Here is a 59005-nt window from a genome sequence, read left to right as displayed (position 1 = left end):
ATAGATGCGTCTCTGAGGTTCCACCTCACACCCATCATATTAGCAAAGATGATCAACCCCCCCCCCCAAAAACAAGAAAACATTTAAAAAATCAAATGTTGGAGGGGTCTTGGAAAAAAGAAAAAAAAAGACCAAAGAGTGCATTGTTCATAGAATAGCAATTGGTACAGCCATTCTGGAAAGCAATTTGGAACTATGTCCCAAAAGTCAGCAAACTGCATAAACTTGGACCAAGCTATACCACTATACTAGGTCCATATCCCAAAGAGATAAAAGAGGAAAAGGATCTATATGTACAAAAACATTTACAGTATCTCTTTTTGTAGTAGCCCCAAACTGGAAACTAAGGAGGTATCCTCCTATTAGGAAATGGATAGATAAATTATGGTATAGGAATACAAAATATTATTTTGCCATAATAAATGTTAAAATGGAGAGTATCGGGGCAGCTAGGTGGCGCAGTGGATAGAGCACCGGTCCTGGAGTCAGGAGGACCTGAGTTCAAATCCAGCCTCAGACACTTAACACTTACTAGCTGTGTGACCCTGGGCAAGTCACTTAACCCCAATTGCCTCACTTACACACACAAAAAATGGAGAGTATCAAGGAACAATGGGAAGACCTTTATGAACTGAAGCAAAGTGAAGTGAGCAGATCCAAGAGAATTTATACAAGGACATTAGAGAGAGAAAAAAAGAAAAAAAATACTTTGAAAGACTTTAGAACCATGACCAATTAGATGACAAACCATTAATCCTGAGTACTGAAGATGCAACATGGCATTCCCACCTCTTGCCAGAAAAATCATGGACTTAAAATGAAAAAATGAGACAAACTTTTGTACGTGATCAATGTGGAATTATTTTGTTGGACTATACACGTTTGTTATGAATGTTTTATTTTTCATGCTTTTTTATTGTTCAAATGGGGAAGCAGGGACAGCAGTATAAGGGAGGGATAACAAATGATTAGAAAATAAGTAAATAAATAATTTTTAAAAGATAGTCATTATGCACCACACAAGTTACTATAATCTCACCCATCAGATTTATGAACCATGTCTGCAAGTTAACAATAACAATACATTTCAATGGAATTAAGTTCTTTGAGGTCAGGAACAGTATTTTGTTTTTTCTTTGTACCTTTATTACTTCACACAGGATCTTGCACAGAGCAGACAATTAATAAATACTTGTTGGACTGGAATCTCTAACCAGGCCAATGTCTTCTCTGTTCATTCCATGCCATGTTTCACAATGTACTCAGCAGCATTAGAAAAACATAGATTTACTGTATCATTAAGCTAAGTCTCAGTATGAAATGCGTGGGTACAAAAGATCAAAAATGATAAGATGTGTATTTGTTGATAATTATCATTTCCATTATCAGAATACAAAGTACAGATATAGCAGTTTAAATAACTTAAGGCTAATCAAGAATATCCTCTAACTTTTTCCCATGAGAATTTCACAGTAAGAGCATTAATAATAAATTATTAATATTTAAATAAATATTAATAACCATACTGTCAACAAACATATTCAAAAACTCTGAAGACAGATCATCTGTCTTGGGCATAATATGAAAACCTTTCTTCAGTTACAAATGAATAATGAAATCATGGCCAATTTATTAAAAATTTAAAAAATCTAACTACCTAATTATGGTATCTTGACTATCACTGACTACATTAACTTACAGTCATAAAACAGAAGACTCTTTAAAATGTATTGGACTGAGATGGGAAACTAGATGAGTCTAGTTTTATAAATCATTTGAAAAAGTCTCATTATTTTATCGTCACACCTCAAAGTACTGATAACCCATTTGCCCCTTTATAAGAAAGAGATCTCTTATGAAAAAATATGCAAAAAAATTCCTCTCAATTTTAATACTGAGAGAAAACTTAGAGTAGTTTTATTGGAAATGAAGAATTAAAGTCTTTTAAAAATTAACAAAAACTAAATAACCCCACCACAACCCTTCTATATACCATGATAGACGTCAATAAAACAAATATTTACAACTTCAAGTTGTCAAATATTAAAAATAATAAAAACCAATACAATTTTTAAATGTACGTAATACCACTGGAGAAAGATACGAAATATTTGGTACTGCAAATTATATAAAACCTCCCGTGCTGCTTAAACGTTTCTTCCATAAAAATCTTTCAAAACACATTTATATGCATATGAATAGAGTTTTTGATTGGTTAAAACCAAGTTGAGTCCTATATACAAAATGTGTTGGGATTATTTTTCTTACTTTATCTGAATTTTTAAGACACTAATTGACACACAATTTTAAGACACACAAGTGAACATGGTTAAGTCAAACTTAACTCCATTTCATGCCAAAGGGCTTTGGTTTTTTAGGGCACTTTCATGCCGAAGTGGATCCAACACCTTTGTCCATAAAGTGGCTTGGAGGTTTTTTTCCCCCTTCCCAGTTGACAGGTGTTAACTGGGAAAAGCTTCTTTAAAATACACTAACACATCCAGGTTTCCAAGAACGGCTGTGTAAACATGCTCTTGTAGTACCAAGGAGCAACTGGTATTGGCATGTTAAGTATGTGAACTGCTAATTCAAAGACTCCTTGGAAGTAAAATCAAGGTAGATCTTCAAGGGTTGAGTCAGACTCCTGAACTTTTCGTTTTTTAGCCATTGGCTCTTCAGTCTTTTGTAACTCTAATGCACAGGACTCTGATTTTTGTTTATCATTGACAACAGTGATGCCTGAGAGAAGATAACCCCCACCTCCACTCATCATCAGTTTGGGATGACTTCGATCTGGCAGAACCTAACCAAAAGAGAAATGTTAGGTTTTCTAAGCTGACACAATACACAATGCAAATTTAAGATTCAATTGTAACATTGAAAACATTGAATTAAATCAATTGTCATAATGTCCTGAGATGGGGTCCAAAAGGGGTCCATGACACACACAAAAAAGGTTAAGAACCTCTGGCTTAAATCCTGAAGGTTCCCTCTGGTTCTAAAATTTGATGATTCTAAAGAGAAATAGGTGCTTTAAAAGTTTCCAAATGTGCTTTGTTGTTCAGTTGTGTCTGGGACTCTTTGTGACCCCACTTAGGGTTTTCCTGGCAAAAATACTGGCATGGTTTGCCATTTTCTTCTCCAGCTCATTTTACAGATGAGGAAACTGAGGGAAACAGGGTTAAATGAATTGCCCAGCGTCACAAAGGTAATAAGTGCCTGAAGCTGGATTTGAACTCATGAAAATGAGTCTTTCTGACTCTAGGCCTGGTTCTCTATCCACTGTGCCACCCCAGCACAGCAGTCCTCCAAATATGCTTTACTATAGAAAGCAAACTCAAAACTAAAGGTGCTATGTAAACTTCAAAGTACTATGTAAATAAATTATTACTAACATTGAGTCCAACTCAGCAAGCTTGTCACACTCTCATTGAGTACCTTCTATGAAATGTGCAAGGTTCTGGGGATATGAAGACAAAAAAAAAGTGCTTGCCCCATCAGCTTATATTTTACTGGGGATAAGACCATCTGCCCAAATAAGTACAAGAAAATCTGTGAAAGCAGACAGCACTACAGGGGCATGTGAATCTATGGAATGTGAGATAATTTTAATATGGTTACATTTTGTGACAGCAATGGCCAAGTTTTCATGCTTCTATTGATATTAGGCTAAAAACATTTGACCCTAATCAGGTAAAACCAGACTGAGCTGCTTTTCTCACCTTTAGTTGGTTCTCTATTAGATGAGTTGATACCACATGCTCATTTCTGTTGTGTTTTTAAATAAATTATTATTATTATTATTATTATTATTATTATTTAGTGAGGCAATTGGGGTTAAGTGACTTGCCCAGGGTCACACAGCTAATAAGTGTTAAGTGTCTGAGGCCGGATTTGAACTCAGGTACTCCTGACTCCAGAGCTGGTGCTCTATCCACTGTGCCACCTAGCTGCCCCTTAAATAAATTATTTTTAAGAATGTAGAATACTACAAGGAAACGTAAAATGACTGTAAGAGGGGTCACAGTGACTTGACATGGTGAGTGGAAAAAGTTTCAAAGATCATTCAAAACTACAATGAAGTAAAATCAGTCACACCAGAGAGCAAAGGAAAAGATGGTCAAAAATGAAAAACACCAAGAACTGAAAAATTTTTGCTACACAACAGCCTGATTAATACTCAGAAAACAAGTAAAGACTTTCGGGAGGACCTGACCTCTTTACAGTGTTGCAAAAGATTGGAAAAACAGTGATAAGACACATTCTCTCTGCTTTCCTCCCTCTCAAATGCCTAACCTTGGCTATGAAGAAAAAAAAAATGATTGTTATGGACAAATCAATAAAAAGACAGAGTATTACAGATTGAAAAAAAATCCCTTTTACTGATGTTACTTTTTTATTCAAAGCTATACTAAAGCACTCTCAAAAACAATTAGATAAATGTGTACAATCTAACTCTTATCATTAGACATCCATCCCAAAGAGCGTTTTGGGGATGTTTTTATTCTCAGTGAGCCTAGAAATTCATCTTTTTTAAGGGAATGATGAATCCTAACAATATACTAATATAATGAGAGGTAATATTGTTTCAGAAATAAGGAAATTTCTAACTGTAGATAGAATACTGTTCCATCTCTTTATATCATTCCATATGCCACAAAATGTTAAGAAATTTATCAAAGAGGGAGAGCTAAACATACTTCCATGGCATAGGAACCTGTCTGATTTAAATCCCACTGAGAACCTATGGATTACAATCAAGGCTGGACATTGAAAAACGGGCTGTTTGTCAAAGGTTTACAATATGCAAAATGATTGAAAAAGTGGTTTCATAATGAAAGTTTAAAGAATATGAGTAAAAAAATCTCATGAACTCAATGCCAAATCATGTAAAACAAGTGACTACAATAAAAGGACATACTGCATGTTAAAAAGTTTTAATTTTTTTTTTAAAGATGTAAGATTTATTGTATAAGTCAATAAACAATTATTTTATTTTACCCCCATTGATTTGCACAGCCCTATACAGAGCAGGACGAGAAGACAAGACTTTTCATAGGATGTGGTCCCTGAGTTGATTTAAGGAAGCCTTTCAACCCAAGGAGTCTAAGGAGGCAAGTCAAGGGCAGGAGTGCAGCCTGTGAAGAGGGGCAAAGACAGAAGTGGAAGGCCGAGTTCAAAGAACAGCCCATACAGCAGTTTGACTGGACTAGGGTGAAAGTAGGGAGCAATGTGAAATAAATCTGGACAGGGAGTCTAGAACCAGACTGAGAAGTGTTTTGAATGCCATGCTGACGAGTTATATATTTTTTTTGGCTGGGAAATGAGGGTTAAATGACTTGCCCAGGGTCACACAGCTAGTACAAGTCACTTGACTTGTGTGAAGCTGGATTTGAACTCAGGTCCTCCTGAATCCAGGGCCAGCACTTTATCCACTGTACCACCTAGCTGCCCCCTGATGAGTTACATTTTTACCTTAATGACGATAAAGAGTTCTAAGAGGTGTTGGGGGGGAGTAGAGGGGGGAGTGCCACTGGTAAACCTGTCTTTTCAGAAGATTATTTTGGTAGCTTTGTGGAAAATTGATTGTAAGGGCAAGGGGAGGGATACGTGACCAGAAGTAGAGAAATCAGTGAGGGGGCTATTGCAATAGCATGTGCGATACTGTGAGGTGATGAAGGTCTGAAGTTGGATGGTGGCCACAAAACACAGGTGAAAAGGACTGAGGCGAGAAAGAATTAAGGGTCTACTATGTACAAGGTTTCCTATAATAAAAACAAGAGACAGCTGTCTCAAATTCTGGGTAATCTCTGAGTATAGCTTGTATCTACTATTACAAACAAAAACAGTCAAATGTAATTTTTTTAAAAGTTCAAGCAAATTTGGGTCTACGGACACAAAGTCCACAGAAAGCTTCACAAAAACAAATTTTTCATATTTTTAAATGCCTCTTAATTAGTAACTGTCCATTTCCTAAACTGCAGAACTTAATTCAGAAATCTGAATTATTGTGCATTCGACAATGCTTGATCAATCAACTTAGCCAATCAATGTACAAGCACTTATTAAACACTGGATGTGTGTCTGGGGATACAACAACAAAAAAAGAAACAGTTCTTGCTCTCAAGTAGTATGCATTTTATGCAGAGAAACATGTGTATAAGCAAATTTTATACAAAAATTATGTACATATAAATAGAGGTTAAATTTGGGTCAGGAAGGCATGAACAGCTAGTATGATGAGGACAGTCTTCATGTAGAAAGTGATGCTTGAACAGGATTATGAAGGAAGCAAGGGATTCTAAGAGGTGAAGGTGAGGAAGGAGTGTGCCCCAAGAATAGGGGACAGCCAGGACAAAAATGGGGAGGTGGGAAATGAAGTGTAATGTGTGAGGGAAAGCAAGAAGGCAGTTTGGCTGGACTGTAGAATGACGGAAGGGAAGCCTGGTATCATAAGGCTGGAAGGCTTATTGTGAAGGGCTTTAAAAGCCAAATAAAATAGCTTATATTTGATCCAAAAGGTAAGAGGGAGCTACTGAAATTTATTAGGTATGGAAGTGACATAGTTTGACCTTCACTTTTAAAAAATCCCTTTGGTAGCAAGGTGTAGAATGGATTGGAGTGGGGAGTCTTGAGGCAGGGAGAATGATCAAGAGGCTACTGTAATAGTCCAAGTTGAGAGTTGATAACAGCCTGAACTAGGGTGGTAGTCATATGAGTAAAGAAGTCAGATTAAGAAAGGCTTGTAGAGACAGAAGTGACAAGATTTATGTATTTATGACAACACACACACACACACACACACACACACACACACACGTATGTATATATATGTATATATATTTTTTCTTATTTCACAATACAATTTCTTTAAATACATACCTGATAATTTCTGAGCCAGGTTTCTGAGAGCCTGAGATTAATAACTCCTCCTCTTTCTCTTAATTTTGTATAGCACTCTACCAGTGGCTGAAGGATAAATAAGATTCAGTTTAAGTAATATTTTCTGGATAGAAATTCAAGAACAGAATTTAGCAGGCTTTTTCATCATCCCAAACCGTCAGCATTCTATTATTTACTCAGCCACATAGAAAAATCTATGCCAAGGCATTACCTCTTTATAATGACAGTAGATAACAAAAGGTCTTGAAGGAGCAACAAATTCCAGCAAAGAAAGAGCCAGAGGTGTTGGGTGGAATCGACTGGCTATAATTAAACTGAAAAAGGGAAAAAAAATTAGACAAATTATTTTTGTCTTCAAGTAGAATATGCTATTTTGATAAGACTTTAAAATTTTTATATACATTCAATTATATAAACATGAAAAAGAAATCATTCAAGTAGCTTTTTGAAAACTTGAACCAATGGAGTACTCTCCAGGTCTGCCTTTTGTTGCTGTTCAGTCATTTCATTCAGGTCCAACTCTGACCCCAGTTGGGGCAAAGATACTGGAGTGGTTTGCCATCTCCTTCTCCAACTCATTTTACAAATGAGGAACTGAGGCAAAGAGGGTGAAGTGACTTGCCCAGAGTCACAAAGCTATTAAGTGTCTGAGGCTGGATTTGAATTAAGGGAAATTAATCTTCCTGATTCCAAATCCAATGTTCTGTTCACTGCTCCACCTAGCTGTCCTCAAGGGCTGCTACTTTTTCAATATGAAGACTTAGCATCCATTATTGGTATTTGGCAACTGACCATCTTTAAAGGTTTTCTTAGAATCATCTGGAAACCAATTCATCACCATTTAAAATGGCCTTGTAGATGACAAACCTACTTTCCCCCCCAAATATATAGGAGTCTGAAATGTTTACAAGCTTTTTTCTCCATTACCCAAGGTTAGAACACTGATGTACCCAATGAGAATAAGCTTGATTTATCTGCTGTGTTAATATAGTTAGAGATAGTATGCTGTAGTACATTGTGCAGGATCACCTAAGTTCAAATGCTGACTCTGCTCCAGAACAGCTGTGGGTCACTGGACAAGTGATTTACTTTCAAATCCTATAAACTGAAGAAAGTTCCCATCTCTTTTGGCAGAGACGGTTCCACACTGATCCCTACACAATTGAAATCACAAGTCCAGAACCCAAGCTCTGTCTACAGTAATTTGGTGAGAGCCTTATAATTCCTTTTATAATTTGTACTTTAACCTAGGCTGATTTCTTTTAAGTTCAGTCTAACTTCCTTCAGTTTCACAAGGTTACTAATCCTTGCTCCCAATGGGATCACAGGATCATAGACATAGAGCTGAAAGGGGCCTCAGAGGGCATATAAACCACTCTTCATTTTAGTGATGAGGATTACTAACACCTAAAGACTTTAAGTGACTTGCCCAAGGTGTCACATCCAGTAAGTGGCAGAGCTAGGGTTTGAACCAAGGTGCTCTTTGCACAGCACCACTCTTTCTACTCATCCACTAGGACCAAAGTGGAACAGTCAAGAGAAAGAAAAAGTAGACAAAGTAGAACCAGACTGCTAAGTAATCAATTGAGAGCAGTTTAAATTTTCTTCTGGCCAAAGTAACTAGTTCAAAGCAAATAAATTAGCAATAACAATGATGAGCACATGGCAGGATGATTAGAATAACATTTTTTAAAAAACAAAACTATATAAGGAGCCATTTTTTTTTTCTGGAACTTGAATAGTTTAGTGCTTAAAGTAAACAAGAGATGTGTACACAACAAGTGATATTACCCACACTCACCCATCTGCATTTCTTTCATTCAAGAGAGCAGCAGCTTCTATCTGTCTTTTCTTCTGTTGTTCTTGTTTTCTTTGAAGTTCTTGAATCTAAAAAAAGAAATTAACTCAATCAACTGTGCTGATTGAGACACTTTAATGGACCTTCAATCTGCTTCAGCATCATTTTAACTTTCTCTGCCAATTCAAGGCAGGCAGACCACAATAGTAGGAAGATGTAATTTAGGAAGCAGTTACAAAAATATTAAGGTATAGCATAGTAGATACCCTAATAACTGATAGTTATGTCAACAAACATTTTTTTAAAGCACCTACTATGTGCCAGGCACTATGCTAAACTACTTAGAGGTCATAGAGCATACATCTAGAGCTAGAAAACATCAATTCAGACCCCTTCATTTTAAAGAATCTTTTTTGTGGGGAGGGGATAAGGCAATTGGGGTTAAGTAACTTGCACAGGGTCACACAGCTAGTAATTGTCAAGTGTCTGAGGCAGAATTTGAACTCAGGTCCTCCTGAATCCAGGGCTGGTGCTCTATCCACTGAGCCACCTAGCTGCCCCAGGACCCCTTCATTTTAATTAGAAACACTGACATTTGTATAGCTCTTTATAGTTTGAAAAGTGTTTTACATACATTATTTCAACTGATCCTTACAACAACTCTGTGATATAGGTTATTATCTTCATTTTACTGATAAGGAAACTGAAACTAAAGAGGTGACTTGTTCATTACCACATGGTTACTAAGTGTCAGATGTGAACCCAGATCTCTCTTGACTTCAAGCCCATTACTCTTTTTACTAGACCAAACTAACTCTCTGGATGAGGAAACTGAGGGCCAGTGAAATGAAGCGAGCTGCCCAAGGTCCCATAGGTAGAAAGCAGAAGGGAAGATTCAAATCTAGGTCCATTGATTCCACATCTAATGGATGTGGGGTTTTCTCCATTATATCATAGAATTCTCTTATTTTAAAAAAAAATGTTTTCTCCAATAATTGACACTTATGATTTCAAGGAAGGAATAGGAAAATCGAAGGGAAACATCATGAGAAGGTGGGAGGAACCCTTACATAGTCTTTTTTACTTCCTCTTTCTTTGTGCTCCTTGTATTCTGGCTCTTGAGAAATAACTTCCATTGTTTCTTGTTGAGGGTGGTTGTTTTCTATAACTTCAACGATGTTTTCTTCCATCTCCTTTGGAGAAGTCTGTAGTTCATCAAGAAGAGTGCCATTGTTTTCTTCTACTGAAATACTGTCTTTGGATTCCAAAGGCAAAGCTTTGGAAGAAAATGTTCCATTTAGAAGACTGTTCACTTTGCCAAGGGGAAATTCAAAAAGACTACTAAAGAAAGATTTTGGAAATCCAAAACAAGTTGTTGCTGCTCGAACAGGACCACCTCCAGGGTACATCTGAATGATTGATCCAAAACCTGAAAGAAAACATCTTTAATATTGTAAAAAAATACAAAGGTGCGGTAATCCACTGAGAGTTCCTATATGTGTGTGTATGTATATATGTATATGTATATATTCCAATATATTATCTATTTCTATATATTATATTCATATATATGTATGTGTATGTGTGTGTATATATACATATATATATATATATATAAATACAATAAAACAGGAAAAAGAATGCCAAGTTTCCCCCACCGCTCATTTTTTAAACAAAGAAATTTTATTGAATGATCTCAACTTGAAAACATAAGCTTATTTGGCCTTGGCAATAAAAAAGTGCTCACTCCATAGTTCCTCCCAAAGAGTTTTTAGGAGTTTACTTTCATAGAGAGCTTCAAACAGGGTAGAACTAAATTTGGTATCATGTTAAATCATTCTGCCTCAGGGAAGAAAAGGACACAGTGGCTAAATTTCTGATTCCAAGTATGAATCCACAAACATTTCCAACAATATTTTGAAATTAAGGAGCATATGGTGCTCAGACCTGCTGCCAAAACAATTCAACATGGTTAGTCTTAAACCCAAGTGTAAACTGCTAGAAATCTGGAACTTTCTTACCCCCCATCCGCTCCATTACAGCACCCAGCACCAAGCCTGCACAAGTTTCCATTACAATCATTTTATTTCCAGCATGGATATTTCCCAAAGTCAACATCTGGGCCAGTGTATCATATCGCATGTAGCTAAGGAGAAAAGAATGATTCCATTACTGTTACTCACATTTCAAAAAAATATATATATTTTTTGCTCTATCATATAACATATAGCTAATGGGCCACTAATTATTTTTGAAGTAACAAAAGAACTCAGAACTCATGAAGTGATAGTGTACTTTGTGCAACATGAACAAGTTCCCAAGTTTACTCAAAATCGTGACTTTATTACAATAAACTACTTCTTCCCATTCCCTACATTTTCCACTTTTAAGGGAAATATGGCTTACTTAATTTTTCCAGGTTCTCTTGCATAATACATAATTGAAAGAATACGGGTAGATGGCTTCACAACAGTAATGATTGCTTCATATCTAAAGATAAAACACACAAAAAACTCCTATTGTAGAGAATACATTTTGAGCCTAACTTATTTCTACTTGCAACTTTCTAATACAATTCTTACTTTTTCTTCTTCTTCTTTATATATTTATCCTGGGCAAATTCTGTCTTATCTCGGAATGTTGTACTATTTTCAATTAACTGCTGAACAATTTCCTATAAGAAAAGTTAAGAGTTATTCCATATCGTACACCAAACAGTTGAAATTATTAGACAAAGGAAGAAGTGTTTTAGTACACTTACAAAGGTCTAATTCTGGATCATCTCACTTCATAAAAACCAAAATATTAATTCAATTTGATTCAACAAACATGTATTAAGCACCAACAACGTACAAAACACTGTGCTAGATGTCAGAAATACAAAGACATAAACTACATCGTACAAAAGCCTCACAAAGCTGGGGAAACTACAATATGTACACAGAGATAAGCAATTAGAAGATGATTTAAAGAGAGAGAGAACATTAATAAATCACAAGGGAGATAAGGATACCAGGGAAAGCTTCATGAAGGAGGCAACATCTGAACTGATCCTTTAAGAAGCAAAGATGAAAAGGGAGCACAATCCAAGCAAGGTGGATGATGGTCTATACAAATACACAGATGTGAAAGTTGGAAAACTGAGTTTAGGGAACAGTTTGGCTGAAACATAAGTGTGCACGAGGGGGAATAATGGGAAATGTGGTTGGAAATAAACTGAGGATGGTATTCAACAGGCAGAGAAGTTCATATTTTATTCTAAAGAAGACAGGAAACTACTGACAGCTTTTGAGCAAAGGAACAACATGGTCAGACCCGTACCTTAGAAAGAACAAAGTAGAAGTAAGGGGAACCATTTAAAAGCTACTAAAATAGTCCAGGTAAATGGATAAAAAGAAATGGATGCAAAGGATACTGCAGAGGTAGAAAAGACAAGACTTGGCAGCTGAGTATAGGAGTAAAGGAGAAGAAAAAGTCAAAGATGATCATGAGGTTATGAATCTGGGTGACTGGAAAGACAGTGATGTCCTGAACAAAAAAGGGGAAATGTCTGGAAGAGGAGTGGGTTTGGAAAGATAGAGAATGAGTTCTCTTTCAGCCATGTTGAATCTGAGATGCCAATGGGATAGACAGGTGGAGATGTCCAGCAGGCAGTTGACAATGTGACTGGCATTCAGGGAAGACGTATGTAGATTTGGGTTTCATCTATGTAAAAGTAATCATTTAATTCATGGAAGAAGTTTAAATTACTAAGGAAAAAAACGCCAGAAAAAGGAGAGAAAGAGGGCCAAGGATAGATTCATGCCAGGGAGTATGGGGGTCAATAATAATAATGAAACAAACATTTAAGTTTTCCACAGGAGAAAAGAGCTCTCTCTGGTATTTTTAACTGAAGGCATTTCTTTACATTGTTTATTATAGAAGAGGTAATAACAACAGTGTTTACACTTCGCCTGAAGTTGTGTGCCTTAATTCACTAAAAGCCAAGCAAATCCCTAAGTATATCTGGGCAAACTCTCAATATTACCTCTCCTTTAATGCCCTTGTCCTTCAAAGCTTTTATGTCATCTTGAGTAAGTTTCTGAGACTTTCCATCATCAACTATATTTCGATTATCAATACCAGCTTCTTTAGTTTCTAAAGGAAAGAGATTGATTCATTATATTCTTGTCCTAAAGTAACATTATAAACTTTTAATTCATAGGACAAATTTTTCACATTTAAGGTTGCTTTTAAAAAACTTGACCTATGATTTCAATCAGGACAGGTGAAGAATTTCCTCACCTATGCAGATAAGCACCTTCTCTGCAACTTGTAATCTCAAGAGTTGCCTGAACCATTGAGAGCTTAAGTGACTTGCCTAGGGTCACATAACCAGTATGTGTTGAAGATGAGACTTGATGTCAGAACTTCCTGACTATGAGGCTATCTCTTTGCTCTATACCACAATGTCTCTAAAATATAATGCTTATGAGATTAAATTATAATACATAAAAAACTACTTTTTAAAACATATTGATAAAAGTTACTTATTTCTTCACACAAATTAGAACAGTAACAATAAAAGATGGATTGGGCTTTAAAGATAGTTTAGGTCTTCTTGGCTCAAGGTCCAGTCTTCTATCCATTTCATGAGTTCAACAGATCAAACTGCCTCTTATAGATGCATCTTATAGATGCAGCTGGGGGAGGGTTTGTGTTATGTGTGAAGTTATTTACCCAAGGTTATACAGCTAGTTAGTGGAAAGGCTGGGACTAGAATCTAAATCTGCCACACAATTCAGCATTATTGATACTACACTAAGCTGAAGTTCTTAAATTACAATCCCAAACTAATCTGGAATTTCTTAAAATAGAATTTTAGAAGTAAAGGTAAATGGAAATGGAAGATTCTTCAAAAAACCTCTGATTTATAGGGTCTTCTTGACCTTTGTAAGTTGAAGTAACTATTTTCCATACCTGAAAAATAAGACATACCTGAAGAGATCTCTTCCATCATCTTCTTGGGTTGAAGGTTCCCACCACTAGATACTTCAAATGTAGTTCCATAACTATGTCCAATGACATTATCCAGAAAAAACCACTGTTTCTCAAAAGTAACTTTTCTGAAAGAGATTAAAAAGTAGGCAGTTGATCAAATAACCTAATCCTAGTATTATAAAGCTAGGGCTAGAAGAGACCTAGGAGGCCAACCCCTTCACTTTACAGATGAGGAAATTGAGGCTCAAGGAGATTAAGAGATTTGTCTAAGGAAACCTAAGTAGTAAATAACAGATGTGGGATATTAGCCTAGGTCCTCAGACTTCAGAGCAAGTGTTCTTTCCATTATATCACTATGAAATGTGAAAAGGACAATTCTAGACAATTTTACAATTCTTTTCTTTCAAATGGTTCCTATGAACAAAATCCAGCAAAATCATCCCTGTATGCAAAGGGCAATCAAAATTGGGAGATACCCCCACAAAACCTGAGGGAGGGGTTGGATAGGGAAAAGAAGATATTGAAAAATGAAGTACATGATGAAGGGTTTGAATAAGCAAACAATATTATTATATTACATAAAAATATCAGATCTTTGTAAAAATAAAATGAAGCAAGAACAGAAAGTCTGAGTTGAGGTTGACTGGAGACGAAAAAGTACAATCTGTTTGTTTAAAATAACATTTATTCTTCTGGAATCACAGAAGTAGAAATAACTTTATGAAATTATATAGTCTAACCTCTTCCCTTCAGGCAGTAACTATCTAAACCATCCACTATAGGCATATTTATAAAGATCACTGCTCCTTTACAAATTTGAGAAATGAGTCTGACAATGATTTTGCTTGCCACTTAATGTAAAAATTTAGAAATCTTCATATATAGCTCTACGATATAAGTTTATACAAATGGAAGTTCTTCAGATGAAGCAGCTAAGGATAGAATAGAAGCTCCTGGAATGTTTCACTTTTTCATCTTTGTATCCTCAGTCCCTGGCCCAGTTCCTGACACATAGCAAACACTTGATAAATGCTTGTTGATTGACTGATTTTTTAGTTTCAAGGAAAGACTTAACATTCAAGCTCTTTAAGGGCAGGGAGTTTTTCTGTTTTTGCCTTCCTCCTTAACACTGAATATAGGGACCTCACTGACTGAGTGAGGAGATGTAGGATTATAGGCATACCTCATCTTATTGTACTTTTGAGATACTGTGATAGTTTTTTTGCCTTTTTAAAAAAACACACACACAAATGGAAGGTTTGTGTCAATCCCACATCAAACAAGTTCACTGGTGCCATTTTTCTGATAGATATGCTTTGTAGTGTGTCTCTATGTTACGCTGTAGTACTTCTCACCATATTCAAATTTTTTTGTTGTGTGAACAAATATTTGTAAGTCACTTTGCCAATCTCTTTTAGGTGCTAATTATTATAATTTTAATGGTTAAACAAACATTTCTTGGGAATGTGATGAAAGACATTTTCAGGCATGGGTGGTATTAGCTGGCTTCTAAGAAGGTCCTTTCCAACTTAAAAAGATTCAAAGTCCAAACAAATGTGTTCTCACGTCTCAATATTTGTCCTAGTTCTAACCTGAAAGAATCTGGCCAAGAATGGAATGATTCTTCAGCTTCAACTCTTGGAGTTTTAGGGAATAGTTTTGCTCATAAGCTACAGTCACTATGGAAGGATCTCCAGCTCTGTCAAGAAAAGAAGACAAAAGACCAGGGGACAGAAGAAGAGAGAGAAGGAAATCACTCCAGTCATCAATCCCATAATTATTATCCATCTGTGGTTCTACATGGGCCTTCCCACCAATGTCAAATCCCTGAGTCAGCCTGGTTCCCATTTCCCTCCTTCTGCTATGACTCTTTCTTACTCTGGGGTTTCTCACCACTCAGATTATCTGTTAGGGGAACACATTTCCATTTCTCCCATTTCCCTCTGACATACAAAACACAGCCCATCTTTAGGTTTTAGAAGGATCTAACAAAAAACTGGGATTCAAAACAAGAAAAGGGGAAGTTACCAAATGACAATGTTGTAAAAGTCAATGATATTAAGTATCTCTGATCTTATTACTCTCTCCTTGGGTCTTATCTCCAAGAGTTGTCTTCACTTAAAAGTTTCAATACTTCTTTTATTCTAAATCAGGTACTTCTATTTACTTTCTTCCACTGACCAGGTACCAAGAGAGCTTCCTTTTCAGAACTCAGATCCTAGGCTGGACCAATATATATTAAATAACAGCCTAGGGGGCAGCTAGGTGGCGCAGTGGATAAAGCACGGGCCCTGGAGTCAGGAGTACCTGAGTTCAAATCTGGCCTCCAGTCACTTAACACTTACTAGCTGTGTGATGACCCTGGGCAAGTCACTTAACCACAACTGCCTCACTAAAAAAATAATAAAATAAAATAATAATAATAACAATAACCTATTGGCCACACCCTGACAACTATAGATTCATTTACATTTCAAGGAAAATCATAGTAACTTGGCTGGTATCTCAATATTAAAAGTCCTTCAGCTTCTGGAATGAAAGTCAAAGGTTGATTCTTTAAGTTCCTATAAGTACAAGGCACCTTACCAGGCCCTGTAGAAGATAAAATCTGGCCCTTAAAAGGCTAGGAAGACAAATCATGTATAAAATGTCAGGGGAGTTAATTTGTTGTGTTTTGTTTTGTTGCACAGGATATGTGATTTCTTTGGTTTAGAAACTCCTACCAATGTACGAATTTTAATGTTCCACAAACCACTATCAAGTATATTACACCCAATTCAAGTATTTATTAAAAATCCACTGTGTATAGAACATGAAGTTAATTTTAGGGGAGAAAAAGATAAAACCGGATTCCTGCCCTCATATAGCTTACAATCTAATAAGATATGGAAACTAGTGAATGAGAAAGGTGCAAAACAATGTGCTATATGAAGTCAAAGAGCAGAGGGAATCTGTGGGGAGAGAAGGCAAGGAAGGGACACATCCCAAATATAAAGAAAAATAATCTGAGCAAACGGAATTACAATAAGTTTTCTTAAAGGCTGATTCATTTCCTACTTGTTTGAACAATCCTCATTCTCCTAGGCAGGATTACTATCCATGTTCCACACCCTACATGGGGGTGTACCCCATAGCTTTTTCTTGGATGCTCTTTTTTTTTTCTGTGATCTCATTAGTTTCCACTATGAAGATGACTCCTAGATCTATTTATACTTAACCATATTTTCTTTCATGAACTCCAAAACTATCACCAACTGCCTACTGGAATTCCCAACTAGATCTCCCATGAGCATCTCAAAAACAGAATACTCTAGCTTCTCCTATAAACTGAGTCTTTCCTCTCAAATACTCAAATGGCTCTGGGATCTCATCACTTTGGAAGTTCCCATCAATAATATAGAGCAAAACCCACCTATAATTATTCTATGCAACTCTTGTCCAAGTATTCCTATATATTCCACATGTATAAAAGTCTTCCTCACTTCCTTCTGACAACACAAGCTTAACAGCAGAGCAATCTAGCTGTATACCTGTCATCATTATTCTTGTAACATGAGCAAGCTATCTTGTCTTCCCACCATACACTTCCTTGAACATGTCTTTTATTCCAGTCCGAGTTCTTTGTCACTTATATGTCGCAGTCTGCTCAAAACCACCATGAATCTCTCCATTGTCCTTTGTGTTGTTATTTCTAATTCTACTGAGGCAGTTGTTTTCAGTGTCATGCTGCCATATAGCAACACTGGTAGAACGGTAACATCATAAGATAGCCTGTGCTTTAATGAGAAACCTGGGGAGCCTCACAACTTTCTGAAGGTGATCTAGCCCTCTCTCCTTCTCTTACCACATAAGCTTGACCTCTATTCAAAAAAATTAATGACTCCCACTTCTGCTACTTATTATCTGTGTGGCTTTGGGTATGTTGCTTGATCTTTCTGGGTCTCAAGTTTCTTCACTTACATAACAAAGAAATTGCACTTTTTGTATCATGGACTCCTTTTCGGTCTAATCCTGGACTACATAAATGGTCTCTGTCCACTCCAATCCACCCTCCATTCAGCAACTAAAGTGACTTTCCTAAAGCTTGAGTCTGACCACATCACTGCACTACTCAATAAACTCCAGAGCCTCCCTGTCACCTCCAGGAACAAAAATAAAAGCCCCTATTTAGTGTTCAAAGTCCTTCATAACCCAGCACCTCCCTCCACCTTTCCAGACTTATGACACTGGTCCTACATACTTTCTGATCCAGTGACCCTGGCCTTTTGGCTGCTCCTCAAACTAAACACTATCTCTTGGCTCCAAGCATTTTCGTTGTTTGTTTTGTTTTTTGCAGGGCAATGGGGGTTAAGTGACTTGCCCAGGGTCACACAGCTAGTAAGTGTCAAGTGTCTGAGGCCGGATTTGAACTCAGGTACTCCTGAATCCAGGGCCGGTGCTCTATCCACTGCGCCACCTAGCTGCCCCTGCTCCAAGCATTTTCAATGATTGTCCCCCAGGTCTGAAATGTTCCTCCTCCTCATTTCCAATTACTGGTTTCCTTCAAGTTCCAGCTAAAATCCCATCTTCTATAGGAAACCTTTCCCAATCCCTCTTAATTCTACTGTTTTCTCCCATTGGTTATTTCCTATTTTATACAACTTGCGTGTATACAGGTGTTTACTTATAGAATATAAGGTCCTGAAGGGCAGGGACTGTCTCCTAGACTCCTTCAAGGCTCACCTCAAATGGAACTGTCCATAAGAGGCCTTTCTGTATATCCTCAGTTGTTAGTGCCCTTCCACTAAGTTTTTATTTATTTATTATTCATATATTTAGCATTTTCATGGCTGTGCACATGTTGTTTCCACATCCTCCCCACTCCCCAAGTTGAATACAGGCTCCTTAGAGTAGGGGAGATTTCATTTTTATCTCTGAATCCCAATTGCCTAGTAAAGTGCCTGGGATATGATAGTTGCTTAATAAATGTTTGCTGAATTAAACTGATCTCAGGCGCCATCCCCTCCATGAAGTTATGTCTGAAGTTCAGAAGAAAGACAAGAGTGTTTCCCTCACTGGAGTACTTAAGTCAGAGACTAAACAGTAATCTGACAGCAATGTTGTAGAAATGATTCTTGGTCAGGCTGAACATGTTGGCTTCTCAGATCCCTTTCACATCTCAAATTGAATATGACTGATTTATGAGTCTTCTACAAAGAAGTTATATTTGAAGCTGAAGAAATTAATGCAATTGCCTAAGAAGAAAGTGTAGAGAGAGAAGTTGACCAGGGGAACATCCACCTTACGGGACAAGGAAGAGGATGAAGAGGCAGCAAGATAAACACCTGAAACGAAAAGGAAGATTCAAAGACTCTCAGAAATGAAAAGGACATGAAAAGCTATCTAAGTTAACCCATAAATGAACAAGAATCTCCTCTAAAACATACATACACACATACATACAGTCAGTCGTCAAGTCTTTGAAGTCGTTCAACCAGTGACACCCCACAGCCCATGCTACTTTTGTATAGCTTAATTGTTAAGATGTTTCTTTTCATATTTATTCTGAATTTAAATTTGCCTCTCTATAGCTTTCTACTCCCCACTTCTCCTTAAAAGTCATATGGTCCAATCCTCTCATTTGATAAATGAGAACACTTTGAAGTCAAGAGCAGAAAAATTATCTGCCCAAGTTCCCACATGGAGATGGGGTTTGAACCCAGGTTCTCTGACTCCAAACCAACATCTCTTTTCACTATGAACTTGAAGGCCCATTCGATAAGTGATGACAAATTTATGGTGGACCCAATCAAACAAGTGTGACTTCCTGCAGTGCTGTTCTGTAGCACCAGAGGAGACAGGTGGTGGGGGTAATGCAGGGCTGAAGTCTATCCGGGTATGAGTGACAGCAGGTCAAGAGGGCAAATGACTGGAGAGTAGAAAACAGTGAATAGTTGACCTGGTTAACTAGAGTGAAAAGTGGAAAGGGAAGGAACTGAATGAATGAATGAATGAAAAAGAATTGATTAAGCTCAAAGTATCAAACAAGCCCTGTGAAAGAGCAGATTTGACTGCCTGAGAGAGCAAAGAACGGGAGGGGCTGAAGTCCAAGTGAGGATGAAGAACAGGAAGAGTGAAGCCAGGAGCAGAAAGCAGGGCGGGAGGTTGTGCTCAGAGGAATTTCAGAGTTCTCAATCATCCAAGTGGAACACTCAGAGATGACAGGGAGAAGAAAGGTGGGAATCCCCGCGTGCAGCTGGGATAGAGTGAAGGTATAAGTCGCTGGAGTTGTGGAAGTGGATGAAGCAGGAGGGCAAAGTGTTTGGGGTGGATATCAGCGTAAACTGAAGTCCCCAAGCACAGGATCAGCGTAGAGGCGGGAGGAAGACAGAGCTCGGTACCGAGCTCTTGCAGTAAGGAAGGTGTCCAGGTGGCCGGCAGATAACGCATCACCTCCTCCCTTCCCCCTCCCCAGCCCACCGTTTGGAGGGAGTCTCACGGCTGGACAGCGTGAGCCTCCAAGGAGGCAGGGCTGCTGAGTGATGGCGGCGATGGGCAAAGGCCACATGCCTACCACTTCTGTGTGTGATGCAAGAGCAAGGGTGCATCTAGTCTTAGATCGGGCGGCCAGAGAGGAGGAGGAGGCCGGGCCTTCTGGGGGAAGACCCCGAAAAGAAGGTGCCGGAGTTCTCTTTTCCCCTCTTCCTCCTCCCTAGCTCAGGGGGGACCTTTACTCACTTTCTTCGCTGCACCTGCACGGCTTTGAACACGTCCTCTCTCTTCAGCACCACAAAGTCCCCATCACGAATGAGGTGGTCTTGCTGGCGAGGCGGCTCCGTGCTGTTCTCCATGACTCCTCCTCCAGCCGGCCCCTCTCCTTTCACTCCTTCCATCAGACCTCAGGATCCCCGATGCCCAGACCCAACCGCGCCGCCAGTTCTCCAAGACAAGCCTAGAGCACGCCGCTTCCGCTTTCCGTCCAGGTTGGTTCAGCCCCCTTCCAACTTCCTCCTGATTGAGTCTCCGATTGGCTCCAATTTGTTCTATTCCCTCCCCTTCCTTAGCCGGTTCGGTTGGGCGGAAGTGCGTCATTCCGGCGCGAAAAAAGAACCCCGGGCCGAAGGAGGCGGCTTGGAAACTAGTAGGGTTCACGGTTGTCTTTTGTCATCCTCCTGGCTCGAGCTCCAGGTCTTGGACTGCGCCTCTCCCTCCCTGGCGGTCACTTCCTGCAGCGCCGGAGAGGCCCGGTTCGAGTTTTCTGTGGTCTTTCCGCGGTCCCTGAACAGCCCCTTTGACTTTCTGCGGGGAGGGTGAGGAGAAGGGCCCGGGTGGACGCTGCAGAGACCGCGCGGGTCCTCGCCCCACGGACTGACCTGGTCAGGAGGGAGGAGGGACCCTGCTCACGGCTTGGGGCCCTGTAGGGGAAGCCGGACTTGGCGTTTATTTCAACTTTCGCCTGTTGCCTCCCATTCCCACCCCCACTCCTTGGGGATTCCGTCATCTTCTGTGACCTCTGGGCCATGGCCTCTAGATTTTTCAAACCAAAGTGTCCCCCCCCCCCCCCGATTTGCTTCCACCCTCCTTTTACGTCAGAGGTTCTATGCCTTCGTAGTCTGGGGAAGCCTGTGGGCCCCTTCTCAAAATAATGTTTTAAAATGCATAAAAGAAATAGGATTAAAATGGAAACGAATTATATTAAGATAGTGATCTAGACACTTAAAAAAAAGTTCAAGGGTCCCAAATTAAGAACCCTTGTTTTTAAAGTTTTTAACTAAATTGTGTTTGCAGGTGTAGCACTCAGATTGACCATCTATTATTTCTCAGCTTGCTACATCACTGGGCCCACCTCCTTTTTTCAACTATAGGTTCCTGGGTGATATCTTTTCTGCCATTTCTTTTACCCAGGTTACCTTCGTTGGTACACTACAGCTTCCACTTAAATGCCCTTCATACATCTGTCTCCTACCATGTCACCTATTTTGATTGGAGAGTACCGTGATTTATAGCTATATAAAATTATTAAGAGAATGTTAGTTTTTTTTTTTTAAGATATATTATCCAACAGCTGGGGATTATTGAATCCTGCACATTTTTCTGAATTTAATTTACCCCCTTTTGTATTTAACATCTGGGCCAGCTCATCCTCCATCTATGGTGACTTTCTAAGATACACTAAAGGGACCAACCCATTAATTTCCCATCCATTTGGATTTCATAATCTGGTTAACATTCTTAATCTACTTGGGTTGGGTTTTTTTTTTTTTCTATGTAGATTGATAAACTGATTTGTTTTGAATGACTATGGGTCCTGCTGAGGAGGCCCTCCAATATTCTGGTACTTCATATGTTTAACACGATGTCATCTGAACAGGAATATCCAGAGGATATCATTATCTATTGGGGACTCCTTATATTTGGAACCTACACAAAGCATCCTCTGTGACACTGGTGGACACCTTCGGTGAGCATATATCTTTTTTTTTTTTTTTTGGCGGGGCAATGAGGGTTAAGTGACTTGCCCAGGGTCACACAGCTAGTAAGTGTTAAGTGTCTGAGGTCAGATTTGAACTCAGGTAGTCCTGAATCCAGGCCCGAGCTTTATCCACTGCGCCACCTAGCTGCCCCCGGTGAGCATATATCTTAATGCTTCATACCTTGCTTAACACTGATAATCAGAAGATCATAGAACTATTATCTCTGATTATATCTGTATGTCAGTCCACAAACATGTAAGTGACCACTGCATGCCAGGCACCGTACTTGATGCTGGCAACAAAAATACAAAGAATGAGACAGTATCTTATGTTCATAGCTAAGTAAATATAGAATGTATGCCAAATAATTGCATAAGTTGTTGGTGGGGACCAACAACTATATATGAACCAGTACAAGCATTCTAAAGGAGGTAGCACTTGGACTGAGCCTTGAAGGAAGTTTCAAAAGGCTGATGGGCAGAGACAGAGCATTCTGTGTATGGGGGAGCCCCCTTTGCAAAAGCAGATACTGCAGTTATATCAGAAGCAGCAATGTGGCTGGAATGTAGGAGTAAAGGGAAGTGGTGTCCACTCACCCTACAAAGAAAGGTTAGATCTAGACCAGTAAGTACTTTAAATACCAAACAGGAATTTCTATTTTATTCTAAAGGCAAGTAAAAGTTTCTTGAAACTACAATCTGTTGCATACAAAACATATCTAAAAGAGCAAAGATATGCATGCATAGTCATCTTCATGTCTTCCCATTAGAATGTGAGCTTCTTAAGTGCTGGGACTGTTTTGACTTTATAGCCCCAGGTCTTAGCACAATACCTTACATATAAGTGCTCAATGAATACTTGATGACTGACATATATAGGATAAAAATGATAAAAATATATCAGGTGAATTCAAAAAAAGCAGGAGTTGTAATCATGCTATCAGACAAAGGAATTCAGTTTGGCAGCTGTGGGGAATGTAGGTTGGAGAGGAAAGAGCTTGGATTCAGGGCTGAGAGGTGATAAAAGCCAGGTGGTTGTAGTATGAATAAGAGAAAATTAATGTGAAAGATGTTGTAGTGTCATTAACAAAATTTAGCAACTGATTGGATATAGAGGAATGAGCAGGTGAATAATTGAGGATAAAGTTTACATTGTGAATGTATATTTCTGTAAGAATGGTTGTACCTTCCACAGGAATGGTGAGAAGTCGAAGATAATGAGGTTATTTGGGGGCATGTTGAGTTTGATGTTGATGAGATATCCAGATAGAGATGTCAGGCAGGCAGTTGGAGATGCAGGTCTAAAGCTCAGGAGGGAAATGAAGGCCAGATATATTAATTTTGTTAAATCTATGGGAACATTAAGACAAAATGTAGAGAGAGAAAAGGACAGAGCCCAGGACAAAGCCCTGGATTACATTCAGCCATAGGAGCTCGTACATGAATAATGATCCTACAAAGGAGACAGTAGGATTGGTCCAACAGATAAGAAGTAAGCTACTACAGAACCGTGTCACAAAAACCCAAAGAGGAGAAATTTTTGAGAATAAGGAGGTTGTCAACCTTCTCCTACAGTGTCAGATGCTACAGAGATGCCAAGAAGGATGAAGACTGAGAAAAGGCTGTTGGATTTAGCAAGAAAGAAATCATTGGTGACATTGGGGAGAGCAGTTTAATGTTAGGGACAGATGCTAGATTGTAAGGGGCTGAGAATGACTAGATGGTTGAAAGTGGAGTCCATGAGTATAAACAGTTTTTTCTAGGAGTTTGGGCTGTAAAAGGGAGGACAGGCATAGACTTATAGTTTGAGAGAATGGCAAAGTCAAGTGAAAAAATATTCTATAATTTTAAGAAATGCATGGGCAACATCTTGTTTTGTTCTACCAAAGAAAATTCTTTTTTACAATAAAAAAATGGGATATTAGCCAGTTGTGTGATACTGAAGCCGTGGTCTAGAAAAATTGTAGAAAAATCTGCAAAAGCCTACCTATTTCCCTTCTCATTTTTCAGTAAGAGCAATCTCAGCATGTGTAGTCCAGGGAAATCTATAGGCAGTGTGAAACAATGTTTTTATATGCTAGAACAATGTATAATACTAATAGTTCATATTTATATAGTGTTTTAAGGTTAAACTAGTGCTTTCCTTAAAAAAAAAAAAAGCCATGAGGAAGGGAGGTAGTTCAAGCATCATTGTCCTCATTTACCAGGAAACTGAATCTTGGGCATTTTATATTTACTTTGTACATTTTCCACTATGTCAGGTGTACTATTTGGCTTCACAGTTCAGGTTAGAACAGAGAGCTGGGTTTGAAGATTTACAGAAAATTGGCACTCAGAAAGCTAATGTAAGCATGAGCTTTATTACTATGAAGCGAGCAAACAAGCAAAAACAAAAGCAACACATACAGACCACAGAGATTCAGCCACGTAAGACCAGGGTCACTCAACATGAGGGAGTGGCAAGATCTCAGGGAAGTATGCATTCACAGTGGGGTAGGAGTAGGGAAAGTCTTTATAGTTTAAAGATGGACCTTGTAGGGACAGAAAATCAGCACCAGATACGGGAGGGGATATTCTTAATTGGATGGAGTTTGCTGGGAGGAATTTTTCCATTTGCTGGACTAGAGGGGTTTCCTAATAGGGACCAGAAATTAAGTGAGGGTTTTGAGGTGGTACTCCAAGAGTGGGTGTCAGTGCACAGCTGCTGCAGTTGGACAGGAACCTCATACAGTCAGGAATAGCAGTTATACTTAGGAACAGAATGAATTAATGCAATGGAAAAGTATGGACTATATGTTGTTGCATACATATTTATTATGGTCATTAGGATTACTTAGCCTAAGTGGCTTCATATTAGTGTCCTATCACTTATAACTACAATCTCATATATTTTAAAAATCACGATTATCATGCCAAGTCAGATCAACAAGGATTTATTAAGCATTTACTATGTGCTAGACACTGTGTTAAATGCTGGGGTTAAAAAGAAAGACAAAAACAATTTCTGCTTTTTAAGCAGCTCACAGTCTAATAGGCTAGACAACATGCAAACAGCCATGTACAAACAAGGTATATACAAGATAAATTGGAAATAATAAGATTAAGGAGGACCAGGAAAAGCTTCTTGCGGAAGGTAACATTTTAGCTGAGAATTGAAGGTTAGGAAGGAGAGCTTTCCAGACATTGGAGACAGCCAGTGACGAGGTCAAGAGATTGAGTATCATGTGAGAGGAACAGCAAGGAGGCCAGCATCACTGCATCATAGAGCATGTGGATGGAAGTAAGCTGTAAGAAGACTGGAAAAGGAGAAAGGGGTCAGGTTGTTAAGGCCTTTAAAAGGCAAATGAAATTTTATCTTTGATTCTGGATACAACAGGAAGCCATTGGAGTTTATTGAATAGGAGGGTGATAGGATCAGACTCATGCTTTAAGAATAACAGTTTAACAGCTGAATAGAGGATGGACTAGCATAGGGAAAGATTTGCTAGGGAGACCAATCAGAAGGCTATTGCAGTAGTGCAAGTCTGAGGTGATGAGGGCCTGCACAATAATCAATGTCAAAAGAGAGGAGCGATCATATACAAAAGACATTGGAGAAATAGAATTGCTAGAATTTGGCAACTGATTGGATATGGGAGGTGAGTGAAAGTAAGGAGTCAAGGATGACACCTACATTGCAAGCCTGGGTGACTGAGAAGAGGGTGGTAGCCCTCAACAGTAATAGGGAAGTTAGTAAGAGGGGAGGTTTTGTTAGGGAAAGATAATAACATTGAATTTAAGATACCTACAATACATCTAGTTTGAAATGTCTAATTAAAAGTGAGATAATATTTATAAAAAAGCACTTGCACAGTGACGGGCCCATAGACAATATGTAAATACTTATTCCCTTCCCCAGAGATGGGAAGACGAGATGTGAGACTGGAGGTCAGGAGAGAAGGTAGGGCTAGATAAATAGGCCTGAGAGTCCTCTGGATAGATATAATTATGATTACTAACAGATTGCAATCTATTCCATTACTTAAAATATATTTACTATTTCGCATTTTCAGGTGTTAGCCATATGGCTTTGGCTAAACCCTTTTAAATTTCTCTCAGTAGGGTATGAGTGCCAATTGTAGAGGCAGAGGATTTGGGCGAGGAGGATTTCAAAGCTGGAGAAGAGGAAGAGGTGGTTGGGGCTCTGGTAAAGGGAGAGGAAAAGAACAAAGAAATGATGGGAAGAAAAGTACAGACAAGCATGTTTCTTGTAAGTATGACACCTTATTTTTAAGTATTTGGGGCTCGAGGAAGAAGAACTAAAGCTCCTGCTGCATGACAGTTGATGGTATACATCATGGGGTGGGGTAATATCCAGAGGCTGTCGAGAGTCTTATGTTGGAGTTTTTTATATCATTCCTTTGAAAAGAGATGTTTTAATTGTTTAAGAAGCTTTTTGAAGAAGTTTGGGGAATGGTTAATCATAACCTAATATATCTTTCAGTACAAAACCCAGAATCTTGGCCACGGCAATCGACTCTCGACCAGTTCATACCATATAAAGGCTGGAAGCTTTATTTCTCAGAAGGTAAAGAGTGAAGAGAATAAATGACATTGTCTTGGCCAGTTTTGGGAACTAATTTATATTCCCAACATGGCATGGGGGAAGGGTTCTATATTTGGAGAAGGGGACTCAGCTTTGTACATAGGCACTGGATGCAGAGAGAGGCAGGAAGACTGAGGTTTAAAACCTTTCTCACATACTTAGTTTGCCTTGTAACATTGAGCAAATCACTCAATCTCTTTGTACCTCATTCCCTTCATCTGTAAAATGAGGGGGCTGGACTTGATGACCTTCACCAGCCCCTTCTTACAGTCAGACTGTATCCTATAAATCCCGCTTCTGCCACTTCCTTTTTTGTGACAGTGGCCAAACTACTCCATCTCTCTGAGCCTTGGTTTTCTCATCTTTTAAATAAAACGGCCAGATTAGATGGCCACTGAGGTATTTTCCAACTTTAAACCTGAACCAATCTGGATGGGATTTAGTTATTCAGTAGTTTAAACTGAACCAGGCATTGTGGTGTACTCATATAGTCCCAGCTCTCGACTGAGGCTGGTGGATTTGTAGCGGGCCAAATCAATCAGGTATCCACACAGTCCAGCATCAATATGGTGAACCCCAACCCTGGAAGCTGAGAATATCACAGTGCCTAAGGATGGCTGAACCAACCCAGTTCAGAAACGTTAGCTCAAAGCTCCCATTGCTAATCAGGATGAGATCAGACACTCAAGTGGTCCTTGGCTATGTGGACATTCAATTTATCACCTAGTTTAATATTCTTTTCATGACTGGGAATGTCACGTAAGCTTTTGTATAGAAGGAAAAATTTGAAACAGGAACAACCTTAGAGATCAGATAAGTAAGCTGAGGTTTCATAGAAATTAAGTGACTTTCTCAAGGTCATTAATGGGGGGGGGGGGGAGCGGCTGTGGGGAGGACATAGAACATAGATTTCCTAATCCCAAATCCTTGGATATTTCTCTTAGACCATGAGACCTCTGTAATGTTTTTATGCATCGAGGTGTGTATTTTTGTAAATATGCATACATATGTACATACATAATCCTTTTGATACTGACAACATATGTTGGATTAGTTTACAGTGATAGCTCTCCTTTTCTTCAGAAGATTCAGGCATTTGAAAATTTTTTCACAAAGCACATTGAATTGTATGATAAGGTAAGAATCCCATATAACAAAATTCTTGACTTAGTGTGTAAGCAATATATATTTCCAAAGTACTTATTGAAAATACTCTTTTAAAAATTCAGATATGAAATTTTGCATATATAATGAAAATACGATTTTATGTCTTTATATTTTAGGATGAAATCGAAAGAAAAGGGAGTATTTTGGTAGATTATAAAGAACTGACACAAGATGATAAATTGATTGACTTGATACCAAACATAGCAACTGAATTGAGAGATATGCCTGAAAAAACATTGGCCTGCATGGGTCTGGCAATTCATCAGGTAAAAATTTTGAAAGGAAGCAGATTTCATCAGGGTAATCCTTTCAAAAATACTGTTGTATTAGCCTTCGCTAAGAAAACATCTCTAATTACCAGGACTAACAATATTCCTCAGTCTAAGACAGGATACAATGACATACACACTATATCCCGTAGATACTATAGTTTAATAATGTGAACAATAATAAACATTTATACTTTCCTCATGAATAGGTAGTGTAGTCCTATAAAGAAGTAGATAGTATAAGTATTCCTACCATTTTACAGGGGGGAAACTGCAGCTCACATGTGTGTTTTTTGCCCATGGTCACGTGACTATTAAATTGCAGGAGCTCAGACTCTTAGATCTGAAGATTCTAAGCCCAGTCCTTCTGATTTTCTTTAATGATTCCTCTTGGGAGAAAATTAATTTGGCTATATTGTTGAATGTATCTGTTATCTTAAATAATGCTGCTCTGTCGAATTATTTTATCATTTGCGTGGAGATGGTTAATTTAAGTTTTACTTTGAGATTCATGTTTGTCTAAATTTTTTCCCTAGACTTGTAATTTCATTGGTATGGAAATGCTCTCCACCACTTGAAGTGAGGTCTCCCAAGCCTCTAACATTATACTACATTGACTTTCTAATTTGTTTTTATGTATATAGTAAAACATTCTTTATAGAACCAAGCCAGGTAATAGTGACATGAGGCTTCCTTGTTGACTCTTTACCCTGGGAGACTTGTTATCCAGATCATAATGGAACCAGAAATAACAGACAGGGAGTATGAAACCCAGCTTTGAAACCATGAGTCAGGCCTAATGGCAGTCACTTGACATGGCAAAAGCATAGCAAACTGCAGAGTAATCTTTCATAGATGATAGAACTAACCAAAGGATTATTAGAATCCTTATTAGCTAAAATGTTTCTCTACATCTCTATAAAATAATAAGTCGTCTCTATTTTACCTATCTAGATATTAACAAAAGATCTTGAAAGACATGCAGCTGAATTACAAGCCCAAGAGGGATTATCAAGTGAAGCAGAAACAATTGTAAATGTACCACAAATCATTGCAAGGTAAAGAATCAATTTGTGTTATAAAATTTCTTAGAAACTACTTAAGAGAGTTTTTATTCAAAAGAATCTAACATAGAAAGGATATTCATTTAGGTCTGTTTTGTTGATGTAAACCAATTCTAAGTCTTACAAGGAAAATGTGAAAATTAGAATTTTTGAATGTTCACATACATACACACTGAATACATACTGATGACATTACTACCTGGATTTGTTAGTAATGGCTATGGGGTAGTATTAAGTTACTGGTATCTTTGTGACCAATTTTGTTATATTTTATACAAATTATGAAACATGAAAAAATGAATGAATTAATTCAACCTTACTAGTTAAGACTTCAAAAAATTGCTATTTAAACACAGATATAGCCATCTTCATTGAAAGGAAGTAGATGTAGCATGACATAAGCTTTGCCTAGAATTGATAGGTAAAAATTTCAAATAGTGCTGTTTTTTAAGAAGCAATGAAAGTTATTGATTTGGAATTTTTTTTTCTCAAATAATTTCTTAGGCAGGACAGGAGGAAAAAAAGTCCCTGTATCTTTAATGATGTCTTCACTCTGTCACTTCATATATAATTTTATAATTCAGTAGTATTTTCTAAAAGGTATATATAAAAGTATTACATCTTTTTTTCATTATATTTTTCTATTTTTCTTTATGAATCTTTTATATCTATCTATCTATCTATCTATCTATCTATCTATCTATCTATCTATCTATCTATCTATCTATCTATCTATGTCTTTCCATTATTTTAGGGTATACAACTATGACTCCCTAACTCAGCTGAAAAACGTCCGAGCCAATTGCTATGGGAAATACATTGCTTTACGAGGAACAGTTGTTCGAGTCAGTAACATAAAACCCCTTTGTATCAAGATGGCTTTTTTGTGTGCTGCCTGTGGAGAAATACAAAGTTTTTCTTTTCCAGATGGAAAATACAGTCTTCCCACAAAGGTAATTTGAAGTCTTCATTTTCAAAGAATTTTTTTTAACACTTAAAGAATAAATAGTACTAAATGGAACCATGAATATAATGAGTTTAGTATGTGCTCCACCTCACTTCATTTTTCAGAACCCCTTTTTTGTTGTTGTTGTTTCTTTGCTTCAGTTGTTTCAGTTGTCTTTGACTCTTCATGACCCTATTTGGGGTTTTCTTGGCAAAGATACTGTCCATTTGTATCCTTTGACCATTTATCAATTGGAGAATGACTCATATTCTTATAAATTTGACTAGTTCTCTATACTGTGTATTATATACCTACAGTATTCCATTGATCCACCATTCTATTCCTTAGCCAATACCAGATAATTTTAGTAATTACCATCTTATAATAAGAAGATCTGGCACCACTAGACCTCCTTCCTTTATTGTTTTTTCCCCCATTAATTCCTTTAACATTTTTTTTTTGGGTGGCGTAGTGAGGGTTAAGTGACTTGCCCAGGGTCACACAGCTAGTAAGTGTCAAGTGTCTGAGGCCGGTCCTCCTGAATCCAGGGCCGGTGTTCTATCCACTGCACCACCTAGCTGCCCCTCATCTTCATTTCTTTTTTTTTTTTTTTTTGGTGAGGCAATTGGGGTTAAGTGACTTGCCCAGGGTCACACAGCTAGTGTGTAAAGTGTCTGAGGTCAGATTTGAACTCAGGTCCTCCTAAATCCAGGGTCGGTGCTCTATCCACTGCGCCACCTAGCTGCCCCTATTTCATTTTTAATACTAATGATTTGATTTGATTTGATTTTTTTAAAAATTATATTAACCAATGGTTTCTTTTATTTGCTTTTTTTTATAAGACTAACTCTTAATTGATTAATTCATACTTTACTTACATTCAGTCTTATTCATTTCACCTTTGATTTTCAGGATTTCCAATTTGATGTTTAATTGGAGATTTTTAATTTGTTCTTTTTCTACTTTTTAAAAATTGCATACCCAGTTCATTGAACTGTTCTTTCTCTATTTTAATGATGTAAGCATTTAGATTAATAAATTTTCCTTGTGCTGCATCCCATAAGTTTTTATATGTTGTCCCATTATTATTCTCTTTAATAAAATTATTTAGTGTTTCTATGATTTTTTAAAAATACTCATTCTTTAAGATTAGATTATTTAGTCCCCAATTATTTTTTAATCTGTGTTTCCATGGTCCTTTATTAAATGTAATTTTTATTGCATTATGATCTGAAAAGGATGCATTTAATACTTTTGCTTTTCTGCATTTAACTATTTATGGTCAAAAGGTCAACTTTTATAAAGGTGCCATGCTGCTAAGAAAAAATATTCCTGGGGGCAGCTAAGTGGCGTAGTGGATAAAGCACCAGCCCTGGATTCAGGAGGACCTGGGTTGAAATGCAGCCTCAGACACTTGACACTTACTAGCTGTCTGACCCTGGGCATGTCACTTAACCCCCATTGTCCCGCAAAAAGAAAAGAAAAGAAAAGAAAAAATATTATTTTCTATTCCCATTCAATTCTTATCAAATGTCTGTAATATATCATATATATTAATTTCCTTGACTACTATCTTATTTATTTTTTATTTAGATTTATCTAGTTCTGAGAGGGGAAGGTTGGAATCCCCCAATATTATAGTTTTGCTGTCTTTTTCCACCTGTATTTCATTTACCTTTTACTTTAAAAATTTGGATGCATTTGGCACATATATGTTTAGTATTGATATTATTTCATTATCTATGATACCTTTTAACATTATGTAGTTTCCCTGCTAATCAATTTTAGCTTTAACTTTGTCTAAGATCATGATTGCTACATTTTTACATTAGCAATGAAGTATAATAATTTTTTCTCTAGCCCTTTATTTTGACTCTATGTGTGTTTCTCATTTTTAAATTTGTTTCTTATAAACAACATATTGTTGAGTTCTGGGTTTTGATCCATTCTGCTATCTATTTCCATTTTATGGGCGAGCTCACCCTATTCACATTCTAAGTTTTAATTAGTAGTTGTGTATTTCCCTCCTTCCTATTTTTCCTCACTGTTTCTTCTTCTCTCTCTCTTTTTTTTTAAAATTCATTTTTTTATTTAGTTATTTAATTTTGCGGGGCATTGGGGGTTGTGACTTGCCCAGGGTCACACAGCTAGTAAGTGTCAAGTGTCTGAGGCCGGATTTGAACTCAGGAATGCCTGAATCCAGGGCCAGTGCTTTATCCACTGCGCCACCTAGCTGCCCCCTTCTCTCTCTCTTTTTATCATACTCTTCCTCAGAAAACTAATTTACTTCTGATCATTGCCTCCCTAACTTGCATGTCCTGCTAAAGATCCCTCCCTTATCAATCTTCTTGCCCTCTTATTTCTCTTTAAGTTAAGACTTTTACACCCTACTATATATTATATTCCTTCTTTATTCCAGTCCTGATGAGAATAAGGTTCCCATACTAACAGCCCTCTACCCTATATTCCCTTTCACTATAACAGTTCTTCCATTTATATCTCTTTTTTATGAGATAATTTACCCCATTTTACCTCTTTCTACCCAATTTTATTTTTTAGAACAATCACATTCTAATTAACTAAACCACAAGCCTTCAATCTATGTATACTCTTTTGCACTACCTTAGTAATGATAACATTCTCTTTTTTTTGATGTTGATAATGATGACTTATTTTTATATTATACAAATTTCTGGATATATGTTGTCCCATCTCTCCCTTAAGCAGTCAGCCTTTTTTTTTCCTGTAATTATGTAAAACATTACCTTATTGGTCATTTTGTATGAGAAAACTTGAATAAAAGAACAAATGCAAGAATGAAAAATAGCATGTTTCAATCTGTATTCAATCAATATCAGTTCTTTCTTTGGAGGTGGATAGTATACTTTATCATTAGTCCTTTGTGATTATCTTGGATCATTGTATTGTTGACAATAGTTAAGTCATTCACAGTTCTTCATCAAACAATATTGCTGTCACTGCACAAAATTCTTCTGGTTCTGCTTACTTCACTATACATCAGTTCATATAAGTCTTTCCAGGCCTTTCTGAAATCATCCTGCTTGTCATTTCTTATAGCACAGTAATATTCCATTACCATCATATACCACAGCTTGTTTAGCCATTCCCCAATAGATGGGCATTCCTTTCATTTCTGATTCTTTTTTTTTCTTTTTCTTTTTTTTTGGTGAGGCAATTGGGGTTAAGTGACTTGCCTAGGGTCACACAGCTAGTTAGTGTGTAAAGTGTCTGAGGCCAGATTTGAACTCAGGTCCTCCTGAATCCAGGGCCGGTGCTCTGTCCACTGCGCCACCTAGCTGCCCTCATTTCCAATTCTTAACCACCACAAGAAGAGCTGCTATATTTTTGTACAGATAGGTCTTTTTTTCTCGTCTTTGGAATATAAACCTAGCAGTGCTATTGCTGGATCAAAAGGAATGCAGTTTGATAGCCCTTTGGGCATAGTTCCAAATTGCTCTCCAGAATGGTTATGGGTCCATTCACAACTCTATCAATAGTAGATTAGCTTCCCAGTTTTCCCACATCCCCTCCAACATGCAATATTTTCCTTTTTTGCTATATTTACCACTCTGATAGATCTGATGTGATACCTCAGAGTTATTTTAATTTGCATTTCTTTGATCAATAGTGATCTAGAGCATTTTTTCATATGGCTATAAACGGCTTTGATTTCTTTGTCTGAAAACTACAAGTTCATATCCTTTGACCATTTATCAATTGGGGAATGACTTGTATTTTTATCAGTTTGACTCAGTTGATAACATTCTTAAGAGTTACAAAAATCATTTTCCTACATAAGAAGTAAATGGTTTAACCGTATTGCATCCTTTATAATTAGTCTTTCATGTTTACCTTCTTATGTTTCTCCTGATTCTTATAAGTCTAATTTTCTGTTCAGTTCTGTTCTTTTCCTTGAAAATTCCAGGAAGTCCTTTAGTTCATTAAATGCCCATTTTTTCCCATGCCATCACTTATTTCTTAATCCTGCTTACTTGAACACCAGCTTCTTCCAAAACAAATGAAAATTGTCTTCTGAAGTGCAGTTGACATATTTTTGGCTATGTAGTATAATAGTAACAGAAAACATTTGTTTCTCTTGTTATATCTTGCTGGTTGTGTTCTTGTACAAATTGTTAAGGCCATTCTTGATGTTTTGTTTATTTAGATTTCAACCTCTAGCACATGAACTTTGCATTCCTCTTTTTGGTGCAGTCATCACTTGTGTCCATAGCTGTAAACAAAATATACTTTTGCTTGTACTGCACTGGTAGTGTTCTTTTATCTGACAGTTATAACCTGTGTTTTCTTAGTTTTTTATTTTCACAATTAGATTTTGTCTATTCTATTTTTGCAGATTCTTTATAAACTTCTGTCTCAGATCTGTTTTAGTAGTATGGCCTTTGTTGTCCTTAGCTCCTTGAGGGCAGGGACTGTCTTTTGCCTCTTTTTGTATCCCCTGGAACATAGTAAGTACTTAATAAATGCCTATTAATTGATTATTTCTTTAGTCCATTCCTAAGAGAATGCTCTAGGGCAGAGATTCTTAACCTCAAGTTAATGAACTTTTTCAATATTTTTGTAACTGTATTTCAATATAACTAATTTCCTTTGTAATTCTATGTATTTTATTTTGTACATTTAGAAATATTATTCTAAATAAACAGTTTTTTGTGGGGAAGGCACTAACAACTGAGGATAGCAAGAAAAGCATCTTGAGGGAAATGGCCCACATGCTAAGCAAGGCACTTAAGGAAGCAGGGGTGAGGAAAGAGAACATTTCAGATACAGGGTCAGACTGAAGAAAACACAGAAGCAGAAACTGGAATGCTATGATTTGGGACTAACAAGTAATCCAGTTTAGCTAGACCATAACATCTGTAAGGCAAAATAATATGTAGTCAACCTAGAAAGATGGGTTAGAGCCAAACTACAAAGGACTTTAAATGCTAAACAGAAGTTTGTATTTTCTCCTGAAGTCAGACCTATTATTTAAGAATATTCGTTTGAGATGTATTTGGAAGGGAGAGAATTAGGAGACTATTGAAATTGACCAGGTAAGAGATAATAAGTGTCTAAAAGTGTGGTTGTGATGTCATTAGATAAAAGACAATGGATAGAAAGATGGTGAAGAAGTGGAATCAATGAGATTTATTCAATTAATTGAATCTAGGGGAGTAAGAATGAAGAGTTGAGTATGACTCCTAAGTTATGACTCTTCCATTCTGTGTGTGTGTGTGTATGTACATATGTGTGTGTGTATATGCACATATATACACACATATAAAAAAGGGGCTAAATTTGCGACTTCATTAGTACATAGGATGACCAGGTGAGGAAATTCTTTCTACCACTGCAAGTTCTCCATAATTTATAGACCTAGAGGCCTACCTAGAGCCATAAGACTGTAAATAATTTGTACAAATAGGTCTCTGGGCAAAAATAATATAGATATAACAAAAGATACTAGTAGTCATTTTGAAAATTATATATGTGTGTATGTATATATGTGTGTATATGCACACACACACACACACACACACACACAAATGGACACCCTTTATTTGTCCTTCCCATTTCTGCAGTTGCCATATCATTTCAAAACTCACAGCTTTTAGAGAATTTATAGCTTCAGAGGTGGAGGAAGGGAAAAATCTTTGAAAAATATGAAACTTATTGGAGCAGATTTTAGGCAGGACTGGCCTGCCTTTACCTACCTGCCTCCAAAATATCTTCTTCCATAATGCCTAAATATTTTTATTTCGCTTTTGTTATCAAGTTAATAACTTTAAATTCCACCAATTACAGCTCTTACCAGTTGTCCATTTAGTATGAATTGGAACAGTTTGTTTTTCTTCTAGCACAGGGGCTCTTAACCCAGCATCTGTGAGCTTACTTTGAATGAGCCCCTGCTCCCAAGACCTTGAACTTAAGTTAATATTGTTAGCTATGTCATCATTTAGCCAGCCTATGCATCTATCTTTTAGAATATTGTTTCTATTGGAAAGTGTGTTGCAAGTAATAAAAGAGATTTATTTACTCATGGACTCTTAGGAAACCTGTTCATAAGTTTGGGACAATATAGAGTAAGGCACAAATTAAATAGAATAAACGAGAGCAAAAAGAGTGAGTGATACTTATCATGACTAGTATAGATGAGTCTATACTCCATATAGTATAAAAATTACAGTCTATATTATAAGAAAGGTGAAATTTAAACTGAACAAGTCAGACTTGATGATTGGTAGAATATACAGATAGTTGAAGACAGAGGGAGAACGGGCATTCCAGTTTGAGAAGACATTATTAGAGGCAGGAATGAATGTATTGTGTGAGAGGAAATAGTAAGGTGACCTGCCTAGTATGTTAGTGAGTAATTTGACTATGTTTTATGTCTCCTCTGGAGCACTCTGCATCTAATAGGTGCTTAACAAAATTGTGGGATTAAAAATAGGGAAAATGGCCAACTCGGCAGAATGAAGACAGATTATGGAGGGCTTGGTGCCAGGATAGCATTTAGATTTTATAAAGTAGGCAGCTGTAAACCATTGTAGCCATTGCTGTATCAAATTATAATACTACCACGGTGTCAAATTGTTAACCAAAAAAAGTTAGTTAAATGAGGCATTTTTATTTATATTTTTCTGAGGAACTCGTTTAAGTCTAGAAAATATGACTTTAAATATATCTTGTTCCAGTGTCCTGTGCCTGTATGCCATGGGAAAACATTCACTGCCCTCCGAAGCTCTCCTCTCACAGTTACTGTGGATTGGCAATCTATTAAGTAAGTAACAACAAAAATAGATTATAGGTTTCTTGAAAACCTTAAAGTGATATAGACATGAGTTATTATCATACTATAGAATAAAATTTGTTACATCTAGTGCAACAGGGATTAAAAACATTGATCAGTAATTGTAATACACAGGTTTTAGGTGATGTGATGAAGGATTTGATGAAAGATACATTGTAATTTATTGTAGTTATTCATCAAACAAGGTGATAGGCCATGGGGAAAGTATTACAAAGGAACTCTGCACAGTCACTACTATCAAATTTTTTAAGGTGAATTCACAACCAGTGAGGAAGAAAAGAAATTATTAGGAATTAATCCATCTAATTATATGGCAATAAAACTGACAATCTTAAATGAAATATATGAATATCTACAAAAATATAAATTGCCCAAATATGTCCTTGATATCTAAACCAAGGAAAGTCAAAGCAGAGAAAAAGAATCATAGACTAATGTCCCTAATGAAAATTGATGTAAAAATTTTAAATAAGATATTAGCAAGGAGATTATATCAATATATCACAAAGATTATGCATTATGGCCAAGTTTAATTTAAATCAGCAGTGCAGGTATATTTCATTACTAGAACTATAAACATAATTGGCCACTTTAACAGCAAGAACAAAAATCATGATTATATCAGTAGATGCAGAAAAAAATTTGACAAAAATGTAGAACTCATTCCTGTTTAGGGAAAAAAAAAACTATAGAAAACAGAAATAAATGAGTCTTTAATGTGATTCATATTATCTAAAACCTTTAGCTAGCATTATTTGTAATGGCAATAAACTAGAAGCCTTTCCAACAAATCAGGGATAAAGTAAGGACATCTATTATTACCATTGCAATTCAATTCAGTGCCAGCTATTGAAATAAGACAAAAAGAAATTAAGGGAATAAGTATAGGTGAAGAGGAAAGAAGATTATCACTTTTTACAGATAGTATGATATCTTAATTAAAGAATCCTAGAGAATCATCTAAAAAACCTTATCAAAACAATTAACTTTAGCAAAGTTACAGAAAATAAAATTAAGCCATATAAACTATCAGTTTTATAGCTTATTAACACAATCTAGCATAAAGAGAGAAAAAAATTTCATTAAAAATTTACTACAAGGGGCAGCTAGGTGGCACAGTGGATAAAGCACTGGCCCTAGATTCAGGAGTACCTGAGTTCAGATGCAGCCACTAGCTGTGTGACCCTGGGCAAGTCACTTAACCCCCATTGCCCCGGCCCCCCCCCCCCCGCAATTTACTACAAAAAGTATAAAATACCTGGGAGTCTACCTTCCAAGACATTCACAAGAATTATATGGACACTCTTTATAGACATATAGCTCTAAATAATTAGAGAAATATTATTTTCTCATGGGTAATAACTAATATAACTCAAGATAACAATGCTACCTAAGTTAATTTACTTATATAGCATCATACCAATCAAACTACTGAAAAATTACTTTGTAGAATGCAAAAAAATAGCAGAATCCATTTGGAGAAACAAAAGATCAAGAATATCTAGAAAATTAATGAAAAAAGTGTCAAAGAAGAAAGCCTAGTAGTACAGACCTCAAAATATCCTATAAAATACAAAATACCCAGCACCATTTTAGTACTGGGTGAAAAATAGGTTGGTTACTAGAATAGATTTGGTGTACATTATATAGAATCAAATAAACATAGTAGCATAAACTCAACAATCCCAGTTATTTGGGCAAGAACTCACTATTCAACAAAAACTGTTGGTAAAATTAGACCAACAACTCACACCATCTACCAAGAAGCTCGAAATGGGTACATGACTTTGACATAAAAAGTGACATCACAAACAAATCGGAGGAGCAAGGAAGAAATTACCTGTCAGATCTATGGATAAGGAAACTGTTCATGACCAAATGAGAGAGAGTGTATCATAGGAGGTAAAATGGACAGTTTTAATTACATAAAAATTTTTAAAGTCTTTCTACAAACAAAACTAATGCAACCTTAATAAGAGAATCGGGTAAATGGGAAAAAGTTTTGCAGCAAAGACATACAACTTTGAAACACTTAGGAACTCAGACTGACCACAATTCTGGAAGACTCAAGATAAAACATGCTACCACCTCCTGATGGGGAGGTAATGAACTCAGTACAGGGTGAGGCTTTTTTTTTTTTTTACATAGGCAGTGCAAGAATTTGTTTTTGCTTGGCTGTCATCTTTGTAACAGAGGTCTTATTTTTGTTTTTTTGTTTTTTCATTGGGAAGGATGGGGAGAGGTGGGACAGAGATGATGCAGATTTGAAAATCTATGGGAAGGGGCAGCTAGGTGGCACAGTGGATAGAGCACCAGCCCTGGATTCAGGAGGACCTGAGTTCAAATCCGGCCTCAAGACACTTAACACTTAATAGCTGTGTGACCATGGGCAAGTTAACCCCAATTGCCTCACCAAAAAAAAAGAAAAAGAAAGAAAAATCTATGGGAGCTGATGGATTCAAGTGAAACAATGTAGAGAAGGGAAGAGGGCACAGGATAAATCCCTTTGGGACACCCACAGTTGATGGATCTGAAATGAACGAAAATCCAGAGACTGAGAAGGAATCATCAGAGAGGTAAGAGGAGGAAAAAGAGAGAGTACTGTCAGATTAGGGTGCCAGAGAGAATATCAATATCTATCTGTCTCTATCTATCTATCTATCTATCTATCTATCTATCTATCTATCTATCTATCTATCTATCTATCTATCTATCTATCTATCTTTCTAGGCCTCCTAAAATAAAGGCTGGAAGTAAGGAGTGCAGGATTGTGAGCCAGGCGCTGAATTTTTAGAGGAAAAAAGCTGATAGTAGCTACCAGAATTTTCATTAGGTGGTAGTTACAGATTGAGTGAATTCCCGAGAAGCAGAGGTTACTATTACAGGAAGAACCTGAAAGTGACAATGAGGAGCAAGGGATAGGCCAACTCTTTTACCTCTCAACCAGTGAGTTAGTTTGACTGTCTTTATATCTTCAGCATCTGACAAATAGTAGTCACTTAATAAATTCTTGAATGATTGGAGTATAAGTCTGGTGAACTGTTTGTCATCTGCCTCACTAAGTTTAAAAGGCCTCATTAATAGAAGTTAAAATTAGTGGGTGAAATACACACACACACACACACACACACACACACACATTTACTACAACACCTGAGGAAGCTGGTTTTCTAAGGCATTACAAACCATTTTAAGGACTACAGTTTGCATGAGTGGAAAAAGCACCTACATGCATGGTTCTTAGATCATGCTTATAATTCAAAAATATAGACTTTGCTTTAGACTCACTATTTAAATGGAAAGAATGGTATAGAATTGTGTTTTTACTACTATATGCAATGCCTAGTTTACCTCCATGTTAAGGGATACTTTAATATTTGGTGACTGAATTTTTAATATGTGAAAGAAGCTAAATCAAAAAAAAAAAAGAAGCAGCTAAATCAATATTTCCATGAATTTGTACATTGCTGTCTTTGTAGAATTCAGGAGCTGATGTCAGATGACCAAAGAGAAGCAGGCCGGATTCCTCGAACAATAGAATGTGAACTTGTTCAGGACCTTGTAGATAGCTGTGTCCCAGGAGACATAGTCACCATTACAGGAATTGTTAAAGTATCAAATAGTGAAGAAGGTATAGCATGAATTTTGCTTTTTCGTGTTTTAAAAATAGCTAGTCTATCTTATCCTTCAGTAGCTATTCATCTTCTATCCACTTTTTATTAGGGATTGGGATATTTCCAAATCTAATTGTCAAATTCTAGATTGTACACATAGTGTTTATTACAAAGGTGTAACATTTACTTTTATTTAAAGTTACTTTTGTAGTTTGTTATGTCTTTTGATTTTATAACTTGAATAAAGGAAAGATTTTAATTGTTTTAATTTTTCAGGTTCTCGAAATAAAAATGACAAATGCATGTTCCTCTTATACATTGAAGCAAATTCTGTCAGCAATAGCAAAGGACAAAAAACAAAAATTTCTGAAGATGGGGCAAATTATGGAACATCTATGGAGTTTTCACTGAAAGATCTTTATGCTATCCAAGAGATTCAGTCTGAAGAAAACCTTTTTAAGCTTATTGTCAAGTATGGATGAGTATTTATTTTAATGCTTAAATTAAGTTAAATGTTTAAAGTTCATTATAATATAAAATAGATCTCTTATTGAACTAGTGATTGTGTTTCATTACTGTCCTGCCTTGCAGTGTCATTTCCATTTTTGTTGTCTTTCTGAAAGAGAGCCCTGGACTTGGCGCCAAGTGCCACCAACCTAGGTTCCAATCCCACTTCTGATAGTAGCAAATACAACTATGAGCAAGCCATTTAACTTTTCTAAGTCTCATTTTCCCCATCTGTAAAGCAGAGATAATAATACTAGTACCTAGGGGCAGCTAGGTGGTATGGTAGATAAAGCACTAGCCCTGGATTCAGGAGGACCTGAATTCAAATCCAACCTCAGACATGACACTTATTAGCGGTGTGACCTTGGGCAGGTCACTTGACCCTCATTACCCCACAAAAGCAAAACAAAAAAATAATACTAGTACCTACTCCACAGGTTTGTTGTGAAGAGCAAATGAGAAAATGTACATGAAGCATTTTATAAATCCTAAAGCATTGGATGAATTTTAGCTGTTATTACTTGAACTCTGCATTCTAGAAAGTCAGTTGAACATGCAAAGGATTGTTGTTATAGGAACATAGTTAGTCTTCTCATACCCTATTATTCACTTTGATTTCGTGCTTTGGATCCTTGTTATCTCTTTTCTCTGAATTTGAAATATTAATTAGATAATTCACCATTATTCATAAATCTTCACTATCACACTGATAGTACACCAAGTATGGAAACTGTGCCCCTCAGAAAGGTTAAAAGACTGCCAAACCCTGCAAGCAACTAAGTATCAGAGGCAGGATTTGAACTCAGGTCTTTCTGATTCTAAGTCCAGTACTCTACTATGCTACACTTTGCCACATAGCTCTTCAATTTTTATTTATTCTTAAACATTCAAAGATACCACTCTGAATAAGAAAGTCACAAAAACTGAAAAAAGTAGAAATTAGTCTCTGAGCTATAGTTATAGTTGCCAGGATACTATTGTTATTATAGGAACTGGAAGAATCTAGCTCAGGACCTGAAATAGCCTGCAGTTTATTCTCTACTTCTCCCATACCCCTCTATATAAATAAACATTTAGCATTGTATTTCTATGGCTCTTCTTAGGTCATATTTATCTAATGATATTTTTGTTAATTTTATTTTATTTAGTGATAGTTCACATTTATTTTGTATTTTATGTTTACAAAGTGTTTTTTTAGACATATTAATTAATTCCCACAATATGAGCATTATTGTCCTCTTAAAGATAAAAAAATAGCATTAGAAAAGTCAAATTAATTGCCTAAGACTACAGGATCATAGATTTAGATCTGGAAAAGACCTTAGAGATGATTATTTCAACCCTTCATTTTTCAGATTAGATAACAGTTTTATGGAACTTTCCCAAGGTTATAATAAGTAATAACAAAGACAGGACTTGAATCCAGTGCTCTTTCTACTGTTCCATTCTTTCATGATATTATTGTAGAAGGTCAGAAATTCTGACATAGATTGATTTTTCTGTTATGTGACTTTGCTTTTTTTAAGTGAGTATGACAATTGTATGGCTTTTCTCCCACTTTCTTTCAATTCTAGCCCTTCCTACTCACATTCTTTGAAACTTCAAAATGAGCTATGGACTGCCAGTCATGTTGGAATAGAATAGGCAATAAATGGTTACATGTTAAAATGGGGGGCAGATATATAATAAAATTTAATAAAAATTGATACAACTGGCATTCTTGATGCTTATTGTAATTATAATAATAGTCACTAGCATTTATATAGCTCTTTAAGATTTGTGAAACACCTCATTTTACCCTCACAACAACCCTGCGAGGTAGGTGCTATTATTATTTTTATCTTATAGATGAAGAAATGGAAGCAGGCAGAGATTAAATAACTTGCTCCATCACACAATTAGTATCTGAGGCAGTATTCCAGCATTGGTCTGCCTGACTCAAAGTTAAGCATTCCAACTGCTAGACCATATTGCATATCTTGTTTTTCTAACAGAAACAGGTTGCATCTTCACTGTTGCATATTCATATGTAGTTTTGCTTATAGAGTCCTCCATCTTCAGTTGAAGTATGTCGTCTTCTATCATCTTCACTATATTGTTATATATATCCAGTTGATCATTTAATCCTCCCCAGTAACTTAGCTATCAGAACAGATACGTCCAGCATACACATTCATGTTAAATTTCATTTACATATGTTCTAGAACCAAAAAACAATTTAAAGCCTAGTCCTGGAAAAGGCTTAGTAGTGGGTATAGTTCACTTAATTAAAATGCATACTGAATGCCTTGACTGTGTGCAGACTTGAAATATATTTTAAATATTCTTATTTTTAGATTAGGAAGAATATCAAGAAAGAACTTTAGGAACTTAAGAGTTAGAGTAAAAGTTGCTGAAATTTTTTTAGTAAATTTTTAAAAAATACAAAGTGAATATTCCTTAATAGATAGTTAAATGGAAAAAAAAGGATAATAAAGTTTGACAGCATTTCAAACCTAGTTCTTTTTGTTTTTCAGCTCACTTTGCCCTGTAATTTTTGGTCATGAAGTAAGTATTATATACATTGTTTAATTTTGTTCTTATTTTTATATGAAAATCTGTTGTCTTCATTTAGTAAATGTGACTTCTGAAGAATTTTGAAAATAGGTGTAAAATAGTCAGATATATAAAAATAACTGATTTTAATTGGCATGAATATTTAATTTTAATTATTTCTTTTTTATCCTGTATATAATTTGCTTTGTATATATTTGTTGCATGTTGTCTTCCCCATTAGATTGTAAGCTCCTTGAGGGCAAGGTCCCTTTTGCCCCTTTTTGTATCTCCAGCACTTAACAGTGCCCTGGCACATACTAAGTGTTTAATAAATGCTTATTGATTAGATTTTTTCCCCTCATATGTAGTCACCTGAGTCATTACCTTCATAAATTAATGTTGTAAATTTATAGGGTAGTCTTAGTAGAAGTCACCTTCAGAAAATTAGGCAGTGCAAGAAATGAGCTCTTGTTATAATTTCAAAATAGAATTTCAGAAGGAAGTAGCAGGTAAGAAGCAATTGTTAATTCTTTGCCTCATTTCTGACCAATTTTTTTTTTAAACCATAGCTTGTTAAAGCTGGTTTGGCATTAGCACTCTTTGGAGGTTGCCAGAAATATGTGGATGACAAAAATAGAATTCCAGTTCGAGGAGACCCACACGTCCTAGTGGTTGGAGATCCAGGATTGGGAAAGAGTCAGATGCTACAAGTAGGTGATCACATAATATTTAGAGATTTTACTTGTAAAATGCAAGTATAATTATCTCTTAAAACTATCATTTTCCATATGGAATAGAAGCCTTTAATATAGGATTGAATTGTTAAGACTTACCTCAAGTACCAAGTGCTTCAAGAGGTCTTAGACCATTCCATCAGCTGTTAATACCCCCCCACCGCCATCATTTTATTTGTTTTGTGAAAGAAATTATAGCCAGGACTAGAAAAGGTGTCAATAGAAATGTCTTCCAATCAGCCATGTCCTTATGAGGGCTAGAACATGGAGTGGGGGTTGGGGGGAGGCAGTTAAGATAAAAGTTTGTGAATTATGGAGAAAGTATTCCAGAGGGTATGGGAACAGATAGATCCAGGGTGGGACAGAATAGGAGGAGGAAGAGAGAAGGTTAAGGTAGAAGAGGTAGGGAATTGAGTTTTGTACAGTGGCAGCCTGGGGTTCAGAATCACTGGGATAGGGAGACTATGAGAAGATGAGACCATGCCAGCAATTTAGCAGTGAGTCCAAGTGATTGGAAAAAAGACTGTTGAGATTAGCACAAGATCAGATCATACTGAGATCTTTGCTTGAAGTTCAGCCTTCTGACAAGCAGTAATGTTGTGTCCTTTGAGACTCCAGGAGGCTCTCACAGGAGGCAGTCGCAGATAGACGTATGGGTGCATGGTAAGGAGGTGGGGGTGACTATTCCTGGACAAGACCCTAGAGGGCAGGAGATAGAAGAGTTCTTTGGTCCCAGAGGGCATCTTGGATTGGAAATGGTTCTGAAGTAGGTATCCACTAAAGCATAGGAATCCAGAAGATGGGAAGATTATTTCCTAAAATGGAGGTCAGGGAAAGCTTGATGGTGAAGTTGTCATTTGAACTAGTCCTTGAAGAATATGTACAGATTGACAAATTGAATAGGTGGGGAAAATATTCCAGATAGAACAAATAGGGCATGCTCAGATAATAGCTAATATTAATATGGCTGGGGAAAAGAAGTAACTGGGCTGAAAAGCCATGTTGCAGCCAAATCTTTTTTTTTTTTTTTTGGTGAGGCGATTGGGGTTAAGTGTTAAGTGTCTGAAGCCGGATTTGAACTCAGGTACTCCTGACTCCAGGGCCGGTGCTCTATCCACTGTGCCACCTAGCTGCCCCAACCAAATCTTTTAGTGTAGAATGTTTTTGAATGTTAGCTAGAATTAAGACTTTTCTCAGCAAGCAATTTTGACATTTCTCAAAGTTTCTGAATGAAGGCATGATCAGAGCTTTGCTTTGAGAATATTCTATCATCAAAATGATGGATTAGTAGAGGGAAAACTTAAGACAGGGAGACCAGTAATAGACCTGGATAGAGATAATCAGGAACCAAAACTGGTGGGAGTAGTGGGAATGGAGAGGAATTGATATTTGTAAGAGATATATAAAGGTAGAATCAAAAGAAATTAGTAATTAATCAATAATGAAGGAAGGTTTGAGAATTCAAAGATGACACAAAATATGATATTTTTGGTGTGTTCACTTTTTTCTTTTATTTTAGTGGCCTTACCTTATTTTCCTTAGGCAGTGTGTAATGTTGCCCCACGTGGTGTTTATGTTTGTGGTAATACAACTACTTCATCTGGCTTGACTGTCACACTTTCAAAAGATAGTGCATCTGGAGACTTTGCATTAGAAGCTGGTGCCCTGGTACTTGGTGATCAAGGTAAAAACCAAAAATGATCTAATGATATGTTTTTATTTATTAGTTTTTCTTATATTGTTTAAGTGAAATGCCATGTTATCAGTTATTCCTTTAATCTAGGACTTTACTTTAATCGCAGGTATTTGTGGAATAGATGAATTTGATAAGATGGGGAATCAGCATCAAGCTCTGCTAGAAGCTATGGAACAGCAAAGCATTAGCCTTGCTAAAGCTGGCATTGTCTGCAGCCTCCCAGCAAGAACTTCAATTATTGCTGCAGCAAACCCAGTTGGGGGACACTATAATAAAGCCAAAACTGTTTCTGAAAATTTAAAGTAAGTATTGACAGTTAATGACTCAATAAAATGGCAAGTTTTTCTTCTAATAAAGGTCATTTTATGACCAACTATATTTAGGTATTTTTTTCCAAATGGTGGATTTTTGACTTCAATGATGCACTTGATAGTCTGAAAAGGGCTACTTCACCAACCTATTAAGAGATGAGCAGGAAAAAGACATGGTGAAAGTTGATATTTGAGTAGGGACCACTGGTCCTTCCAAGGAAAGTCTAATGTTGGGAGCAAAGTAGTAATAAGTACAGAAGAGGAGAGAAGGAATTTCACTAGTATATCAAATAGGAAAAGAAGACTTCATGAGCCACTATGGCCTATCTGTCAGGAATTCCTGACCTTCACCTGGGACATAATGCTATATTTGCTAATTGATCTTAAAGATGAAATTTCTCATTCTTTTGTTAACTTAAAATTTTATTTCTTCAATTTTATTTGGAATTTCTGAGCAATAAATAGAGGAAACAGGTTTGTATATTTTCTACTTCTTGTTTCTTTTTGTTTATATATCTTCTAGAATTGGGAGTGCTCTGTTATCCAGATTTGATTTGGTATTTATCCTACTGGACACCCCAAATGAGGATCATGATCATTTACTTTCTGAACATGTGATGGCAATAAGAGCTGGAAAGAGGAAAACAGTCGCAAGTGCCACCGTGTCTCGTTTGAGCAGTCAGGATTCAAACACCTCTCTGCTTGAAGTTGTTTCTGATAAACCTTTATCAGAAAGACTTAAGGTAAACATTTCCTCATGAATATATTTTTTCCTCAGTCTTTTTATTCTCTTCATGTTTAGATGTGAGAAATTAACATATGTATTTTTTATATTGCATTTATGTTACATATACTTGTCATGCTCTATCTATCCCTTTATTTCACATATTGTGTGAGGAGTAGGGCCAATATCAGTTTCACCCAAAATAATCAAACTAAACAGATTTTGAGATTCTAAATCTCCATTATAAGACTTTACTAGCTAGAAATTTTTAAATATTTGATAGTTTTTAGTAAAAATCTTTGTTTTATCTAAACATCTATAATCCATATATTTGATTGTTTTAGGTTTCTCCTGGAGAAAACTTAGATCCAATTCCACATCATTTATTGAGAAAGTATGTTGGATATTCTCGGCAATATGTTCATCCAAAGTTATCTCCAGAAGCTGCTCAAATTCTTCAAGATTTTTATCTTGAGCTTCGGAAACAGACTCAACGATTAAATGGTACACCAATTACCACAAGGCAGTTGGAGTCACTAATTCGTCTGACAGAGGTTATTTTCAGTTGTAAATATTTTAATAGTTTTTATTTCTTTAGTTTTACTACAGCTTTGCTGTACTATATTAGTTTTAAAAGCAGATTTGGTGTCCTTTGTGAACAGGCATCTGGATACTTCATGTACAATCAGAAAATAAGGGATATAAATCCCTTAGTAGGTCCATTGAACACATAAAACCACCATGCTGGTGAACCAATTTCTGTGTCTTCCACTATTGCGAGTTCATTCTAGCCAGCAGGACTGCTGATTGATTCACTATAGAGCATTCTGTGAAAATTTGACAGAACCATAACTTTTTGAAGTATCTAGGAAAAGGATATAAAGTATTCCAGAATTCCAAACTACCAAAAGGGTTTTTTTTTTTATATTTATACACACACACACACACACACACATGAATATTATAGCTTAAGAAGGTCCAGTATTTTATTCTAATCTAAAACTTGACAGTTCTAACATGGAAAATGGAAGGTTTATACTTCTGATAATAAAAAAATAAATTTATCATTTTAAGAATTAGGGCCTTGTTGGGGCAGCTAGATGGCGCAGTGGTTAAAGCACCGGCCCTGGATTCAGGAGTACTTGAGTTCAAATCCGGCCTCAGACACCTGACACTTACTAGCTGTGTGACCCTGGGCAAGTCACTTAACCCCCATTGCCTGCAAAAAAAAAAAAAAAGAATTAGGGCCTTGTGTTGGTTGGTGTTGCTTAAAGTAACACAAGGGAGACTACTAAGAACTTAACTTCAAAGTAATTCAGTTAAAAATACTTTTTCTTGCATTCTCCATGTTATACTTCAGTGTTTTTGTACTTAAGAACTTCAAAGGTCTGTAGCTTTATCCATGAGACTGCCCCTCTCCCCTGATGCAGTTCAGAATACTTCCACACCATAGCAGACTATATTTGTGATTCCTGGGGCTCAAAAATTCATCATCTACTTGTCAACTTCTGATGAGCTTCTTTGACTTTAGCTAGGCTAATCCACTGACAAGAAACATTATAAACCATTGTTTTCAAACTTGACACCTTTCCACGTTAGTAAACCTGCCACCCCCTGTACTCTTCCATAGCCTTTGATAACACAGGGTCATTTTCACACTATAATGAAGCCCCTTAGAGTGGGATGTAAAGGGACTTCAGTGGAAGTGTCATACTGTTACTATAATAATATTGGACAATCAGTTTCCAGCCTATAATAAGCTAAGATGTTTGGAATTGTAATAAATACACCTTTAACATATGTGTATTGCATAAAATGTTTGGTTTGGTTTTGGTTTTGGTGGGGCAATGAGGGTTAAATAACTTGCCCAGGGTAAGTGTCAAGTGTCTGAGGCTGGATTTGAACTCAGGTCCTCCTGAATCCAGGGCTGGTGCTTTAACCACTGTGCCACTTAGCTGCCCCTCGTATTGCATAAAATGTAACCAACTCTACTGACAGAATCTATTATTCTAAGAAGGGAAAATATATTAACTTGAACTATGTATTTTGTTGAAGGCTCGGACAAGGTTGGAATTAAGGGAAAAAGTAACCAAAGAAGATGCAGAGGACATAGTTGAAATTATGAAGTACAGGTAAGATTAGAATTTTAAATTAAGCTAAGAAATGATAATAAATGAAATAACGACATTTTGATGTCATTAAAAGGTTGACTTATATGTACCTGTCTTTTCTCCCCATCATTGTATTTCTATGAAAATTATTTTAATAACTATCTATAAGAAAACTTTTTTCTATTTAAAACATGCCACCAGTACAATAATTTATATAAAATATGACATTTTTGGGGAGACACTTTAAGTCCATTATGGTTCTACATAACCCTAAAACCATCATCACCCCTATTAAATAGTACTAAATATGGTCAAAGCAAAGAGAAATCTGACCAAAACATCATATTAATCAATTGATATACGTGGATGACATTAAGGTACATAGTTTCACTGAAAAGTTCATTAAACCACTTCTTCTTGCAAGCTTTTTCCAGTGCCAAATGTCATTTGGACTCAATAAGTGTGAAATTCTTAATTTACACCAAGGAAAAATATAAACTAAATCTTTGAGCTTGAATCTAGAGCTCAAGTACAACCAAGAACAAAGGCAATACTTATGAGTACCTTGATCTTCTCTATACTGAGTATAAAGCCACCAAGAAGAAAGCCGTGGCATTAAATGTCAAAAGACAGCAGCATCCTGAAATCTAATAGGTGAATACCTTTAAAGGAATTAATACCTTTGCAATGCTAGTCTTAACATTTGCTTTTTTTTTGGTTTTGTTTTGTTTTTGGTGAGGCAATTGGGGTTAAGCGATTTGCCCAGGTCACACAGCTTAACACAGTAAGTGTTAAGTGTCTGAGGCCGGATTTGAACCCAGGTACTCCTGACTCCAGGGCCGGTGCTCTATCTACTGCGCCACTTAGCTGCCCCTTTAACATTTACTTTTTGAACAGTAAGTGGATAACAGCAGATTTTGAAATATCCAAATAAAAATCTGTACAGTACAATTATCCCTTCCATATCATGATTCTCCCCATCAAGGTTTCAATATATCCTGGGTTGGCATAAGAAATTAAATGGTGTCATTAGTGTTTTGTGGCGGAAGTGTTACTGCTTCTGGACAATGCTCCTGGCCACCCAGAACCCCATGAATTCCACTTTGAAGTTGTCTACCTGCCACCTAACACAACATCTCTCAGCCTCTTGATCCAGGGACAATATGGACATTTAAGGCACGCTACAACATGCTACTCCATGGTTTTTTTTGTTTTTGTTTTTTTGTTTTTTGGTGAGGCAATTGGGGTTAAGTGACTTGCCCAGGGTCACACAGCTAGTAAGTGTCAAGTGTCTGAGGCCGGATTTGAACTCAGGTACTCCTGAATCCAGGGCCGGTGCTTTACCACTGCGCCATCTAGCTGCCCCCTCCATGGTTATTTTTTAAAAATATCTTGTCATACATACGGTATGTTCAGTATTATTCTCCTTAAATTTTTTTTAATTCATGTTTATTTTGTATTTTTTAACTTTTCTGTACAATATTTTTACTTAAAACTGACCTACTTATAGCCTATGACCAAATACTTAATTCAAATTTCACAATAAGTCACTCTTGTAACAAATATACGTAGTTAAGCAAAATGACTTTTCAAACTGGCCATATCAATAAACATTTATTAAGAGTCCTACTGTTTGTGAAGTACTGGTGAGACAAAGAAAGATAAAAAGCTTACAATCTAAGGGAGCTGGGGGGAGCATACAAAAGGCAACTGAAAAGCAGTATTAGAGAGAGGGTGCTCAGCACAGAGGCAAGATGGAGAAGTCCAGAGGAGTAGAGTCAGGTGGGAAATGAAGATATGGATGGCCTCAACTCCCTCCTTAAAACAGAAGTCCTGGATGGAGAGAGCTCTCTGCCCTCCAATTACAGGGAAGGGCCCCAGTAGCAAAGTATTAACAAGGTGCAAGTTCAGGGCTGAAGTGATCTTGGGGTAGGGTGGAGAAGTCCAGAGGAGTGCAGCTGAGTGGGAAATGAAATGGCTGGCCGTGTCTCATTTAGCACCTTAAGTCTCTCACCTCTGTCCAGTACCTCCCAGTGGATAGAATACTCCATCATTGGTCCTCTGGAATCTTGATTCATTATTCCATTGATCAGGGTTTTAAGTCTTTCAAGTTGTTTCTCTTTACCATGTTATAAATTGTTCTGGTTCTCCTCACTTCACCCTGCATTAATTCATATGTCTTACCATATTTCTCTGAAATCATCCCTTTTTATCATTTCTTACAGCAAAATAGCATTACATTCATGAGCCCCAACCTGTTCAGCCATTCCTCAATTTATTGTTACTCCCTGAGTTTCTAATTCTTTGCCAGTAGAAAAAGAGCCACTCTAAATATTTTGTACATGTAGGCCCTTTTCCTTTTTTATTTTATTTTTATTTTTTGACTTATTGAGGTATAGACCTAGTACTAGTATCATGAGGTCAAAATGTATTTGGGTGTAGTTCTAAATTGCTTTCCAGGATGGTGAGACTGTCACAGTTCCACCAGCATTTAATCAGTGAGCTTGTCTTCCCTCCAACATTTGCCACTCCTGCCCCCTTTTTTTTTTTTTTGAGGGAGGGGAGGTGTCACCACTTAGGCAATATGATAGAGATGAAGTAGAACTTCAGAGTTGCTTTAATCTATATTTCTTTATTAGTGATTGAGAGTCTCTTTTCATATGGCTGTTGATAGCTTAGTTGTTTTACTTTGAAAACTGTTCATATTCTGACCATTTATGTGTTGTGGAATAGCTCGTATTCTTATAAATTTTAGTTCCTTATATACCTTGAAAATGAGATGTTTTATCAGACAAGCTTGTTACAAAGATGTTTTTCTCGTTTTTTTTCTCTTCTAATTCAAGCTACATTGATTTTATTGGTGTAAAAACTTGATTTGAATGTAATCAAAATTGTCCACTTTATCTTATGTGATCTTCTCAATCTCTTGTTTTGTCATGCACTATTCCCCTATACCTAAATCTAAGAGGTAATTCCTTCTTTGTTCCTCCAATTTGTGCATGATGTTACCCTTTATGTCTAATCCATAAATCCATTTGGGGCTTATCTTGGTGTACAATCTGAGATGAAGTTCTACACTTTTCTGCCTTATTGTTTTCTAGTTTTCCTAGCAGTTTTTCACAGATAATGAATTCTTAGCCCAGTAGCTGGGGTCTTTGGGTTTATCAAACACTAGGCTACTATGTTAATTTGCTTCTATATGTTGCACACATGGTCCAATCCAGTAAGCAGTCTATATCTTAATCAGTATCAAATTGGTTTTGATGATTAATGTTTTATAGTATAGAGATCTGGTATTACCAAACCCCCTTGTCTTCTCACTTTTTTCATTATTTTCCTTGTGATTCTTGACCTTATGGTACAAGAATTTTTTTTTTTAATTCAGTTGGGGAGGTGGTTGGAGGCCACTGAAACTTTTTAACACAGAATAAAAGAGAAGGAAAATCAGAGGAAAACTTTGACAAATAGGATAACCTGGAAAGTTGCCTATTGAAATTATATATTTGAAACTCAAGATTTATAGTTTCATGCAAAACCCTCTTTCTCTGTCTTATTTTTTATATGGAAATGCTAATTTTATTTGGTGTTTAAGTTAAAAAAAACATTTTTAAAAGATGTGGTCTTTTAGTCTAAAGGTTTATGACTAAATTTCTTTATCCCTACCATATTGATCAAATTTCTTTTGTTTTTAGTATGCTAGGAACTTACTCAGATGAATTTGGAAATCTGGATTTTGAGCGTTCCCAACATGGTTCTGGAATGAGCAACAGGTCAGCAGCAAAAAGGTTCATTTCTGCTCTCAACACCATTGCAGAAAGAACCTATAATAATATATTTCAATATCAACAACTTCGACAGATTTCTAAAGAGCTAAACATTCAGGTAATATTTTTTATACAGTGCTTTAAAGTTTGCAAAGTGTTTTTTTGGGGGTGGGAGGGAAGGGGGAAGGAACCAGACCTATTTTATTGGCATAGGGAACTCCCAATGAGGAAGCTCTTCACCAATGTGCATTGGTACCTTCTTGCAAGTTTATAGTCCTAGAAAACTGAATGGGTTACTAAGATATTAAGAGACTTGCCTAATATCATACAAACCATTATGGGTCAGAGGCAGTGCTTGCATCCAGGTCTTTAACACTCTCAGGCTGGCTGTCTTTCCTCTACTTCTTAACTGTAAGGGCCAAAATTTGATATACGGAGCGTAATTTGGGTGACACCTTAATATTGGGGTCCTGGAAATATGAGGGACCTTTTAGGTTCTCCCTCTGCTCTGAACTGCCCTTGTAGATATTTCTCCCAGGCCAATAAGAAAGGAGCCTCTAAGCTTTAGTTCACAAAAGGATCAGATTTTATTACTTGGGAATTAATTAAACAACAAAGGTGAAACTAATAAAAAATCAAAGATAAGGAAATAGGAAAATAGAAATACAGAGAAATGCTCTTAAGTCTAAACTTAGCCTATTAGGGTTTTCCGTAATTAAATTCACCAAACACCCGAACAGCCCGCCAGTCTAAGGTTGCTTGTGTGCCACCCAGACTGCAGTTGCCACAAACATGCACCGCCAGCGCAAGGGCCCAGGAGGAAAAAGACCGAGTTCCAGAAGACTGCCTTCTGGAAGCAGCCTGCCTCCCTTCAGCAAGCGTTCAATCTCTCCTCCCCCAAAAGGGGAGGTCCTTCAAAAACTGCCTTTCTGAGCTCAGTAGCACATGAAACCTCGGGGTGGGCCAGGTGTGGCCCCTCCCAAATGAGTTAGCTAAAAACAGAAATATTAATCTCTACCACAAATAATTTTTACCACATAGCTTTAAGATATTATACATAATAACATTTATCAATCACTTCTAAAGTTTGCAAAACATTTTACATACATTATTTCATTTCACCCTTGATGTGGGATGGAATTTAGGGTCAAATTAATAGTCATCCCAAAAGAATTACAAGACTCAGTGACTCAGTTTCCCAAGTTTTATTGCAATACTGTGAGTGACCACAGGGAGAGAACCAGAATATTGGAAAGGTATTTCTCGAATAAGGAAAGGAAAGACAGTTATATTTATAGTATGGATATATTGATTATCAGTCTCATTATAATAATCTCCACCTTGGGGAGGTACAGGGGAGGGCCTGTCCTACTCATTATAATATTCTCCACCTTGGGGTGTTACAAGGGAGGGCTTATCCTAATTGGGAGTTCCTGGGGTCCTAAGCCAACCCCTGAGGTGGGTACCTTTTTCAGTGGAGGTTTGTTTTGGGGGTTTACATGTTATAAGGTGAATCTGGGGACAAATTTAGCCTTTTCTGCATGTCTCTTTCTGATTCCCATGGCTAGTTTCAAAACATCTCCATTTTTCATTAGAATTTCTATAGGTTGTCTTTTTCCTTTATTGTTATTTTGACCTGAACCTTTCTGGTCCGTTATGGATGTTGATCATTATGGGTATGAGAACCTAACATAAGTTATCCATTAACTGGGGTCTGACTCCCTTTTAGAGCTAATAGCTGAATTAGAGCTTGGGTCTTGGGTTTTTCTGTTAACCCTTTTTTGCCCCCTACATCAACCCTCACAGTAAGCAAAGGTAGGTGTTATGAGAAAATAATTATTAATAATGGATTTTTTTGGAGACCCAGAGATCTGTTCTCCCTCCTATCCTCATCCAGAAAGTCCTGTTCTCCTTGAGAAACTTCATCAAATCTCATCTGGGACCAACCCAAGGGAACAAAAGAAATGGAGATGGGTTCTTTTGTCTAGATCTATGAAGGACTGATGGGATTAAACCACACCTAGATAATGGACTTTGCCTTGGGCAACTTGAGTGAGGGTCTTTTGTATTCTTTTCCCTGATATCATGTCTAGAGTTCATTTTAATGTAGACCATCTTGAATCATGTCAACCAATGGAATTGAATGATGCTAACCAATTAGCTTTGATCAATGTATAATGAATGACCTGCCTCAATCAAAAGAGGATGAAAACTCTTGGAAGAAGCCAGGAAGGCTTTTTTTAGGACAGCATGGGTCTTCTCAAGGGCTGGTAGGTCAAATGGATCTTCTGAGCTCTCTCCTTGAGAAGAACACATTTTGTCTCTTAGGACAGCATGGGTCTTTTCTCCTGCTCACACTAACCAGCATGCTGATGCTCTCTCCTTGCTTTCTCTACCATTTGGCCTGATACCAGGAGAAATTAGGGAGACACATGGTCAACTATTTACTGGTATAATATTAATAAAATAATAATATGCTTACCCCAAACTGTTGTCCATGCCAATAGCAATAGTTAAAATTTCAAAAAACACAATGTACTACAGGTGTTCCTATCCCCATTTCACTAGTGAGCAAACAGATTCTGAGAGAGTACCTGACTAGCTACTGTGACCTGCAGAACTTCCAGCCTGGCTCGGGAGGCTAGTTCACCCAAAAAATTGGAGGCTCACCACAAATCTTGTAAAATAAAAAGATTTATTTGGAGAAATATGGCCAGGGAATAGATCACCTTGGTGACTGTCCCCCTGGAGTAAGAGAAGACAGGTCTTTTGTATTTTTACCAGACAAAAGGGAGGGAAGGGCATTACAAAAAACAAAAACCTAGGAGGGAATTACAAGAGCAAGAAGAAAAACAAAACAAACTAGGTCCAGATAACTAAAGGGGGGGGGGGGGCTTTGATAATGGGGTATCAGTAGAATATGCAGCATCCATCCAAGATCTTGCATATATCATCTTGCAGTCCTTAGCATTGCTCATCAGTATACTAGGGCCATTCTATACCACACCTCCTTCCTGAGATGGGAGAGAGCTGTTTACCCCTTAGCCTAAGGGGTTTGAATCTTTTGGATTTCTTAGGGTCCCACTACAGCTGCCAGCTAGTAAATTTTGGACCACGGGAATTAAAGCCCTGACTACAAGTCCATTGTACTAAGCACTTTCTTTTCTCACTTGCCATATCCAGTACTTCAGATTCAGAGTGAGTCCTGCCTCTGTTATACACTGGCTTTATGTCCCTGGACAAGTCACTTAGCCTTTCAGTGACCCAGGCAACTAGCCAACGCTATAAATAGCAAATGGTGTCCATCTGCAGGCTGCATTGGTAGAGTTTCTTCACTGATATAGTTACCTATACCAATGAAATGATGTATGAACAGATATTCACATATACTTCACATAAGAATTTTAGTTTGTTTTATAGTTTGCTTACCCAGAATTTTCATTTCTCTTCCAGGTTGCTGATTTTGAAAATTTTATCAGTTCACTAAATGACCAAGGTTACCTCTTGAAAAAAGGTCCAAAAGTTTACCAGCTTCAAACTACATAAAGTGAATTTCCCAGTAATAGCTTGTTTACCATCAACAGTTGCTTTTAAAAAGAGTTTTCTTTATGTATGAGATGTAGAGGAATGTATGTGTGTATATATAAATGTATATATGTATATATTGTCAATTTAATATTAGTCATGTAGTTGTCTTAAAATAAAGCACAAAACCAGAAAAGGGTCTTAAATTTTTGTAGTCAGAAATGCCACATGAAATGAGAAACACATGATAAGCTAAGATAGATAGGGTAAACTAAGTACTTAAATTTTTTAATGGTAGGCAGCCTCTTTATTCATTTTTCCCTGAAAAAAGGCCAACAGTTGTTTACATTTCCCTTGTTAATTGGAAAAAACTGAGATCTCAATCACTTTTTTAAAAAATACTTATTTTTTCATATTAAAAAATCAGTTTTGAAGGAGACAAGATAATTATATTTAAAAGTTTTAAATAGTTATGACCAAAAAGTGCATAGATTTTTATTGGAGCTTATTTTTTCTTAAATTTTATATTTCTAATTTAGATATTAATATTTGAAATTTAATTTTCAATTAACTTTTTCATCATGACATTAGCTATTGTATATCTAAATTTTTTAATTCTTCAAAAGGTAGTTTTTGTGTTTGGAAACTATCACTCCCTCAACTTGTACTGGCACAGGCACATTAGATCCCCCAGAGGTATGGCTGCTATGTCTGATTCTATGGATAATTCTGTCCTTGGCTAGTCCTTATACTGTGGTTCAAAAGCCTCCACCAGTGTTTCCTGTTGACAATCAGCCAATAGTCTTCTATTATATTATAGAAGACATTTACCAAAATTATATAATAATTTTTAAAAATAGTATTTATATAGCACTTTAAGATTTGCAGATTGTTTTACAAATGTAATTTTATCCTCACAACTTTGGGAGGTAGGTGCTAAATACTGCATAAATAGGAAAAAATTGAGAGAGAAGGCACTACGATTAAGAGGAGTTGAGAAAGGATTCCTATACAAGGTGGGATTTGAATTGGTATTTAAAGGAAGCTAGAGAGGGCAGCCAGCAGTCAGCACAAAAGAAGGAGAGCATTCCAGGCATGAGGGACAACTAGCATGTGTGGAGCAGAGGGATAGTGTTCCACTCATGGAATAGCCAGGAAGTCAGTGTCACTTTCGGGACTTTTCTTTTTCTTTTTTTTTGGGGGGGGTGGTGGTGGTGCAATGAGGGTTAAGTGACTTGCCCAGGGTCACACAGCTAGTAAACGTCAAGTGTCCGAGGCTGGACTTTGTCCTCCTGAATCCAGGGCCAGTGCTTTATCCACTGCACCACCTAGCTGCCTGTCAGTTTTACTTTCAGCTGATGCTCACCACAACTCTGTGAGAGAGGTTCTATTGTTCCCATTTTACATATGAGGAAACAGAGGCTAATAGAAATTAAGTGACTTGTGAAGGTCACATAGCTCTTAAAGCTATATGAAAACTGGATTACAATTTAGTCTTCTTCATTTCAAGTCCAGTACCCTATCCACAGAACCTATATACCTATATGTCATCAGATATCATTGATAGGCTGGTTAGTTTTGCCACACTTTTTCCCCCTCTTCGTTATAAGAGAGACATTGCTAATTAAGGAATAGGGGAAGCTATTCTGGGAAATAAAGGGATACAGAAAGAAAAGATCAACAAAAATAGGATTTTAAAAAAGAAAGCCAGGGGCAGCTAGGTGGTGCAGTGGATAAAGCACCAGCCTTGGATTCAGGAGGACCTGAGTTCAAATCTGAGGTCAGACACTTGACACTTAATAGCTGTGTGACCCTGGGCAAATCACTTAACCCCCATTGTCCCGCCAAAAAACAACAAAAAAAGAAAAAGCCTATGCATTTCCACTAGAAAAATACAAAATTACCAGCTTAAATCATCTTTTTTCCCATGTGTGCCCCCACAAGCCTTATGACTGCAGCTCAGGCATTCAGTGTTTTGAGATGGCCTTGTACATTATTATACAGAAACATTAAAATCAAAAAATGTTTACATTTCCTTGTTATGTGTTCTGCCTTAATGTACTAAAATTAGAATTGTGCTTCTTCCATGTTCCTGTATTTTCTCAGTTCATAACAACTTCTTCTGTTTATTTATTAACTAGCAGTTTCCACCAAGTTCTAGGAAATGAGGTCTGAAGAATAAAGGACAGTTCCTTGTTAATGTTCCATTAACTCTTTAGTATGTTGTGGTTTGGTCAGCTATTTTGCTATTAGACTTTTAAGCTCAAAGTGCAAAATAGAGCCTTCATATTTTATTTTATATTTATTTATTTTTTTTTTTGGGTGCAGGGCAATGAGGATTAAGTGACTTGCCCAGGGCCACACAGCTACTAAGTGTCAAGTGTCTTAGGCCAGATTTGAACTCAGGTCCTCCTGAATCCAGGGCGGGTGCTTTATCCACTGGACCACCTAGCTGCCCCCATCTCTAAGAATATTGGACTAGATTAGG

The 59005-nt window shown here is 36.9% G+C and overlaps 2 protein-coding genes across 4 annotated transcripts; one reads left to right on the top strand and one right to left on the bottom strand.

The window, feature by feature from the left end:
• Positions 1-550: 550 nt before the first annotated feature.
• TRMT6 (tRNA methyltransferase 6 non-catalytic subunit) lies at positions 551-20649 on the bottom strand. Of its 3 annotated transcripts, XM_043979992.1 has the most exons (11): positions 20399-20649; positions 13679-13806; positions 12729-12838; positions 11284-11375; positions 11108-11191; positions 10723-10847; positions 9772-10130; positions 8705-8790; positions 7115-7217; positions 6883-6969; positions 551-2803 (listed from the first exon to the last, which is right to left on the bottom strand). In XM_043979992.1, exons 1-11 carry the CDS (start codon positions 20551-20553, stop codon positions 2612-2614), a joined length of 1521 nt encoding a protein of 506 aa, XP_043835927.1. In that variant the 5' UTR covers positions 20554-20649; the 3' UTR covers positions 551-2611. The 3 variants fall into 3 exon arrangements, with proteins under 3 accessions (XP_043835927.1, XP_043835930.1, XP_043835929.1); XM_043979995.1 differs by lacking the exons at positions 12729-12838; positions 13679-13806 and having other exon boundaries at positions 20399-20524; XM_043979994.1 differs by lacking the exons at positions 12729-12838; positions 20399-20649.
• Positions 20650-22073: 1424 nt separating this feature from the next.
• Positions 22074-56765, top strand: MCM8 (minichromosome maintenance 8 homologous recombination repair factor). Its single transcript, XM_043986888.1, has 19 exons — positions 22074-22121; positions 26235-26382; positions 26617-26700; positions 27773-27855; positions 28002-28151; positions 29109-29212; positions 29973-30171; positions 36881-36966; positions 40476-40627; positions 40887-41082; positions 43634-43664; positions 44222-44362; positions 45929-46070; positions 46189-46384; positions 46917-47136; positions 47462-47671; positions 49173-49249; positions 52921-53110; positions 56446-56765. The coding sequence occupies exons 2-19, from the start codon at positions 26238-26240 to the stop codon at positions 56536-56538; spliced, it is 2499 nt and encodes an 832-aa protein (XP_043842823.1). The 5' UTR covers positions 22074-22121; positions 26235-26237; the 3' UTR covers positions 56539-56765.
• The last annotated feature ends 2240 nt before the right edge of the window (positions 56766-59005 follow it).

This window comes from Dromiciops gliroides, chromosome 2, assembly GCF_019393635.1.
Source record: "Dromiciops gliroides isolate mDroGli1 chromosome 2, mDroGli1.pri, whole genome shotgun sequence".
NCBI classification, from domain to species: Eukaryota; Metazoa; Chordata; class Mammalia; order Microbiotheria; family Microbiotheriidae; genus Dromiciops; species Dromiciops gliroides.
Note: the sequence above shows the minus strand (reverse complement) of the source record. Positions and strands in the feature narration are given on the sequence as shown.

Bases quoted from the DNA above. Each gene is read 5' to 3' on its own strand.
- TRMT6 (XM_043979992.1), bottom strand. From the start codon at position 20,553: ATGGAAGGAGTGAAAGGAGAGGGGCCGGCTGGAGGAGGAGTCATGGAG. The intron at 11,376-12,728 runs GTAATATTGAGA...CTTTTCTTATAG, and splicing joins ACAAGGGCATTAAAGGAGAG to GAAATTGTTCAGCAGTTAAT. The intron at 6,970-7,114 runs GTAATGCCTTGG...TTTATCCTTCAG, and splicing joins TCTACTGTCATTATAAAGAG to CCACTGGTAGAGTGCTATAC.
- MCM8 (XM_043986888.1), top strand. From the start codon at position 26,238: ATGAGTGCCAATTGTAGAGGCAGAGGATTTGGGCGAGGAGGATTTCAA. The intron at 26,701-27,772 runs GTAAAGAGTGAA...ATGTTGGATTAG, and splicing joins GAAGCTTTATTTCTCAGAAG to TTTACAGTGATAGCTCTCCT. The intron at 49,250-52,920 runs GTAAGATTAGAA...TTTTGTTTTTAG, and splicing joins GTTGAAATTATGAAGTACAG to TATGCTAGGAACTTACTCAG.